Here is a 60948-nt window from a genome sequence, read left to right on the forward strand (position 1 = left end):
GTTGTCCCTTTCCATTTCTAATGTATCTTTTTTGAGATAGGGTGACCAAAACTGCAGGCAGCATTCAAAGGGTGGGCATAGCATGGATTTATATAGTGGCATTATATCTACTGTCTTATTATCTATCCCTTTTCTAATGATTCCTAAACTTTTTGGCCTGCTGGTGCACACTGAGCAGATATTTTCAGAGCTAGCTACTAAGACTCCAAGATCTCTTTCTTGAGTGGTAATAGCTAATTTAGACCTCATCATTTTATATGTATAGTTGGGATTATGTTTGTCAATGTGCATTACTTATCAACATTAAATTTCATCTGACATTTTCTTGCTCAGTCACCATGTTTCATAAGAAACTTTGTAATTCTTCAAAGTCAGTTTTGGCCTTAACTATCTTGAGTAATTTTCTATCTTCTCCGAATTTTGCCACGTCACCGTTTACCCCTTTTTCCAGACTATTTATGAATATATTGAACAGCACTGGCGCCAGTACTAGATCCTTGGGGAACACCACTATTTACCTTTCTCCGTTGTGAAAACTGACAATTTATTCCTACTCTTTGTTTCCTATCTTTTAACCAGTTACTGATCCATAAGAGGACCTTCCCTCTTATCCCATGACTTCAGAGCCTTTGATGGAGGGACCTTGCCAAAGGCTTTCTGAAAGTCCAAGTACACTATGCTCATTGCATCATCCTTGTCCGCACATTTGTCATCTGCTTCAAGGAATTCTAATAGATTGGTGAGGCATGATTTCTCTTTACAAAAGCTGTGTCAACTCTTCCCCAACAAATTGTGTTCATCTGTGTGTCTGATAATTCTGTTCTTTACTATAGTTTCAACCAATTTGCCTGATACTGAAGTTACACTTACTGGCCTGTAATTGCCAGGATTGCCTCTGGAGCCTTTTTAAAAAACTGGCATCATATTAGCTATCCCTCAGTCATCTGGTACAGGAGCTGATTTAAGTGATAGGTTACAAACCACAGTGAGTAGTTCTGCAATTTCATTCTTGATTTTATCAATTTTCTCCAATACCTTCTCTTCTGACATCTCAATCGGGAACAGTTCCGCAGATTTGTCCCCTAAAAAGAATGGCTCAAGTGTGGGAATCGCCCCACATCCTCTGTAGTGAAGACTGATGCAAAGAATTCATTTAGCTTCTCCACAGAGGCCTTGTCTTCCTTGAGTGCTCCTTTAGCACCTCAATTGTCCAGTGGTTTCAATGATCGTTTGGCAGGCTTCCTGCTCCTAATGTACTTAAATTTTTTCCTGTTAGTTTTGTGTCTTTTGCTAGATGCTCTTCAAATTCTTCTTTTGGCCTGCCTAATTATACTTTTACACTAGACTTGCCAGAGTTTATGCTCCTTTCTATTTTCCTCAGTAAGATTTGACTTCCAATTTTTAAAGGATGCCTTTTGGTCTCTGCCTTTTTTACGCTGTTCAGCCATGGCTTAGCTGGTGACCACACTTGCAGCCCTGTAGGAGATTCATAGATTTTTAAGGCCAGAAGGGACCATTATGATCATCTAGTCTGATCTCCTGCATAACGCACACCACAGAACTTCACCCAGTATTCCCTGCAGCAAGTCCATAACGTTTCATTGAGCTAGAGCATATCGTTTAGAAAGACATCCAATTTTGATTTCAATCCACTCCACCTCTAAGTAAGTTGTTCTAATGATCAATTACCCTGTTAGAATTTTGCACTTTATTTCAAGTTTGAATTTGTTTAGCTTCAGCTTCCAGTGCTTGAGTTGAGCCTTCATTAGACAAGGAAAAGGCTGGCAGGGCTACAGGAATGATGTTCCTAGCCCAGCCAGGGAGAAGGGTTTCTGTTGCACAGCTTTGGATTACCCCCATAGCAGAATAGAGGGTGCTTCAGAACTTAGCGTTGTTCTGCCCTCTTTGTGTCATGCTGTCTTGTAATAGCGATGCAGCTGCAGCTCAGACATTAAGGGGTAACAATATATTAAATTGGAGAAGGGATGCCTGGAGTGAAAGACTCCCTTGGATTTGCAAGAGAACAAGAAAGAGCCATACTGAGCAATAAAAGTAAAGGTCAAAATATAGAAGAGACATGTAACGCTAGCCAGTTCAGTGCAGAGGACGACCTTCCTGTGGGACACAAGAGGCCATTTAGTTTTATGCAGGCTGCCTGTCTAAATCCTTGGAGCCTGTGCTGTAGTAAACCAGTCAAAATGCATGAACAGGCACAATGCCATTTAGCAGATGGGCACGAGGAGGAGGGAACTAAGAGGCCATCTCTGATTGTGTTCTACAGCTGAAAATAAATCCCTCTGCAGATTATGCACATGCTGACCATCACCGCTCAAGCACCTGACAAGACTGGCTTTCCGAAACATAAAACATTGCTTCCGCAGCTGGGCTGTGGAGAACAGAAGTGCATGCTGCATGGAAAGGAGTAAGGAATGGGAAATATAAGATTCTCTAGTCTCCTTATCAACACCCACTGCTGTGGCCTACAGTCTTGCTCCCCAATTGCCTTTTTGCTAAATACTGTCTAGTACCATTTCCCCTTAGTTTCCACGTATAAAGGCAGCAAACCACTTCCGAAGCCTGTTAGTAAGTTACCCCTGATTCACTGGTATCTGATACAGGGAGGAAACACCAAACCAGAAGTGGTCTTTGGTTCAACAAAGCCCTACTCTAGCTCCCTCCAAACTCTGCTTCCTAGTTGCCTCTAACACCCATATCCCTCACACATCACCTTGTCAGGGATTTCTGCTAACAATGCCCCCAAGCCCTGCATAGAGCAAGCAGCAAACCAGAGGCAAAGGACAGCTATGCAAACAGGTTAGATGAGGGCATTTTGGCAATTTAATCACCATAGTCACATGAGACCAAAGAGAGGGAAGCAGGGTTGGGATGCAGAGTGAGATCCTCACTTCTGTTCCAGGCCCATAAAGGGGTCTCCGTGCAAGAAATGAGGAAGACTGCTATAAGGGTGACTTCCTGAGGACCCCTCCGTAAGCCCTGTAGTCTGGAGAGGCATGGCCATTGCACGATTGAACCCCTGTCCATTAATGGACCATAAAAATGTTTTGGGGTAATTAATACTGATAACGCAAAAACTTAGAGCCCTTAGCGCTAATATACATCATTTGTGAAGAAATCTCCCTGTAACTCTCTTTTGCCAAGAGGTGAGGGACAGGTGAAGAGTTAAATACTTAATTACACTTGAATTTTAGAAGAGTTAAACTCCTCATCACTCACACAAGTGGAATCAGAACTCAGAGTAAACAACAAATATATTCTATATGTATATATATTAAACAAAGTATAATACCAAAGAGTTAAACCTCTGAAACCTTCTCTTATAATCTTAAAGACTTACTTGTGTGTTAAAAGGGGAGGTGTATTTGATCCAGATGTAGGCTTCACCCACAGCAAGCTAACATAGCACTACATCCAGACACAGATGCTCCATTTAATGAGTAGAGATGAGTGTGGAACAGGAACAAGAAACTAGGTGGTGCAGCAAGTAAACAAACTTAGATTCGTAAAGTCCAAGGCCATAAGGGACCATTGTGATGATCTAGTCTGACCTTCAAGGCTAAATCCCCACTCTGGCACTTCAAGTGCAGAAGGTGGGGGCCCACAAGGATTCTAAAAATTAATACTTGCCACTCCAGGCTTCTATTAAACTCCCAAGGTTACAGTTTTCCTCTGACCTTGGCTTGGTAAACGCTGCCACCACTAATGCAAAAAACCCCCTTGGGCCCAGGAAGAAGCATTTGGAAATTCCTCCCTGTGGGGTACCCTCAAGCCCTTTCACCTCCCCTCCCCCACCAGGGAAGAGCTGAGAAAGGAAACAAAGGAAATTAGCTGTTGCCACCAGCTAATTAAACAACATATGCACAAACCTCAAATCCAATCCTGTTCTTAAAAAGGTAAATTTTATTAAAAACAAAAAGAAAGAAAATACAGTTGGAATTTAGGTTTTTGCTAGATTTTAAAAAAGAGCAATTCCAAAAATTAAAGCAACCGAAATAGCTTTCTGGGGGGTTCAGCTTAAAGGTTACAAGCAAACAAAAGCATCTGGGGTTAGCACAGAGGAGTCCACAAACCTTAAAAAAAGTAACAGAAATAAACCCTAATTGTGTCTCTCTAAACATTCCTAATTTACTTACATTACACAGCATTTCTGCTGCCCTGTCTCTTCAGCCCAGAGAGAACGACAGACAACAAAGGGACAGCTTCTTTCCCAAAATTTTTTTTTTAAAATCTGGGGGACTTTTTAACCCTTTAAGAGAACAAGGTAAGAGAACAGCTACCAAGAGGGATTTTACAGCTAACTGGCTGGCTGGGTGTCCATCAAAGGGAGCTACCCCCCCTTCATTTATCACATCTGTTAAAGAAGTTTCTCCCAAATAATTCCTACAGCAGAGCTTTTAGTAAAACATTCAATGTTGATTTAAAAATAGTCAGTGATGAAGTATCCACCATGACCATTAGTAAATTGTACTCATGATCAATTACTCTCACCATTACAAAGTTACCTTATTTCCAGGTTGTCTCTCTCAACTTCCAGCCACTGGATTGTGTTATACTTTTCTCCACTGCATTCAAGCGCTCATTATCAAATTATCATTATCAAATAAAGCCTGCTGCAGTTTCCACGATATGCATCTGAGGAAGTGAGCTGTAGCTCACGAAAGCTTATGCTCTAATAAATTGGTTAGTCTCTAAGGTGCCACAAGTCCTCCTTTTCTTTTTGTGAATACAGACTAACGCGGCTGTTACTCTGAAACCTAACATTATCAAATTTGTTTCCCATATAGATACTTACAGATTGTAATAAAGTCACCCCTTAAATTCTTACATTCCACTGCACACAAAGCATCAATTCTATCGCAACATTTTTATTCTCGATAATCTTCATTCACAGACTTTAAAAGGTATTAATATTTTTAGGGTGAGGGAAGAGAAGTATTTTGGGACCTACTTGACATGTTAGCATTCACCCTTCTCAGAAAACTTGCTCTCCTTTGGCCTTCCCAATTTTGTCCTCTGCTGGCTCTGCAATGTGGTCACTAGAGCACTGGAGAAGGATCTCTTAGCTTCTTCCATAGCTGTAATGTAAGAACTCCTTATGCTATCGCTTGTTCAAAGTCCTAGATGTTTTTCAACACTGGCACTTGATATGCTCTACCTGTAGTAAAAGCAACATACTCTGTCTAGGTTGTGGAAGAGCCAGTTAGGTGTCAGGGCATCAACTGTGGGATGCAACCATGACCTGCTATTTGGGGAAGAGCATGAAGAATTGGCTGGCCAGCCACTTCAGCATCCTGAAGTTATGGACACTAGCCAATCAGGACAGCTGCCCTTGCTAACACTGCTAGATCTTTAAATAGTCTTCAATATTACCAACTATGAGTGGCCAGTTGCAAAGGCCAGCAGGAGTTAGAATGGATGAAGAGAATCACTGCTTATCATTCCAGTCAGATCCTAGAGAGAGGTAACAGGACACTGCCTTTCCTCTTCAAGGATCTTGGCTGTGGAGTTGAACAGGGTGCAGAATTACCAGTCTTTGTTTCATGTTTACACAAAGCTGTTGAGACAAACAACAAAGCTAACAAACATCAACATGTTGGAAGACAATCATCTCAAGCCCTTTAAGATCCAGGTGGTGCCTTACCTTACCAAACATCTAGCAGAGAGACAGCAAGCCAGAGGCTTGATTTAAGAAAGCTCTGGATAAGAAGAACTATGTCAATTGTCAGTGTAGTAAGAGGCCCTGAAACATAAACCCTTGTATCAGAGGCCCAGGCTGAGGCCTAAAGCCTGAACCAAAGTACTTCCAGGCACTGCTAAGTAAAGCTGGGCTGTAAGCCAGAGGCAGGCCCTAATTGCAGAACTTGGCAAGAAAAGGGCTCCTAGAAAGCACGCGCTAATGATATAAGTAGTAATAAGAGGAACGTGTGCCAAGATGGCACCTGGACATCCCAATACGAGGACACTTCACAGATATAACAAGGAACAGCCAGGTGCATCCCAAAGACAGGGTCAAAAGGACAGTATGATGGACAGATCTGTTTGTTTGAACCAACATGATCAAAGGGGGAGACAGCACCCTAATGAGTCAAGGGGCTGTACCTCAATAAGTCAGTAGGGATGAGTAATCTGTCCTGCAACTGTATAAAAATAGGTCCCGGAGCGCATATCTTTGTCCAGCCTAGGGGACAGTGGAGTGTCCCACCCCTGACTGAGCTGTGTCCATTGCCAGGGGGCACATATTCGTAGTATGTCCTATAGAGTCTATAGGAAACTATTACTGTGCTTCGTTTGACAATAAACCTGGCCGGGTGCCTTCGTACCTTACTAGAGTCTGTGGTCTTTGGGGGTTCTCTCGGGGTCTGCTGTGTCAGCTATCTGCGCAGAGCTGGGGCAGCACACAGAGAACACGCACGCAGCCGGCTGTTATCATCGAACCAGAGCAGAGCACCTCACCGGTAGCTACTGACAACAGTCAGAGGGAAGCATTTTCAGGAAGTGGTAATATGATTGTTTCCTCATTTGAAAGAGCCTGACCACCTACCGTCTAAAGTGGTTTACAATCTTGTGGTTTTCTTATTACCAGGTTTTTGTTTTTTGGGGAGGGGGGTAGGGGGAGGAAGGTTTGGATAACATTTGAGAACCTGAAAGGAAAACTGACTTAGGTACCAATAAGACACTCAGCTCAGTAACAGGCAAAAGATAAGGCAGTTCCTGCTCCAAAAGTAGCTTACAGTCTAGACAAAACACAACAGGAAACCACTGTGTATTTTTGTGTATAAAATGGAGCTGACTTGTCTATCTTTGTCCATGAAAAATGGAGAAAGAAAACAACCATCATAAATTAGTGCAAAGTGAACTTGGTTTAATGTTTTGAGTTTTAATAATCTGTAAGATATTTTATTAATTTTTTTTAAAGTACTTTGCTGTCATAAATATAAAGGGAAGGGTAAACCCCTTTGAAATCCCTCCTGGCCAGGGGAAAGCTCCTCTCACCTGTAAAGGGTTAAGAAGCTAAAGGTAACCTCGCTGGCACCTGACCAAAATGACCAATGAGGAGACAAGATACTTTCAAAAGCTGGGAGGAGGGAGAGAAACAAAGGGTCTGTGTCTGTCTGTAGTCGTCTTGGCCAGGGACAGAACAGGAATGGAGTCTTAGAACTTCTAGTAAGTAATCTAGCTAAGTATGTGTTAGATTATGATTTCTTTAAATGGCTGAGAAAAGAATTGTGCTGAATAGAATAACTATTTCTGTCGGTGTATCTTTTTTGTAACTTAAGGTTTTGCCTAGAGGGGTTCTCTATGTTTTTGAATCTAATTACCCTGTAAGATATCTACCATCCTGATTTTACAGGGGGGATTTCTTTATTTCTATTTACTTCTATTTTTTATTAAAAGTCTTCTTGTAAAACACTGAATGCTTTTTCATTGTTTTCAGATCCAAGGGTTTGGGTCTGTGGTCACCTATGCAAATTGGTGAGGCTTTTTATCCAACATTTCCCAGGAAAGGGGGAGTGCAAGTGTTGGGAGGATTGTTCATTGTTCTTAAGATCCAAGGGTCTGGGTCTGTAGCCACGTAGGCAAATTGGTGAGGCTTTTTACCAAACCTTGTCCAGGAAGTGGGGTGCAAGGTTTTGGGAAGTATTTTGGGGGGAAGGACGCGTCCAAACAGCTCTTCCCCAGTAACCAGTATTAGTTTGGTGGTGGTAGCGGCCAGTCCAAGGATAACGGGGGTAATATTTTGTACCTTGGGGAAGTTTTGACCTAAGCTGGTAAAGATAAGCTTAGGAGGTTTTTCATGCAGGTCCCCACATCTGTACCCTAGAGTTCAGAGTGGGGGAGGAACCGTGACATTTGCTTTGAGAGTCTTAGAGTCAAGGTACTAATGAAAGTGGACTTAGATGTTCTCTTAAAGTTATATTTACATAAAATTCTGACCCTCAGCCTACCACTTTTTGATAAATTTATGTAAGATTCAGTGGCTAAAGAGTGCAAGCTTTCATTTACATCTTCCCCGAGCCTAAAGGTTGCACAATATCTTCTTCTTCGGCTATGTCCACACTAGGAGCACTTTACTGGTATACTATACTGGCAAAGTACTCCTAGTATGGACCCAGTTATTCTGACAAAGCTGTTTGGAGCAGAAGAGTAAAACTGTCACCAGCTCCCACTCCGTGAACTGCATCCAAACTTGGGGTTCTGTCAGGGATCATACCTCTTCACACCCCAACAGACATAGCTATGCTCAAAGAAGCCTGTAGCGTAGACATAGCCTAATGGCTGCAACCAAGGGTTGTCAATTAATCTCAGTTAACTCATGCGATTAACTCAAAAAAATTAATTGTGCTTAATTGCAGTTTTAATTGCACTGTTAAACAGTAGAATACCAAATGAAAATTAAAATATCTTTGGATGTTTTTCTACATTTTCAAATATATTGGTTTCAATTACAACACAGAATACAAAGTGTACACTGCTCATTCTATATTATTTGTAATAAAAATATTTGCATCTTAAAAATGATTAAAGAAAGTATTTTTAATTTCACCTCATACAAGTACTAAACTGCAATCTCTATATTGTGGAAGTACAACTTACAAATATACATTTTTTTTGGTTACATAACTGCACTCAAAAACATAACTAAGCAAAACTTTAGAGCCTACAAGTCCACTCAGTCCTATTTCTCATTCAGCCAATCGCTAAGATAAACAAATTTGTTTACATTTACAGGAGATAATGCTGTCCACTTCTTATTTACAATGTCACCAGAAAGCGAGAACAGGCTTTCACATGGGACTTTTGTAGCAACATTGCAAGGTATTTTACGTGCCAGATATGCTAAACATTCATATGCCGCTCCATGGTTTGGCTATCATTCCAGAGGACATACTTCCATGCTGATGACGCTCATTAAAAAAATAATGCACTAATTAAATTTGTGATTAAAAAATAATGCACTAATTAAATTTGTGACTGAACTCCTTGGGGGAGAACTGTATGTCTCCAGCTCTATTTTACCCGCATTCTCCCATATATTTTATGTTATAGCAGTCTCGGATGATGACTCAGCAAATGTTGTTCATTTTAAGAACACTTTCACTGCAGATTTGACGAAACACAAAGAAAGTATCAATGTGAAATTTCTAAAGATAGCTACAGCACTTGACCCAAAGAATCTGAAGTGCCTTCTAAAATCCAAGAGTGAGGAGATGTGGAGCATGTGTTCAGAAGTCTTAAAAGAGCAACACTCCGATGCAGAAACTGCAGAAAACGAAAATCAGCCTTCTGTTGGTGACACCTGACTCAGATGATGAAAATGAACATGCATTGGTCCAAACTGCTTTGGATCATTATCGAGCAGAACCCGTCATCAGCATGGACGCATATCTTCTGGAATGGTGGTTGAAGCATGAAGGGACATATGAATCTTTAGTGCATCTGGCATGTAAATATCTTGTGACGCTGACTACCACCGTGCCATGAGAACACCTGCTCTCACTTTCAGGTGACATTGTGAATAAGAAGGGGGCAGCATTATCTCCTTCCAGCGTAAACAAGCTTGTTTGTCTGAGCAATTGGCTGAACAAGAAGTAAGACTGAGGAGACTTGTAGGCTCTAAAGTGTTATTGTTTTATTTTTGAATGCAGGATTTTTTTGTACATAATTCTACATTTGTAAGTTCAACTTTCATGATAAAGAGATCGCACTACAGTGCTTGTATTTGGTGAATGCCATCTCTTTTATTACAGTTCAAATATTTGTAATAAAAAATATATCAAGTGAGCTCTGTACACTTTATATTCTGTGTAATAACTGAAATATATTTGAAAATGTAGAAAACATCCAAAATATTTAAATGAATGGTATTTTATTATTAACAGTGCAATTAATCATGCAATTAATTTTTTAATCACTTGACAGCCCTGTTGCAAACCAATGTAAACTTTAGAGTGGTCTATACTTGAAGTCGTACCAACATAACTAACTGTATCTGTTAGGGATTGGATTTTTTTTTTTTTAAAAAACCACTACAATCATACCAGTCCAAGTACTAGATTGGACACTACTATACCAGCACATATATATAAAAAAGACTCCTGCTGGTAGTTATCTCCCATCCCATATAGGAATAGCCATATTGGGATAAAGCAGGTGTCATAAATATAAAGGGAAGGGTAAACCCCTTTGAAATCCCTCCTGGCCAGGGGAAAGCTCCTCTCACCTGTAAAGGGTTAAGAAGCTAAAGGTAACCTCGCTGGCACCTGACCAAAATGACCAATGAGGAGACAAGATACTTTCAAAAGCTGGGAGGAGGGAGAGAAACAAAGGGTTTGTGTGGCTGTCTGTAGTCGTCTTGGCCTGGGACAGAACAGGAATGGAGTCTTAGAACTTTTAGTAAGTAATCTAGCTAGGTATGTGTTAGATTATGATTTCTTTAAATGGCTGAGAAAAGAATTGTGCTGAATAGAATAACTATTTCTGTCTGTGTATCTTTTTTGTAACTTAAGGTTTTGCCTAGAGGGGTTCTCTATGTTTTTGAATCTAATTACCCTGTAAGATATATACCATCCTGATTTTACAGGGGGGATTTCTTTATTTCTATTTACTTCTATTTTTTATTAAAAGTCTTCTTGTAAAACACTGAATGCTTTTTCATTGTTCTCAGATCCAAGGGTCTGGGTCTGTAGTCACCTAGGCAAATTGGTGAGGCTTTTTACCAAACCTTGTCCAGGAAGTGGGGTGCAAGGTTTTGGGAAGTATTTTGGGGGGAAGGACGCGTCCAAACAGCTCTTCCCCAGTAACCAGTATTAGTTTGGTGGCGGTAGCGGCCATTCCAAGGATAACGGGGGTAATATTTTGTACCTTGGGGAAGTTTTAACCTAAGCTGGTAAGGATAAGCTTAGGAGGTTTTTCATGCAGGTCCCCACATCTGTACCCTAGAGTTCAGAGTGGGGGAGGAACCTTGACATGGTGGCACAGTGGTGGGATTAACCTGAAATCATTTTGAGATCCAGTTGAGATTTTTTGAACTAGAAATACAGATTTTAAAAAGGAATTTTTAGGAAGTCCAGAAGCAGCTTTGAAACTGAAAGCAGCTTGGTTTCTCTCTGCTTTGTGGCCAAGCAGAGACAAAAGGGGATTATCTTGTGAATTGCAGGTTTTCTTTGCCTGGGTACTTAACTCCTGCAGGGAAATTCACAGTCTTCCAACCCAGAGGTTTTTTTTTCTTTTCTTCCTAAAAGTAAATAGGGGGTGTGTGCTCTACCCATTTGCCTGGAGACAAAAGTGGCAGGGTTTTTTTAGGATTTTGATTTTTTTTTGTTTTACAAGGAGCACAGGTTTGAAAAGAAATTTTTTTTTTCTTTGGGCTGGGTAAGCAGTTTTCCAAGTAGTTGGAGGTTTTTTGCTTTAATTTGGGCCCAGAGCAGAGACAAGGGAATTGTCTTTTTCTGTAGGCTGACAATCACTATCAGAGAATAGGTATTCTATTCCAGCACAGCAAAATTTTACAGCCAAGTTTTGTTTGTTTATTTCTAAACCTCGGGTGTAAAGTTAGTTAAAAACAGAGAGGTTAGAATGGCCAAATCCTCAGCTCGACTACAGCTGGAATTAGCCAAATTTCAGGCTGAGGAAAAACAAAGGGAACATGAAAGACAGATAGAACTCATGCGGCTGAAGGAGGAGGAGAAGGAAAAAGAGAGGAAGCATGTGGAGGAGATGGAGAGGATAAAGGCCCAGCAGAATATACCAACAAACCCTAGCAATCCTTCTCCAGGTACCACTTCCCATCCCAGAAGGTTCCCCACCTACAAGGCAGGTGATGATACTGAGGCCTTCTTAGAAAACTTCGAAAGGGCCTGCCTTGGGTACAACATCTCTACTGACCAATACATGGTAGAGCTGAGGCCGCAGCTCAGTGGACCCTTAGCTGAGGTGGCAGCTGAAATGCCTAAAGAACACATGAACAAGTATGAACTGTTTAAATCCAAGGCGAGAGTCAGAATGGGGATAACACCCGAGCAGTCTCGTCGGAGGTTCAGAGCCCTAAGGTGGAAACCAGACATGTCATTTACCCGACATGCCTACCACATTGTAAAACATTGGGATGCCTGGATATCAGGAGCAAGTGTTGAATCTCCAGTAAATTTGCCCTTCCTAATGCAAATGGAACAATTCTTAGAGGGTGTTCCTGAGGAAATAGAAAGATACATCCTAGATGGGAAACCCAAAACTGTAATTGAGGCAGGAGAGATTGGAGCCAGATGGGTGGAGGTGGCAGAGAAGAAGAAAACTGGTCGCAGTTGGAGCGGAGACCAGAAGGGACCACCCCAGACCACACCCTATTACCGGGGGCCGCCCAAAGCCCCACCTACCTCCCAAAGAACCTTCCAGACCCCTTATCGTCCCACCACCCCGTTCTCCAGCAACCCTCCTCGCCCCAGTGACCCGTCAGCTGGACGATGTTTTAAGTGTAACGAGCTGGGGCATGTAAAGGCCAACTGCCCCAAGAACCCCAACAGATTACAGTTCATTGCACCGGAATCACACCAGAGGTCCACAGGCCCAGATACCTCCCAGATACCCTTGGAGCGGAGGGAAACTGTGAGTGTGGGTGGGAAGAAGGTCACCGCGTGGAGGGACACCGGAGCACAAGTGTCAGCTATCCATGCTTCCTTAGTGGACCCCAATTTAATCAACCCAGAGATCCAAGTGACGATTCAACCCTTCAAGTCCAACTCTTTCAATTTGCCTACAGCCAAGTTGCCTGTCCAGTACAAGGGCTGGTCAGGAATGTGGACTTTTGCAGTCTATGATGATTATCCCATCCCCATGCTGTTGGGGGAAGACTTGGCCAATCATGTGAAGCAGGCCAAGAGGGTGGGAATGGTCACCCGCAACCAGGCTAAACAAGCCGTGAGGCCTAGCTCTGTTCCGGAAACTTCTATCAGGACCCAGTCAGAGGTGATGGACCTGGACCCCAGGCCAATGTCTGCAACAGCAGTAGTGGATCCAGTCCCAGAGACCCAGACGGAACCAGTCCCAGAACCGGAACCAGCCGAACAACCAACACCAGACCCCGTGTCAGCACTGAATCCAGTACTTGCAACCTCAACACCAGAGGGCCCCACCGAACCTGAACTGGCAGCAGCCGATAACCCTACACAAGAGGCTCAGCCGGAGCCTGAATCCCAACATAGTGCACCAGCGGAGAGCGGTTCACAGTCAACAGAAACAGCTCCATCCCCTATATCGCTTCCAGAGGGACCAAGCCTAGGTCCACAATCCCATGAGGAACTGATGTCTCCAGCATCAAGGGAACAGTTCCAGACCGAACAGGAAGCAGATGAAAGCCTCCAGAGAGCTTGGACGGCGGCACGGAGCAACCCACCGCCTCTCAGCTCTTCTAATCGATCCAGGTTTGTTGTAGAAAGAGGACTTTTATACAAGGAAACTCTTTCTGGGGGACACCAGGAAGACTGGCATCCTCAGAGACAGTTGGTAGTTCCAACTAAATACCGGGCCAAGCTCTTGAGCTTAGCCCATGATCACCCTAGTGGCCATGCTGGGGTGAACAGGACCAAAGACCGTTTGGGGGGGTCATTCCACTGGGAGGGAATGGGCAAGGATGTTTCTACCTATGTCCAGTCTTGTGAGGTGTGCCAAAGAGTGGGAAAACCCCAAGACCAGGTCAAAGCTCCTCTCCAGCCACTCCCCATCATTAAAGTTCCATTTCAGCGAGTAGCTGTGGATATTCTGGGTCCTTTTCCGAAAAAGACACCCAGAGGAAAGCAGTACATACTGACTTTCATGGATTTTGCCACCCGATGGCCGGAAGCAGTAGCTCTAAGCAACACCAGGGCTAAAAGTGTGTGCCAGGCACTAGCAGACATTTTTGCCAGGGTAGGTTGGCCCTCCGACATCCTCACAGATGCAGGGACTAATTTCCTGGCAGGAACTATGAAAAACCTTTGGGAAGCTCATGGGGTAAATCACTTGGTTGCCACTCCTTACCATCATCAAACAAATGGCATGGTGGAGAAGTTTAATGGAACTTTGGGGGCCCTGATACGTAAATTCGTAAATGAGCACTCCAATGATTGGGACCTAGTATTGCAGCAGTTGCTCTTTGCCTACAGAGCTGTACCACATCCCAGTTTAGGGTTTTCCCCATTTGAACTTGTATATGGCCGTGAGGTTAAGAGGCCATTGCAGTTGGTGAAGCAGCAATGGGAGGGATTTACACCTTCTCCAGGAACTAACATTCTGGACTTTGTAACCAACCTACAAAACACCCTCCGAACCTCTTTAGCCCTTGCTAGAGAAAACTTACAGGATGCTCAAAAAGAGCAAAAAGCCTGGTATGATAAACATGCCAGAGAGCGTTCCTTCAAAGTAGGAGACCAGGTCATGGTCTTAAAGGCGCTCCAGGCCCATAAAATGGAAGCATCGTGGGAAGGGCCATTCGTGGTCCAGGAGCGCCTGGGAGCTGTTAATTATCTCATAGCATTCCCCACCTCCAACCGAAAGCCTAAGGTGTATCATATTAATTCTCTAAAGCCCTTTTATTCCAGAGAATTAAAGGTTTGTCAGTTTACAGCCCAGGGAGGAGACGACGCTGAGTGGCCTGAAGGTGTCTACTACGAAGGGAAATGTGCTGGTGGTGTGGAAGAGGTGAACCTCTCCATGACCCTTGGGCGTATGCAGCGACAGCAGATCCAGGAGCTGTGCACTAGCTACGCGCCAACGTTCTCAGCCACCCCAGGACTGACTGAACGGGCATACCACTCCATTGACACAGGTAATGCTCACCCAATTAGGGTCCAACCTTACCGGGTGTCTCCTCAAGCTAAAACTGCTATAGAACGGGAGATCCAGGATATGTTACAGATGGGGGTAATCCGCCCCTCTGAAAGTGCATGGGCATCTCCAGTGGTTCTAGTTCCCAAACCAGATGGGGAAATACGTTTTTGCGTGGACTACCGTAAGCTAAATGCTGTAACTCGCCCAGACAACTATCCCATGCCACGCACAGATGAACTATTAGAGAAACTGGGAAGGGCCCAGTTCATCTCTACCTTGGACTTAACCAAGGGGTACTGGCAGGTACCGCTAGATGAATCTGCCAAGGAAAGGTCAGCCTTCATCACACATCTCGGGCTGTATGAATTTAATGTACTCCCTTTCGGGCTGCGAAATGCACCCGCCACTTTCCAAAGACTTGTAGATGGTCTCCTAGCGGGATTAGGAGAATATGCAGTCGCCTACCTTGACGATGTGGCCATATTTTCGGATTCCTGGGCAGACCACCTGGAACATCTACAAAAAGTCCTTGAGCGCATAAGGGAGGCAGGACTAACTGTTAAGGCTAAGAAGTGTCAAATAGGCCTAAACAGAGTGACTTACCTTGGACACCAGGTGGGTCAAGGAACTATCAGCCCCCTACAGGCCAAAGTGGATGCTATCCAAAAGTGGCCTGTCCCAAAGTCAAAGAAACAGGTTCAATCCTTCTTAGGCTTGGCCGGTTATTACAGACGATTTGTACCGCACTACAGCCAAATCGCTGCCCCACTGACAGACCTAACCAAAAAGAAACAGCCAAATGCTGTTCAGTGGACCGGAAAGTGTCAGAAGGCCTTTAACAAGCTTAAAGCGACACTCATGTCTGACCCTGTACTAAGGGCCCCAGACTTTGACAAACCGTTCCTAGTAACCACAGATGCATCCGAGCGTGGTGTGGGAGCAGTTTTAATGCAGAAAGGACCTGATCAAGAATTCCACCCTGTAGTGTTTCTCAGCAAAAAACTGTCTGAGAGGGAAAGCAACTGGTCAGTCACTGAAAAAGAATGTTATGCCATTGTCTACGCTCTGGAAAAGCTACGCCCATATGTTTGGGGACGGCGTTTCCACCTGCAAACCGACCATGCTGCACTAAAGTGGCTTCACACCGTCAAAGAAACTAACAGAAAACTTCTTCGGTGGAGTTTAGCTCTCCAAGATTTTGATTTCGACATCCAACACATCTCAGGAGCTTCTAACAAAGTGGCTGATGCACTCTCCCGTGAAAGTTTCCCAGAATCAACTAGTTAAAATCGTCCTTGAGATGTGGAAAATATTGTTAGTCTTTATGTACTTGGTAGTATATTTAGAGATGCATGTGTCTTATTAACTCTGTTTTCCTAGAGCTCCAGGAAGAAATCCCAGCCAGTGTTTCACCCTAGCTGAGATTTGGGGGGCGTGTCATAAATATAAAGGGAAGGGTAAACCCCTTTGAAATCCCTCCTGGCCAGGGGAAAGCTCCTCTCACCTGTAAAGGGTTAAGAAGCTAAAGGTAACCTCGCTGGCACCTGACCAAAATGACCAATGAGGAGACAAGATACTTTCAAAAGCTGGGAGGAGGGAGAGAAACAAAGGGTTTGTGTGGCTGTCTGTAGTCGTCTTGGCCGGGGACAGAACAGGAATGGAGTCTTAGAACTTTTAGTAAGTAATCTAGCTAGGTATGTGTTAGATTATGATTTCTTTAAATGGCTGAGAAAAGAATTGTGCTGAATAGAATAACTATTTCTGTCTGTGTATCTTTTTTGTAACTTAAGGTTTTGCCTAGAGGGGTTCTCTATGTTTTTGAATCTAATTACCCTGTAAGATATATACCATCCTGATTTTACAGGGGGGATTTCTTTATTTCTATTTACTTCTATTTTTTATTAAAAGTCTTCTTGTAAAACACTGAATGCTTTTTCATTGTTCTCAGATCCAAGGGTCTGGGTCTGTAGTCACCTAGGCAAATTGGTGAGGCTTTTTACCAAACCTTGTCCAGGAAGTGGGGTGCAAGGTTTTGGGAAGTATTTTGGGGGGAAGGACGCGTCCAAACAGCTCTTCCCCAGTAACCAGTATTAGTTTGGTGGTGGTAGCGGCCATTCCAAGGATAACGGGGGTAATATTTTGTACCTTGGGGAAGTTTTAACCTAAGCTGGTAAGGATAAGCTTAGGAGGTTTTTCATGCAGGTCCCCACATCTGTACCCTAGAGTTCAGAGTGGGGGAGGAACCGTGACAGCAGGTTTATACTAATATAACTACATCCCACACTATGGAGGTTTGTACTATTTTATCCATAGACATAACTGTATATGTATAGAGGAAGCAGTACAACTTTCTAGTGCAGAAGAGGTCTTTGACTTTGACAGAATGAAACAGCAGAGAGGTGCGAACTATTCCAGCTTCTCTTTAAAAGATGTTTGTTATGAAGCTCAATGAAAACACTTCTAGGGCCAAAATTGTCAACTTAGATGCACGACTGTGTGTGAATTAAACATAAGCTTTAATCTTATTTATTCTACCTAACAGGCAGTAATACCACCCTGCATCATTCTCCTTACCTCGTATCTTAAATAAGACAGACAAGTAACTCATATCACTTATACTAATGTCATGGCAGTGGAGTTACACTGGTTTAAGTTGCATCCGATGAAGTGAGCTGTAGCTCACGAAATCTTATGCTCAAATAAATTGGTTAGTCTCTAAGGGGCCACAAGTCCTCCTTTTCTTTTTGCGGATACAGACTAACATGGCTGCTACCCTGAAACTGGTTTAAGTGAATGCAGAAATCAGGAACTAAATGTTTAGCTGATACAGAAAGGCCATATTGAATCCTAAACTTGTGTGTAACCCTACTACTGTAATCAGTGGCAGATCTGAAGTAGATTGAGAGTAGTCAAACACTAAGATTTGTAGCTATAGCTAACAGAATATGATAAAAAGGATATTCATTCCTTTCCACAAAATGAATTGATGCGAGAGTTAGTGTAGTTAATCCTCATTGTAAGCATTTTGCATTATTAAACCAAGAGACAAATCAATGGAATCTTAGTCCCCAGGCCAATGAGCACGAAGGACTCGATACAGTGAAATGCTGATCATGAGTGTAAATTAAAGGCACTGAGCCCCAATCCCAGAAAGCATCCAATCTCTGCTAAGCAGCAACAGCAGTTAGAGAATTTTTACAGTTTGCCTGCCCAGGAAATTTTCTAAAGTTATGCAACATGACACCATGAGAAACAGATTGAAGATTTTTGTTTTTAAAAGTGACTTCATTGACTGCTATACAGTAACTCCTCACTTAACATTGTCCCAGTTAACGTGATGATGTTTCTGATCAATTAGAGAACATACTTGTTTAAAGTTGTGCAGTGCTCCCTTATAATGTTGTTTGGCAGCCGCCTGCTTTGTACACTGCTTGCAGGAAGAGCAGCCCATTGGAGCTAGCTGGTGGGGGCTTGGAACCAGGGTGGACCAGTAGCCCCTCTATCAGCTCCCTGCTTTCCTAATTCTCTGTGTCGCGGCCACACAGCAGGCTATCAATTGCCAGCAGTTCAGGTGTCCCTCCTCTCACTGCCTTGTGCTGCTCCTGTCCTCTGCCTTGGAGCTGCTGCCGAGAGCCTCCTGCTTGCTGCGCAGGGGGTGGGAAGAGGGGTGCTGATGTCGGGGTGTCCCTCTCCCCCCGCTCCTGACCCCATCTCCACAATGCAGAGGGGTGGGGACAGGACAGGGCTCAGGATGGAGGGAGCTTGCTGGCAGCAGCTGCTGTCTCAACTTGTTGAATCTACTTAAGAAGGCAGTGTACTTAGAGTGGTGTCAGCCTACTTAAAGAGGCAAAGCAACTCTCTCTCTCACACATACACACAGGCCTGGTCTACGGGGCGGGGGGAGGACAAGAGACGAGGAGGGAAGTTAAGTCGGTTTAAGTTAAGCAACTTCAGCTACAAAAATAGCATAGCTTAAGTCGACGTACTTAGAGCTACTTACTGCGGTGTCTTCACTGTGGTAGGTTGACTGCTGCTGCTCCCCTGTCGACTCTGCCTATGCTTCTTGCTCCAGTGGAGTACTGGAGTTGACGGGAGAGTGCTTGGTGTTCGATTTATCGTGTCTTCACTAGACGCGATAAATCGACCCCCGCTGGATTGATCACTTTGGAGGTAAGTGTAGACATGCACACACACCCTCCCACCCCTGGCACTTTGGAAAGTGGAGAGTGGTGCACTCCAGTGGGATAGCGTGGGCTCATCCGCGTGGGTTCAGTTTCCGCAGGGAAGTTTGCAGCCACTGCCATGCCTCTATTATGTCTCCTTCCTCCATTCCTGCTGCTTTGTAGAGTTTGAGGTTACATTAACGATGTGTTAACCCTTGAGGACTCAGCCGAGTGCTAGTTCATCGTTTAGCAGCAAGGCATTCCCTGGGAAATATCCCACCCTCTGACTCCACCACCTCAACCAAGCTTCACAATCATCATTGCTGTGTACAGAATTAAATTATTTGTTTAAAACTTACACACACACACACAGTCTTGTGCGTCAAAAAAAATTCCCTGGAACCTCTCCCATTTACATTAATTCTTATGGGGAAATTGGATTCACTTATCATTTTGCTTAAAATAGCATTTTTCAGGAACATAACTACAACGTTAAGTGAGGAGTTACTGTACCAAATTCAGAGGGAAAAAGTTTACTAAAATATGAATCTTTATTCAAATAAGGTTATGTTCTTCACTTCCAAAACAACAGATGGACAACCTTTTCAGTGTTACAGTAATTGATACATCAATACAAGTCAAAGTCTCTCAAACAGGAAACAGTCAATTTAAATAACAGTGATTTTCCATTTTGCTTAAAGGGCTCAGATGACTAATTACTGTACTTGTCACCAATGTGTTGAGATTCTCTCTCCATTTCAAAATTTAGTTTTATGTGCCATTTATTCTGCTATGCTCAATTTTAAGACTCAGACGAGGCTAATTTGCCCCTCAAACTTAAAATTAGACTCCTTTTTTTTTCATCTCTCTAAGACTCAACTGTTATTTGAAAAAAGCAAGTGTGTTTGTACACAACATTGCAACACTTAGTGGCACTAATGAAACAGTATTTTAGCTAACAAGATAGTCTGATGAAAAAGCCACAATTCAAAGTCATGGTAGGAACGAGAGTAAAGTCAAGTAGTTACCAAGATGTTTTATAGTTTCCACCCCTCCAGCAAGTAGCAAGGATAGCCTATGAATTATTGTTTCATTGCTAGAATTAGGTACAATCACCTTTTGAAAATTACACATTTTGGGCCTTCTGTTTCCACAGAAGTCAATGGCAAACTGCTACTGTTTCCCATGGGATCAGGTCCACCCGCAGCATAAATGCATTTTAATTTAACATGATAGTGTAGACATAATTTTAGACAGTGAGCTAATTCTGAAACAAGTTGCCTCCAGTGTTTTCCTCTTCCCAACACAAGATACAATACCACTGGTTGCTTCAACATTTTAATTTTCAAATTGAATAAGTCATAGTTGGAGAGATTCACAAAATGGAGAAACAAGAATGTATTAATTGGAAGATCTCTTTAAGAGCTGTACATCATTTTACCAAATTTATTCTGGAAAGTATATCTCATATGGTCCTACTCTTTCAGCAGAACATACTAACTATTTACCTATCATGAAAGTGGGGTTTTTTGTTTGTTTGACCACGTTCCAGTGCCAGAGGTGAGAGAAATAATACTGTGCATTGTTGGAAAGATAATGAACTACAATACAACAATCTGATAAAACACTGGCATTTTCTTCATTAATTTATTTTAGTCCAAGGCACCTGTAAATACTTACTGGGGTGAGAGAAGAGAGCAAATTAATTACTGCCTTGTGTTACTATAGGCTATAACAAGGGTTCTGCCATTGCCTTGTCTTTATCTATCTAGATCAGTTTGGGGCAGTAGTTTCTCCTATCCATACAGTAAATAAAGCCTCCCCATAATTTAAGTAAATTTATTAAACTATACCATTTATAGTGTATCACATATTTTAGCTATACAAATAGGTATGGAAAGGATCTAATCACACTTTATTGGTAGAGCACAGACACCCACATTTATAGGATAGTTTAATTTAAGTAACAAAAATATATTGCATAGATTTATTATTTTTCCAAATTCTCAGGCACAATACTAACAAACAGTTTTTCATGACACTGAACTTGACAGCATGTGTTGCCTCCTCCAAAGGAGTCAAAGTTGCATACATTAAGTTCTAGACAATTTCTGCACATATCAAGTCCAACACATTCTGTCATAAAAACTGAACAGTTGCAATGTCCAGTTTTCATCATGTGCCTTGCAGAAACTTAGAAATACTTTTAACTCTGTAGGAGAGCTACTCAAGAACAGATTACTATGGATATGTAAACAAAGTAGAGTGAATCCTTTTCTTATTACTAATTTGAGCATCTGTTCCATTTTGTCCCTGAAGCAAGTGTTCACATGATAAACAGTATTGAACAATCTTCAAATCCATCAGACTGAACACTTAGTTAACTTACACAATACTGGTTCAGTAAGAGTTGCTGGAGTAACAACAGCAAAACACATCTGAGGCAACGGCTCGTGAGGAAGTAGGAAACGTGTCCGCAAAACTCCTAGCTTTCAACACTTACTATGTAAAATATTAAGCAGTCTCTCCACTGTGATATTTCGATTAGAGTCATGAAACCACTTATAAAAATAAAGGCATTTGTCAGTCTAAATATGCCCTTATCTCAATTGGAGTTTAAGAAATATCAGCAATATTATCTCTTTGTCAGAGAGGTTCCATTCATCACTTTATAAAATTACGGTCAGTCATGAAACTACTATAACCCTAACAATCCCCACACAACTGCTTAAAAGGACCTCTACTCTATTAGAAGGTATTGTTTTCTCCCATTGTCTCCAAAGAGACAAGCCTTTGTTTGCTTGTTCTGCATAGAGAGCCTTTGTTCTATGCTCCAGCAGCTACTGGTCAGACTGTTATTAAAAGCCTTTGTCTTTCAGGGTCCACACATTACCAAGTTATTTCTACAGACTCTTGTGAAATTTAGATCTACAAGCCACTAAATCATTACCAAACTGAAATCCAAATGAAAAATAAAAGATTTATAACAATGCTTTTTCCCCCAAATTAGAGGAATGCAATTTTTTATTTAAAAGAAATCTCGTATGTCAGGATGCTTAAATATATTTTTCTGCACAAATCATTGGACGTGAAATACTCAGCAATAGCAACTGGACCTCTATACCCCAATTCTCTACCTTGGAAACTTATTATAAAACAATAGGAGTATCATGGTCAAGTCCAAGTATCTACCAGAAACATTAAAAAAAAAAAAAAGTAAGGTCCACAGTTTTCCTTTGTACTTTCTCCATTTCTCCAAGGGCTGTTTTTAACCACAGTATTAATGTTTTAAACAAGAACTTATTTTGTTTAACAAAAATTCAATAATTTACAATATTGAAGCATTTTCAACACTAGAATTTCCCTCATTTACAGACTTATGTAATATTCTGTGCATACATACTGCAGGCATATACACACAAAAGGAACAGATCATCAAAAGAACTTTTTGGCTGCTGCTTCTTGCTGACTCCTAAAAAAAAAAAAAAAAGGGCAGAAGATAATGCACGAAGAACTTAGTACATCTCATTACGTGAGAAGGCTACTCATTGTTTTTCCAATAAAGCTTCAATTACATCGCAAGCATGGCACCATCAGGGACATCAGATTGGTTAACAGAACATTCAACCCAAAATTTAGGTTTTATAAAAAACAACCCCCCCCCCCCCAAAAAAACCCATATTTTAGAAAACCAAGCCCAGTGCATAAAAAAAGTGTTAGTGTATTTTGAGAAAGTTTAATTGAAATAGTTAAAAAGATTGCTCTGCCATGTTTGAGTTTAACAATGTAGCACTGTGCTAAGGGATATATACAACAAAAAGAGGAAAGCTGAATATGCTATTTTAATTTGTCAGCCTGGACAAATAAATAGTTTGTGCCAATATATAATAAAAATTTTTTAAAAATCTAACTTAATAATACAAGTTTATTTTGAAAAAAATGAATATGGTCACTTTAACTGTACTCAAAACTATCAATCTTTTAAAGAGTAACTTACCTGTACATGATATAACCGATGAACAACACTGTTTGAACTGCTACAAAAATGAAGAAGTGAGTTGTAGACAGGCATGATGGAAACGGTGGTAATTCTGGACACTTTGGTTTCTCATTTGATGGCTAGAAAGCAAAAATTTGTTAAGATAATGCAGAAAGATGCCAATTGAATTTTTAAGACTGCTATTTTAAAAAACAACATTTTCAAAAGAAAGTTGCACGTACAGGTTTATAGAAAGAACAGGGGAAGTGAAGGAGTATGTGGGTAGGAGACTCAAGATGTAACTGTGTTTTTATTTTTGTGTACGAGAGCTGACAGACTGAAGTTACTTAGAGGCTGGGAGTGTGAGGATACATTTTTAGTTAAGCACCCCAGACATAATAATTTCTTGCAGGACTCATAAGTCATTTGAGCGCAACAGTGGTGAAGGGGCCTTGAATTATCTAATCTGGACACAGAGTAGCAGCCGTGTTAGTCTGTATCCGCAAAAAGAAAAGGAGGACTTGTGGCACCTTAGAGACGAACAGATTTATTTGAGCATATCTGGACTGTAGTTGGGAAGCTCTGAATGCCTGAGCTATATACAAAATACTCTCCATGTTAAAGCACACCAGCATGCTTGGACTTTCCTCGCAGCAATAGGGGCAGCTGCGAAGTCTGCAGATGATGTTATTACTGAAGCACATGCTGAAGCCAGTTACTTATGGTTTTAGAAATTGGTGAAAAGAAAAATAATGTGCCATTGTTAGGGGAACACATCAGGTTGTGGGACAAAAGGTACCAACCTTTTCTTTCAGTTTTTCGGAAATTCCAAGAGTTTTTGCTTTGTAAATACAGAAGTTAAATATGGCATAGCCAAAAAATATTTGAGATACATTTACTCAGAATGCATCTCAGGCCTGTTACCAAAGACAGGACCTGTCTATTATGGATGGAGCTCTGCTAAATACATTAGATGGACAAATAGGAAATTATTTGAATCAACGTTCCCAGTTTACAAAGAAAACATTGCATCACTAAACAAAAACAAAAAAACCCAAAAAACACACACCACCAGGACTGAGTGATTCCAAAGGTTACAAGTTTCAGGCTACTATATAGGTAAATATTCAAACAGCCATACTAAAGCAACTAATATGCAGTATTTCACAGCAATTCCCACACAGCTTCTTACAGCTGGGTTTTTAAACTATTGCAGCTCTTGCTTTGCAAGTATGATAAAAATAGTGTATGTGCCCCCATGCACTGACAGGTACCTTTATAATAAAACGGTTTTTCTAATTATTAAGCATTAGCTATAACAATTACTGTAGGTCCTCTTCACGCAATTAGGAAAAAAAATTAGCGTATTCTGAGGAATTACCTTCTAATTGGTCACAACATTTATTTTTGATCAGATTCTGAACAATGTTTGTATTTGAGTGTGCAATTAGCACAACAGCAGACACGGAGAACTCTGCATGCTCAAATGGGCAGTTGTGCATTTAACTGGCCATTATATTAATTCAAGAATTGCATGCACATTATAAATGTGATTTCAAGTTAAGGCAGTTAAAAACCTCATGCCTTTTATGCCTCTTATCAAAACACTGATCATGCAGTTAAGGCAAAACAGTTTCAGTAGAGCAGCTTAATGAAAGATTAATTGATCAGTAAATTACATGCTGGCTTTTCCCAACATTTCAGTAACAGCCATATGCTGAATTTCTGCAGCCAGTACGCAAATTACCATATTTCGCTGTACTAAATGCTCAATGTCCCTCTTTACTATATGAAGATGCTCTTTGATGTCATTGAAGTGCTGAGTTGTTTCATAGAGTCCTCCTGCAGAGCCAGGGTGCTGAACTCCACTGACCAACCTCAGAGTGTCACCCATGGAATTTCTGAAAACAAAAAGACTGGTCTCATTTCCTGAAAAATTCCCTTTTGCATACATGCTATAATTATAACCTATTAAGATTAGTTTCAATTTAACATCTTACAAACAAAGGTAGGGCACTTTTTTTTTTTTATAGCTTCCATGAATATCTATGAAGAAGCACTTACTTTTTCAAAATACCGATTTTAAAACTTGCATTCAGCAGAAGAATCTCAATTTTGTAGAGTGCAACATGTCCCAAAGCTATTGTAAAAGCAAAATCAGCTCTATGATGAATATTCTTTCGCTAAGCATCTGCTTTGGCTTATTTTTTTTGATGAAGTCTCAAACAAAATGTTCTGAATCTGTGGATCTGACCAAAGCTTTAGGATAAACATGGTATAATGCTATCTTTTAAGGAAACTAAAAGCTGTTCCAAAAAAAATAATGCAGTCATGTAAGAAATAAAGAAGAGGCTTTAGGGATAAGAAAAGATTTAGGGCCATCCATGTTCCATGATTACCTTTTACATGAGAAACTCATTTCCCCATATACACTGCTGTAATACTTAATGTGTTCACATGAATTCATTTTGTTGTTACAATAAATCAAATTAAATCCACAAAAAGTTGAAACTCCATAACTAATATAAACTAATCAATGAGGAAAACATGCATGCTCCTCTATCAATATGTTCATGTAATTTTTCCCTATTGTGATGCTTCTTTTCAGTTGCAAAGAGGATTAAAGTCTACAGCTAAAACATTTACCATGTGAATGTTAATCCCTTCATTATTAACAGAATAATCAAAATTTATATCTTGGATTTAATTTACTTTAAACTTTACATTTTGTTCAGACAAGACAGCTTGACAACTAACTTCATCCAATGGTCTGTGACTCAACTTCCAACTAAAAACTCAAGTCATTTGGCTTGGATGTTTACCATTGTTGTACTGCAGTTACCAACGTGTATAATTCCACACACTACAAAGACAAACCATTTTTATACATTCTTTAAAATTCAAAATAGAATTACGTTTATTGTAAGAGCTACAGAGGTGAAAGCAAAGATCAAGTTTCGCTGATAGTGTTTGATCATCTATAAACGTAATGGTTAATTTAAGTAATTTTAAATTAATAGTTATAATACAAATTAATGAACTTTAAACACCGCCTAACCTTTGCATTAATTATCAGTCACATTGTTAAACTAAGCATCTGAATTTCAAGATCGGTCTTTTTATTTTTGGAATTCTGTAAGGGGAAAAAAATGTGAAAAGTATAAGTATCCAAAAGGTAACAGGACAATGCACCATACATATCTACAAGCACTACACCACAAATATACTATTTATCACTGCAGATTCTGTGAGTGGCTTTGGTTGTAGTAGTATTTGTATTGTTAAACCACAGCTCACTAGAGGTTTCTCCCTCCATTGTGATTGCAGTGAAGTGAATTTAGATCATTTGGTGGGGAGGATTCTTAACTTGATCAGTACTGTATATCCTGCGCTAACACTCATCTCAGTTTTACCCCAGACATAACCAGTATTGAGTTAATAAGAAGCACTCAAGTTATTTAATTACTAACCATACTGGTATAATATTTAGATATGACTAGGCTAAAAATCTATTTGTTTCTTTCAGTTACTAATATAGAAATACTCTTCTTTTCACGAGCAGACAATTAGATTTTCATCTATTTCTTGAATTTGGTTACTATCCCTAGTTTCTTTATGAGGCTCAGGGGAAAAAAAAAAAAAACAACATGCTAGATTTTTATTCATTATTAGGTACATTTCTCCTCGGTACAGCTTTTCAAGAATTCTACTTTTCTTCTCCACCAGTCTTCTTAAATGACAAAACTCAGGAATCCCCTTTTCATTTCAGGTTTCTCACAAAAAGACAAGAAAATAATTTAACATAAGAAGTGTCTCTCTCCACAGTACTCTGTTTAAAAGCTATTAAAGAAAAAGTGAGTTTTAAGAACACAGTTACAGTCTGCTGCTCTTCCTGGTTAAATCTCAAATTTAGAATGGGTAATTCCAGGAGATTTACTTCACAATAAGCAAAATATTGTCAGTCATAAGTTACTGCAGGACTTTTGGTATTTACCAAAAATAAGTTCCTATTCTGAACACAATTCAAAATGTAACAGGAGAAAGAGGGGTTTACCTTCTGAAGTCATTTTCCTTTTGCCAGCCACTGCTAACAACACTAGTCAAAATGGCCATACAAACAGCTCTCAGTCTTTCTGTATTTTTCCTCTTCAACAGTCAGAAATACAACTAGGCTTGGCAGAATTCATTTATTTTTAAGCATTTTTATTTTAATCTATTTAAGTTTTCACAGTTGAGGGAAATTATGGTGATCAGGCAAAAGGGGTGACAATTTAATGACAGCAGATATTGAGATTTGAACAGTTAAAGCTTTATAGCTATTAAAACACAAATTGTCATCATCACCTGTCAAAATATACAAATATGCTTAAATCAAGTTCTCAAGCAGCATTTCTCACTTAGCCTATATGTAAATTTCAATCATTGATGGAAATATTTTTTCACCAGTTTGTGTGTATGGTAAAATTGTCGTTTAAAGACATTTACCTATAAAAATCTAATCTTTCCAAGACTAAATAAACATTGAATGTGACAAATTATACACATGCTAAAAAAGATTAGTGAACTTTTCATCCAATGTTTTTTTCCCCACACAGTTTTCTTTTTATCATCACTGTATCTGAAGTCAATTTGTGAAAGCGGGCCTTTGTTTGAATTACTTTTACAACTCTTTTTCTGGAACAGACGGCATATATTTGAGAAATAATTTTGCTTGTAATCTAAGCCATGCAAGCTATACTCAACAGCTATAGTGACCTCCACCTAATAAACACTTGTTATAATGAAATCTGTACCAATACAGTACATTGGTTTTTGTAATAATTTCTGTCCATTATATATGGAATGACTTTATGGCAGCAGGTGTTCTAACTCTCTAAATCAACTGACTTCTAGCACTAAGAATACAGGATGGGGTTAGATTAAAAAAAAGACAAAATTAACTATGATCCATTTTTGTTATTAAAAGAAAATATTAAGTTCTCTAAATAAATGTGGGCCATGTCAAATTTAAATTATGTTGCTCCTACAAAGACAACATGCCATTTGTTGCTATTGTCTACACTGGCAAGGATTCTTCTGTAATCAGATGATTAAGAAATCTACAAATCTTGACATGAAAATTACTTTGACAATAAGTCCTTTTCCTCCAGGGATGACCAATAAAGCAACAGTGGGCTGTTCATTTTTGTTATTTCCTTATCTATAACAAGACATTACTTTAATCTAAGCAGAAAATATTAAGATGTTACGCAAATGCATACCTAATAAATAGTCACTGAAAGGGCAGACTACAATGTTAACAAGAAAATCTAATTTACTTGCTTGGCATAAGGATTGGTCAAGAATATTAAAATAAAAGCTTTCCTGGAAGAACAAGAGTGAAAATGGAAGTACTCTAATCTTCGTTCTACAAAAAAACCTGACCTACTTAGATGAATTACAAGATGTTTCTCTTGAACTATTAATACTATAAAATACAATTGTTTATAATTATAGCATAAAATTGCCTGCAAAAATTTTACAAAAAATTATTAATTTAACTTGTGAATACAAAGTTAAAGGAATTAAATTATACAATTGTGAAACATTTTGAATACAATGTATAAACATGCCTTTCAGAAAATTCCCAATATTAAAATCTATTAGTTTTATTAATACTTAAGCTACAAGCCACTACCAAAGAACAAAGTTTACAAAAGGTTCAAATAAGAGTACATGTGTGCCAATATACAACTGGGAGCAAAGATTTTTAAACATGCATTATTTGGGTCCCTCTCAATCTCGCCTGGTGAAGTGTTCCACTCTTTATAAATAGTCACTGGAGTAGGGATTTGAACCTGGGTCCCTCACATCCGAGGTAAGTGCCCTAACAGGCTACAGAGTAATTCTTACTCTCTTTTCCTGGCCAAGAGACAACTGTAATTCACGGTAGAAATTCACTGTCACTCATGACATTGAACAGTCACTGGACCAGAGAAAGACAGAATGACTATAGCACAGGAGTTAGGGCACTGACCTAGGATGTGGGAGACTTAAGTTCAAGTCCCTACCCCAAATGAGCTTTTTTATAAAAAGTAGATCATCTTCAACAGAACAGACTGAGAAAGATCCATATCAGAATATCCCATAGCCCAATGGCTAGGACAACACCCCCACCCCCCAGTGTGGGAGACCCAGTTTTAAATCCCTTCTCCACATCAGGCAGAGGTGGAGAAATAGAACCTCGGCCTCCCAAATCCCAGGGGAGTACCTTACCCACTGGGATAAAGGTTATAAAGAAGGCAATTGTCCTCCTCTGCCATTTTCTGACATTTAGTTTTGAAATTTTTATGGTTTTTTTGGTTCAGTCGAAACTATTGGTCAAACTCAATACAAATAGTTTTGAGTCTACCAAAACTGTATTTTTCAGCAAATAAACTATTTGCTGAAATATTTTTGCCCTGCTCTACCTCTAATGTCATTAATTGTGCTACACAAAAGACATTTTGGTGTATTAATTGATAGATCCATTCTTTTCAATGACTTGCCACATTCATTTCTAAAATGATAAATATCTGAACAGGTTAAATGAATACAAACATATATACATGCTGAAATGCACGATGCATCTATTTTGAAGTGCAGTTTCTGAAAGGCAAATGTTTTTCTGACTGCGAGATTGTTAAATGTTTCTCCCACCAAAATCCAGGAGATTGTAAGAAACACATTAATACCATGACATAACATGAAGAACTCAGGAAATCTCAAGTTACAGTTAACATTTCTGTATTTAATGTGCAGCTTGGCATCAGATATTGTATGAGAGAGCACTATGATTAGAGGTAATTACGGTTGATATTTTCCTAACTTTTTGCATTATAAACACAGTACAAGGTTTATTTTTCTTGTATAGGATTTCTTTGCTCTTTAGGCCAGAATTTTCAGAAGGGCCCAGTGCACAGAACTGGAGCCAGGTTTTCAAGAGTTAAGATACATTTTTCCAAAAGTGCTCAACACCCAGGAGCTCTGACTCACAAGAGGTTCTGGACTATTTTGAAAATCCAGCCCCAATTGAGAGCGCTCAGTCTGTGTTCCCTCTAACGTACACGCCTGCGCGGCTGCACAGGAGCCCATCGACTGCACACCTGATGAGGAGAGCCATGCAGCCACAGGGGCCTGGAGAGGAGAGAGGGGTGGGGGGAGTAGAGGGGGAGTTTAGGGTGCCTCTCCCGTGGCCCCAGAGCTGCTGCGGCAGGGAGAGGCGCCTCTCCCACGGCCCTGGTCCAGGGACTGCTGCAGCAGGGAGAGGCCTCTCTCCCTGCTGCAGCCCCAGAGCCCATATCCCAAACCCCTCATTCCCAGCCCCAGCCCAGAGCCCCCTCTGACACGCCGAACCTCTCGGTCCCACCCCTGCCACACATCACCTCCTTTTGGTGCACATAAAATCCATTCCACGCATGGATGGAGAAAATCAGAGGGAACGTTGCGCTCAGTACTTTTTCAAGTCTGGTCCTTGAACTCTCATTCCAGTGAAGTCAATGGGAAACTGACTTAAGCAGGAGCAGGACTGGGCCCGGGCCCTCAGTGGGATACTAAATATTTGTTTTTAAATATAGAGGTTTGGGGAGTGTCCAAACACAAAGGACAATGATACAAGACTTACAGAGATTTGAGTAGTCTGTGAGACTAATAATGCAAATAACTAAAAAAATTTTCTGTGGGATGCAAACGCAAAGACAGACTACAGATCAAGGTGGAGCCGTTTAGATATCATAACAACCAGGAAAGGGATCATCTCAACTACTCATTGTGGTAAGGAGTTATGCTTCTTCACTTCATCTAAAAACGTGTTTTTCTTCTCTCTCTCTCTCTCACATACACACACACACCCCCAGAAGTAATTCAAGCAGAGTTGCTTCACTCAAAACAAGTGATCAAATGAAGTTATATGGCAAAAAAGAGCATGAAGTTAGAATCATAGAATATCAGGGTTGGAAGGTACCTCAGGAGGTCATCTAGTCTGACCCCCTGCTCAAAGCAGGACCAATCCCCAACTAATAAAGTTAGTAGGTATAACATACAGCTAGATATCTTTAAGCAAGAGGAATGGTAAAGCAGAGCAATAAAGGTTAGATACACTTAGAGAGAGAGGTCCAACTGATCTAATCATAATAATTTTTGATGTACATACTGAAGAAAAATACACTTTTAACTGAATGGTAACTTCATAAATTTTAATATTTGAATGTAAAAGTTCAGAACTTTTGAATAGTGCTAGTCGATGGCCCTGGAAAGCTAACTTCCTTAACATAACTTGTTTGACACTAACACATATACTGGAAATATTTAATTTCACGTGTTTGCTCCTGGCATGAAAAACACCAATGCCTGGCAGAAAATGCTTTTTTAGAAGCCAGAATTCACTAATGCAGTGGTTTTCAACCTTTTTCCAATTTGTGAACTCCTAACAAATTTTAAATACAGGTGTGGACCCCTTTGAAAATCTTAAACAGTCTGCATACCCCAGGAGTCCGCGGACCACAGGTTGAAAGTCACTGCACTAACGTTAGTCTTTTGAGATAGTTACATTGCTTACAATATCTTCTCATGATGAGGTACAAACCTGAGTTCAAAAAAGGATTAGATAAACGCAGGAAGGATAAGTCCATCAATGGTGATTAGCCATGATAGTCGGGGACACATATGTTCTGTTTGTCCCTTAAGATCTGGTCTACACGATACACCACTACGCTGCTCGTGAAAAATCCAGACCCATGAGCGATGTAGTTATGCCAACCTAACCTCCCACGTAGACAGCATTATTTCATGGGGAAAGCAGTAATCTGAAGTGATACAATATTAATAGTGTGAACAAAGAATTTCTGTTTTTACAATGTCCAGAGCCAAATTCAAGAGGCTACAAGATTGGAGAAATATCAGCCAAATAAAAAGTTGCCTACTTTTCAATAAACTATTATTATAGAACCATCAACTAAACACAGTTAGTCTGGGTTTTAAGCTACTATGATACAAACAGTAATTTTAGGTGGTGACGGGAAGATTAGAGAAAAGAATGTCTTTCAGCTTGTTTACTGTGTGCATTTTATATGCAGGGAAGAAGAGCTTTGTATAATCAAGGAAAGGAGATGATTCCTTAAGTCCATGAAGGATCTTGCTGTGGCCAAGATAATTTGCCTAGGAAGCACAAATGCTATTAAAATATTTTCTATACCATTCCTCAAAAGTCACTTTCACTGTTTCCCCTTCACAGTCAGTTTCCCAGTTTGCGTAGTTCCTTTTCCACAATGAAACAGAGAAGAAGCTTACTCTTTTAAGAGCAAAAAACACAGGAAAATTAGATTGTAAAAACAGAAAAATTGACAGAGGCAAGTGCAGTAACCTGAAACCTTTTTAAAAAATTGACTAGACTGCCAGCTGTGTCGTCCCTTTAATCTCATATTGTCAGAGTAACATCTGAAATCTTAATCCTTCATTTACGTATGTATGTAAGAGACATCTGAAGAGGCTCACTTAACTACTATCTGTACACGAAGGTCCCTCTAGACTCATGTACAAATTTTTCAGATTTGAGTTTGCCCGGACCTACATTGGTTTAAATAAGAAAGAATTAAAATGAAGTAAAAAATGGAGTTAGACCTTTGTAAAACCAGTGTAAGAGATCTGAATCAGGTCTTCAACAAGACACTAAGGACACACGCTTACCTCATTTCATTCACTTGTCTGAGGACCTCCTCTTGAGTTTTCACAATAGTGTCAAGCTCTTGTTGGGAGACCTGAAAAAACAAACCACAAAAATGGTCAATGCCAGAGTACAGTGCTATGCATGTAGAAAAAAGTAAACTGATTACATGATTGAATTCATGTCAACATATTAATGACATGGATTTTGAGTTCACCTGTCCTTGTTGGCCTGGAATACCAGCTCCTCTTTTGGCAATCTCTTCTGTTACTGCAGACACATATCTCCTCTGCTCATCGAGAATCATGTCCAACTGCCTATTAAGCTGCTTGATTTCAAGATGAATTCGATTCTGCCCTTCAAAGATTTGTCTCAATTCACGATCACTTACAGTTTCATAGAAATCATCCGCTAACAAAACAAAAATAAGTAGATTATAGTTCCCCATTTTCAGATAGTCAAATATGTGCATGCATATTCATATGCCATAGACTGTCATTTCACCTCAGCCCCAAAAAACACCCAGGGATTACGAGTACACTCATTTTTGCATTTATATTAATACCTGCAGCACCTCAAGACCCCAGCCTAGGATTAGAGCCCCTTTTTATTAGCAGTGATTATCAATGATTTTTTTTTTATTTAAATCAGATTTTTTTGATAAGTTTTTTCCTCAAAAAGTGTTTTATCTAAAGATAGCTTTAATTAAGTTACATTATAGCTCAAAGATATCTCATCAGGGAATAGGGATTATAAACTCTAATTCTATAGTATGAGACAATATATTCATGTAATGTTTAAGAAAAGTTTTGTAAATGAGTTCCAATAGTTCATGGATTAGGGACCCAATCTTTTGAGGTTCCAGGGGCTTCTATATAGATTTAGGTTAATCTTTCTATCTACCCAATGGGACTCAGTGCTCAGTCTAGAGGATACCAACAGAGATGCTTAGGTTTGCAGTTCTCAAACTGTGGATTTGTGTCTCCAGAGGTAACATTCTTGTTAACAGCAAAAATGTTGTTAAATAAATAAATAAAAATAAATATACAGAGGTGAGAAATAACAGACCTCAACTCTATTGTCCCTCTGCAAATTTGTGTACACAGAGTCAATCCCTTATCTCTCTCTAAAAGTGCAAAGTTTCAGAAAGTTCAGTGAATAGAAGATTGTTGGGGGTGGAATAAATCTGGACAAGGAGAAAAATCTGGAGATAAATGTGAGAAGCGAGGGACATATGCTTGTTTTGTTAAAATACTGTATGTTTGCTGTTGAAGAAAAAAAATCCAGAACACTTAACATTATTGTTTTAGCTAAATAAAACAATTTAAATGACTGTCTGGTTATGTTCTCCTCCTAATACAGCATGGCAAGAAAATGCTGCAAATATTAATGATTAACCTGTTGAACTGGAGATAGTTCACCTCCCAATGACTTCATACATATCTGCTTCAATTACCTTTGGTAAATGAAATAATCATTCATTTTCTGATATAGCTGTAAAACTAATCTGAAAAGCTTTCAAAATAAATCACTGTTTAAAAATGTATAGTGTGTACCTTCTAAAAATAAAACCTACATCTATCTCTGAGTTGTGAAGAATATGTATTATGGTTATAACCACCAACAAGGATGCACTTTTATGTAGGAAACCATGATTAAATCACGTCTTCCTGACTAGTGATTTAAATCATGATTTAATTCCATTTGATTTAAATCAAATCCACCCTGTGTATTAGTCACAGTAAAAAAACAAAACCCAAACCAAAGACAGTCACTGCTTCAGAAAGCTCAAGCTGCGATTCAGACAATGAGCAAGAAGGACAAGGTAATAATATGGACAGCGAAGTTCACGTAAACTAGTAGTCATAGTGGCCTCAGTAATCACCAGCCTAACCACTGTCCATCAGGAGAGATTTGAAGGAATAATCGTAAAAGTACATTTTAAAGGAGAAATCTGAGATAAAGAGGACTCTTTCCAAATTTTGACAGGAGTTCTTCTCAAGCAACGTGGGAATGGGAGAAAAGCAGTCAATCAAAACCAGCATTAAGTAGCAAAGCAAAAGCTGAAGTCAACTGTGAATCTGATTTGAAAGGCAAGTTGAGGCTAAAATGGTAGATGGTCATAAAGTGAAGACAAGAAGCTTGAGTTTGATACAGTGGGAAAGCGGGTGTCAGTGGAGGAATGCAAACTGGGGGGCAGGGTGGTCATATGACTGGACAGAACAGATGATCCTAGCAGCAGACCTGGTATAGCTAAAATTTTCTAAACTGGGTGCCTAAATCCATATTTAGGCATCTAAATATAAATGACCTGAATTTAAGACCAGCTCACTCTCAAATCTCATTTAAGTCCCTGGGAGCTACATGTGAAGGATCCTAAATATGGGTTTAGGAGCCTACTGTTAGGTACTTATATTTTAAATACCATGACATTAATAATTTGGTAATCCTATTTATTAGAGGTATGGTATACAATATACTTAGGCCATACCTCAGGGTTAGATTTGAAAGTTAACATGAGTTACTGGTATTTTTAAATATTTCAGTGCTAGTTATTTCTGCAGAGTTGAAGTTAACGGGACTCAAATATCTGCTTGAAGTTAAACATATGATCAAAGGCTTTACTGAATTGGGATGGACTGTTGAATTAGGGCCTTAACCACCAACACATCACAGACAGAAAGCGGATCCACAGAAAACATTTGCCTGGCTCTTTACTTTCAGATCAGCAGAAGAGGTTAGTTTTCTCAATGCATGTTCAAGAAACTGTCAAACTTTTTTCCCAGCCCTTTAAAAAGCCACTTGTCCACCCATCACCCCACAGACTTCTATTTGCTCCCTCAGTTACAAAGGAACATCATACATGTCTGTTAATATTTCAGCAATCCCTTGGCATAGAGAAGTCCAACGAACTTCTGGATATAGTAATTGACATAAAGGGAGTTGAGGGATCTCAGAATTTATGGGACTTGGCCCCAGTTCTAAATACAGTGGCACAGCTAAGGTAATTGTGAACATGCATATGCATATGCATCTTCAAGTTTAATAACGTGTTTTCCCTGACAATTAATAATTTGTTAATTTAACTTGCCTGGTTGCCCTTGCATGTCAGGATGATCCTTCTGAAATTCTTCCTTCTTTTTATCTAGCTCTTGTTGAAAATGCTCAAACTCCTCTTGATATTTCTCTTTATCCTGTTCAGGAATTTCTGCATCTGGGATAGGCTTTAAAACAATTTTTAAAAGCAAGATATTACTAGAAATCCTCAAAATTTTCAGTCTTCTTTCCAACAAATCTCATCTCCCAGGGGCTCTCTTGTCAAGATTTATTCACATTCCGAGGCAAAACAAACATGCTTCAATGCTCATACTACTTGCTAGAAGATCTAAAACTTATGGAAACACATACTTCAGAGTGTAAAGTTGATATTATAAGAGACTACGCATCCCTATTGTGATTCCTACCATTTTAAATTTTTCCTACTGTGTTTGTGGGAATTTTTTTTTCAGTTAGAAACATCAGAACTTTCAACTGAGAGAGACAGACAGACATTGTGAACAAATACTACAGTACAAAACAAGAGCCATGCGAAGTAGAAAGTGAAACTGGTGAAGCATTTTCCAGAGAAGAGAAATAGTGAAAATTTTAAAAATGTATTTTTCACTATTAATATAAATATGACAAAATGGGTATATTTTGTTTTTAAAGCTATGCAATTTAATTCAGTGCCCTTTTAAAGTGTCTAGTCTAAGATTTTTTCCACATTTTACTATTCAGATGTTATACTGTATTAGTCTCATTTTCCCAAGATAGTAGACTGTATACCCACATCAACATTTTGAAACAGAAAAGAAAAACATGAAATAAGGTGCTTCAATGCTGACATTTTAATGGACTCCCAGCCACATGCTGAACATATGCACATCTGTAAAATTAATATATTCTAGTGCATAAAGATGCTTACTGCTTCTTTCCCAGGCTCAGTCAACTGGAAAGTTAGGAAAGACAGTACATCGTGGTCATCTGGATAAAAAGTAAATACAACAAATTAGTCTGAATAAACTAATATTTAAATTACCACTACTAGTTATGAAATATTTTTCCTAACACACTATAATTTATTATGGAAGTTTCTGATTTACTACAATACAATTCTAGCCTTCTTTTGATGGTTTGGATTTTGTGGAACGCTACCTTATTTCTCATTATTTGGTCACTTGGATTTGTATGAATGATGAATGGCATACCAAAGACTGAAGAAGTGAGAAAAGTCTTGTATTTGTAACTTTTTAAAGTACTGTATAGAAGTTAAAGTTTACTTTAAAAAGTTACACTAACTAATGTATTAGATAATTTCCCTTCCACGCATCTGTCCCCTGCCTGCCCACCCCATACATACACACACACACACACACACACACACACACACAAAAGTTGGGAAGTACAGTCTGTCTGGCAGCTTTAAAATGTTCTAATACTCCTTTGTTTAATTTGGGATGAAACTGCCAAGTTGCAAATCTCAAACCTAAACAAATAGATGCTGTTTGTTTTTAAAAAGTTTATTTTTTCAACAATTCCTTCGATATATACCCTCAAGATTTTTTTTTCCTGTGAGCTTAGTAGTCATGAATGGTGTTCAGTTAATACGGTTGGAGACTGAAGTCCTCTAAAAGTCACCCAGATGCAGAGAGTGGGCAGTGGGACTGCACAGGGAGCAAGGAGTGGAGCTGGCACAGGCAGGTGTCCTTCTCCATACAGTTAAAGGAGTCTCAGCTCTAGCCACAAATAGGCCAAAGCATAAAAGGTAGTTTGGGGGAAGCTCATGACCACTGCATCTATATTATGTGGCCAGAAACCACAGTAAAGGAAGACTGCAACAGTAACTGTGCCGTCCACTGGTTGACAACATTCATTCCATTACTCACACAAACCCAGAATTGATCCTTACACAAGGACCAATTACTCAGGCATTGCGCAATGCTGGCTTCTTGATTTCACATCCATAAAACGGGGGCAGCACAGACAGCAGTCGCACAAGCTTTTTCAGACTATCCTGCTAATATGCAGTCCTTATCTGTAGGGACAGTGGGTCACCAACAAGGGCTCCAAGTAGTGCTAATTAGGGTGATGGCTTTGCAGCTGGGCTAGTTGTTTAATAGACACTAGAGCACGATCAGCAATTCATTTCACAAAGGCCAAACAGTTATGGCCAGCAGAGCCTAGACTCTTACTTTCAGCTCGTCACCATCATTCCATACCAACCGCTTCAACATCCCGTCATTTACAACTAGCCTCATTCTATCTTAAAATGTCAGTTGCCAAGTAATGATTTACTGAAGCCCTTTACATCACATCTCATCAACATGGACCTCAAACTTAAATACAGTGAAAAATATTACCTGCAAGCCCCCCTGTGGCTGCAGATATTCCAAAGTACCCTTGCGATGGTAGTATCATATTTTCCACTTTAGCACAAAATTCATAGTCTTCTTTATCCGGAGTAAAGCCATTGTTAATCATTACCTAGAAAGACAGGCACCTAGATTACACCTACAAATTTGAATTTGATGCTCAAAACATGCCAGTTTAATTAGCATAGAACTCGCATAAAATGAAGTGCGTTAGGTAAGTTAGAAAGAGGCTCTAGAAATAAGTAGTAAAACTCCTCATAATTTTAGCTATTAAAGTTCTAATTATGGAGTATGCAGCAAATGCTTTATTTCTTTATTTTATAAAACTATAAAATTAGACATTAGACATACAGGCTATGAAATACAGATCTTTTATACCAAAGGACACCAACAGTGAAAGAAAGCAGTTAGAACTTAATTTTCCAAAGTGTAGCAGTGGAGAAAAAAAAAAAAATTCTGATTCAAAGCTAGCTCCCCAAGTCAATGATATTCAGAGCTCAGTGGTTCAGGAGCCAAATTAGTGATCAACATTACCCAAAAGAACCACAGTGGGGAGAATTCATGGCTTCATTTATCATAGTACTATATATTCATATTTAAACAGTGTGACAGGGGAAATACCTGTATCTCAAATATATCTCAAAGCACATTTATATTAGGGCTGTCAACTCATGCGATTAACACAAAAAAATTAATCGCAATTAATCGCACTGTTAAACAATAGAATACCAATTAAAATTTACTGAATAGTTTAATAAACAAAAAAGTATTTTTCAATTCACCTCATACAAGTACTGTAGTGCAATCTTTGTTGTGAAGCACAACTTACAAATGTAGGTGTTTTTGGTTACATAACTGCATTCAAAAAACAAAATATAAAACTTCAGAGCTTACAAATCCACTCAGTCCTACTTCTTGTTCAGTAAATCAGTAAGACAAACAAGTTTGTTTACATTTACAGGAGATATGTTCTCTTCTTGTTTACAATGTCACCAGAAAATGAGAACAGGCATTGGCATGGCACTTTTGTAGCCGGCATTGCAAGATATTCATGTGTCAGATATGCTAAACATTCGTGTTTTCATGCTTTGGCCACCATTCCAGACGACATGCTTCCATGCTGATGATGCTCGTTAAAAAAAATAATGCGTTAATTAAATTTGTGACTGAACTACCTGGGGGAGAACTGTATGTCCCCTGCTCAGTTTTACCCACATTCTGCCATATATTTCGTGTTATAGCAGTCTCGGATAATGACCCAGCACATGTTGTTCATTTTAAGAACACTTTCACTGCAGATCTGACAAAACACAAAGAAGGTACCAATGGGAGATTTCGAAAGATAGCTACAGCACTCGACCCAAGATTTAAGAACCTGAAGTGCCTTCCAAAACCTGAGAGGGATGAGGTGTGGAGCTTTCTTTCAGAAATCTTAAAAGAGCAATTCTGATACAGAAACTACAAAACCTGACCCACCAAAAAAGAAAATGAACCTTCTGTTGGTGGCATCTGACTCAGATAATGAAAATGAACATGTCTCGGGCAGCACTGCCTTGGATTGTTATCAAGCAGAACCCATCATCCACATGGACATGTCCGCTGGAAGGGACATATGAATCTGTAGCGCACCTGGCACGTAAATATCTTGCAATGCCGGCCACAACAGTGCCATGCAAATGGCAGTTCTCATTTTCTGGTGACATTGTAAACAAGAAGTGGACAGCATTATCTCCTGTAAATGTAAACAAACTTGTTTGTCTTACTGATTGGCTGAACAAGAAATAGGACTAAGTGGACTTGCAGCTCTAAAATTTTACACTATTTTGTTTTTGAATGCAGTTATTTTTTGTACATAATTCTACATCTGTAAGTCCAACTGTCATGATAAAGAGATTGCAGTGAAGTACTTGTATTAGGTGCAAATACTTGTAATCAAAAATAAATATAGAGTGAGGACTGTACACTTTGTATTCTGTGTTCTAATTGAAAACACCACATTTGAAAATGTTCAAAACATCCAAAAATATTTAAATAAATTGTATTCTATTTTTTTAATCACTTAACAGCCCTAATTTATGTTATTCTCACAGCAAAATGACTGACCAAGTATTATTTTATCAACTACAATTGAGTAATAGCATAGTAAAAGCATCCTGATTAATTATTAACATAAGTTATTAACCAAATCACAGTGTTTTAATATCATGCTGCAAAGAGCCATAAGACACATTAAAGAGCCACCTGCAGCTCCCGAGCCTCAGTCTAAGCATCCCTGGAGTAATACAAGTAGAGTCTACAGAATTCAGAAAGTAGTTCTCTTATCCAGCATGCAAGATATTACACAAGTTCTGACAAATGTAATAATTTCCTATATGCTTTATGATGCCACTCAAAAGCTTAGCTTCAGTGTACAACCAAGGCTTAGAGAGGGCCTCCTTCACCACAAAATGCACTGAGTTGCTTGGGCTAACAGCTCTGAGATCTAAAGTATTGGTGAAAGTGTCAGGGCCCACTCAATTAAGGGCTCCAGGAAAGATGCATCTTTTCTGAGGCTTCCCGGTGTTTGCTTTTTGGAGGACATCTTTTACTACTTTTACCTCAAAGCAAAAGAGTTGATCATATTAATTAGCTGGAACTTGGTACTTGGGCACATTTTATGGAAGCCCAGAATTAAGGTTAAAAATAGAACAAACGTGTATTTCATAGCTACCTCATCCTAGTGCCATTTCTTAATCCAGAGTGGGTTCATTTCATCACAAACTTAAAACAATTTCTTGGACATTTCCTTACATCATAAAAACCACCAAAACTGGACACACCTGCCAAAAGCAGCCTCGGAATGTAGAAGCAAGAATGTTGCAGGTGCATAGCAGAGTGGCTGTCCACACTATACTTTTCTCTGATTTCTATCAGTCCCTCATCTTCATAAAGTCCTACAGTTCACTTGCCTTTTTTTTTTTTTTTTTTAAATTAAGTATGAAATTTTCTTGAACTCTTAAAGCTCCAGAAGTTGAATAATGTACTGCATTATCTCAAGACTACCAGAGTACTTACAGTTAGTGTTTTTTCGTAATATATAATCTTTGCTCGGACAGGATAGGGCTTGTTACGAAAATCTCTCTGACAAGATGCCAATGCTTGTGTGGAACCATCACTACGAAAGAAGAGAATCTGCTTACAGAACTACATCTTTACTATGTACTAGCTAGAAAAAAAGGCATGAAAATTTCATTATTTTAGTGGATTACAAATGTCAAGCAAATCTTTCCAAGAACAAAAGCCCTCTGGATAGTTAAATTAAGTTTTGCATTTCCAAAAGGTTTAGGATTGACAGCACTGGAAGTGAAGTCCTTTAGCGCAGGACACAAGCATGGGCAGAGGCAGTACAAGCTTCCCAATGCTACCTTTCCAATGTGCTTCAGTACTGACCCAGAGGGACCATCTCTCTATTCAGACAGCTAACAAGGGTGCCAAATGTGATGTAGACCTTCGTCCATCAGGAATAGGAATGAGACCACCAATTCATTTCACAAAGGTGTCACAGTTATAAACTGGAAGCTACTTGTGATCACTGAGAATTTGTGGCATATCTGAATGAGTGATCTACAGGTGAAAGGTTCTGTACCTCACCTATTTATTTGAGCCACCTTGTCCCAGTACACTCGGTATTATATTACCACAACATTCACTATGCTATTTTTAAAAAATTTTTGGCGCTCCTGTGCAGCTTCTGCTAAATTCACAACAGATAAAATAAAATTCAAAGCTATTAAATTATACTAGTGAACCAACAACACAAAAAAAAAGCATTTTATAGTTCTACTCAAATTCAACCCCTCCATGGAAGAAGAATCTGTAGGAAAAGTGTATGCTTCTAAGTGATTTCAATCAATGCAGTTATATTATAACACACACACACACTGACTGGCATGTGCACCTACATGGAACACAACAAAAACTATTTGACATTCTTTTACCAATAAAAATTAAGTGTCTTCAACTTTGTTTAAAAAGCCTCTGAACATTTCAGCAATCAGTACTACAGGTCTATCTCATTCACGTAAAATTAACAGACTTACTTCTGATGGTCATAAAGAAGTTTTCCATTGTTGCCTACAACAATTATTGATGGATTGTTTTTCTGAAAGACAAACCATATGAACAAACAGGGTTTTAAAATTTAAAATGAAGTAATTTTACAAATTATAAACAGATTCAATATACAATTTCATTAACAGACTTCCCAACACCACAGTAGTAGGCTAGAGAGACAGCCAAAGTCTTAACTCTGATGCAGCTTTGGTGGGAGGGGAGTAGGAAAACTGAACAGTTTGATGAAATGGCACTGTGTCAGTCAACACGAAGAACAGCACCCTGCTTTTGTTCTAGAAAAGATCTGTTAGTGAAAAAAAAAAAAGTACGGGCGTTCAGTTATGGGCAGGCTATTTTCATATTTACTATTTATTCTTGCAATTTGATAATTTAAAAACAGAAGGTATTAGTTGAAAGATGATCAAATCCAATAAAGATACAGCATTTAATTCCTAAACACTATATACTGATGGGAGAAATAAGCACGTCTGCCTTTGGTTACACAACAACAGGAGCAGTGGGTAAAGGACTGACCCTCCATTCCACTAGTATCTTTGGAGGATGTTAAACAAAAGCTGCTAAGTTAGACATTTTAAAATTAGCAGGTTCAGATAACAAGCATCCAAGAGCTTTAAAAGAGCTGGCTGATGAGCTCACTGGACCATTAATGTTGATTTGCAATACGTCTTGGAGCACTGGAGAAATTCCAGAACACTGGAAGAAAGCTAATGGTCTGCTAATTTTTAAAAAGGTAACAGGATGACCTGAGTAATTATAGGCCTGTCAGCCTGACATTGATCCTGAGCAACATAATGGAGTGGCTGATACAAGTCTTGATTAAACAAGGGTAATGTAATTAATGCCAATAAACATGGGTTTATGGAAAACAGGTCCTGTTAAACTAACTCATCTTTTTTGATGAGAGTATAATTTTGGTTGATGAGGTCATAGCATTGACATAACATACTCAGATTTCTGTAAGGCATTTGACTTGGTACATCATGACATTTTGATTAAAAAACTAGAACAATATAAAACAAACATGGTTCACATTAAATGGATTAAAACTGGCTAACTGATCGTTCTCAAAATGTAACTATAAACAGGCGAGTCATTGAATGGGCTTGTTTCCAGCTCTTGGCCCCACGCTATTTAAAAAATTTTATCAATGACATGGAAGAAAACAAAATCATCACTGATAAAATTCGCAAAGGACACAAAAAATTGGGGGAGTGGTAAATAACGACAAGGAGAGATCACTGATGTAGAGCAATCTGGATTGCTTGGTAAACTGAGCACAAGCGAACAATGTAAATGTATACATCTAGTAACAAAATGCAGGCCCTACTTGAGTGATTGGGAATTCTAACCTGGGAAGCAATAACTGAAAAAGATTTGGGGTGGAGGATAATCTGCTGAACATGAGCTCCCTGTGTGACAATGTGGCCAAAAGTGCCAATACGATCCTGGGATGCATAAAGAGGGGAATCTCAAGAACGAGTAGAGAGGTTATTTTACCTCTGAATTTGGCACTGGTGTGACCACTGCTGGAATACTGTGTCCAGTTCTGGTGCCCACAATTCAAGAAGGACGTTGATAAATTAGACAGGGTTCAGAGAAGAGCCATGTAAATTACTGAAGGATTAGAAAACGTGCCTTATAGCGAAAGACTCCAGGAGCTCAATCTATTTAGTTTAACACAGAGAATTTTAAGGGGTGACTTGATTACAATCCATAAATTATCTACATGGAAGACAAATATTTAATACTGAGTTCTTCAATCTAGCAGAGATAGGCATAATTCAATCCAATGTCTGGAAGTTGAAGCTAGACAAATTCAGACTGGAAATAAGACAAATTTTTAACCGTGAGAACAATTAACTATTGGAACAATTTACCAAAGGTAGTGGTGGACTCTCTATCACTGACAATTTTTAAATCAAGATGGTATGTTTTTCTAAAAGATGTGCTGTAGAAATTATTTTGGGGAAGTTCTATGGCCCGTGTTATACAAGAGGTTGGACTAGATCATCATAATGGTCCTTTCTGGTCTTGGAATCTATGAATCTAAGTTGACTTCATTACATTCATAAAAAAAAACACAAATAACTTCTAAGAGACTATACATATAACAGACAGAGATATATTTGAAAGTGTTGGTTTAAGTTGTTATAAGCTTGGAAGAAACTAAAAAGATATAAGAAGAGAAGAGCAGCGGGGGACAGCAGAGCAGCTCACAGCAGGAGCTTGCCTGGGAGTTCGCCTGGAGCGAGCCCAGTGAGGCTTACGTCTTGCAAACTGCTCTGAGGAAGCTCATAGTAGGAAGGTGATATGGAAGGGGGGGTTCAGCTGTTGTGACCTGCACTGGATGTGCCATGTTTGTCTTTCTTCCACAGGACAGAAGCGACTTTGTCTGTACAAAGTACAAGCTGGTCTCCATATTGGAAGAGAAGATTGAAGGTCTGGAGCAACAGATAACAACCCTGCGTTGCATACGAGAAACTGAGGATTTTCTGGACGAAACTCAGGATAGGCTTCTAGGGGCACAAAGCTCTACAGATATAGAGCAGGTTGCACAGAGGAGCCAAGAGGCCAGTGAAGAAGCTTGGCAACATGTGACCTCCAGAAGAGGTAAGCGGAATGTCCGGGTTCCAGTAACACAGACACAGGTAACTAACCGCTTTCATGTTCTCTCCACAGGTATCGTTGTGGAGAGTGGACCAGATGATATGTCTGGGGCGAGAAAGCAGAAGGAGACTCCACTGGTTGGAAGGCATGAGATGCTATGTCCTGAGGTTGGGAGTTCCACGACCACCACTCCCAAGAGGAGAAGGCGGGTGGTGGTGGTCGGGGACTCTCTCCTCCGGGGGACTGAGTCATCTATCTGCCGCCCTGACCGGGAAAACCGAGAAGTCTGCTGCTTGCCGGGGGCTAAGATTCGCGATGTGACGGAGAGACTGCCGAGACTCATCAAGCCCTCGGATCGCTACCCCTTCCTGCTTCTCCACGTGGGCACCAATGATACTGCCAAGAATGACCTTGAGCGGATCACTGCGGACTATGTGGCTCTAGGAAGAAGGATAAAGGAGTTGGAGGCGCAAGTGGTGTTCTCGTCCATCCTCCCCGTGGAAGGAAAAGGCCTAGGTAGGGACCGTCGAATCGTGGAAGTCAACGAATGGCTACGCAGGTGGTGTCGGAGAGAAAGCTTTGGATTCTTTGACCATGGGATGGTGTTCCATGAAGGAGGAGTGCTGGGCAGAGACGGGCTCCATCTTACGAAGAGAGGGAAGAGCATCTTTGCCAGCAGGCTGGCTAATCTAGTGAGGAGGGCTTTAAACTAGGTTCACCGGGGGAAGGAGACCAAAGCCCTGAGGTAAGTGGGAAAGCGGGATACCGGGAGGAAGCACAGGCAGGAATGTCTGTGAGGGGAGGGCTCCTGCCTCATACTGGGAATGAGGGGCGGTCAACAGGTTATCTCAAGTGCTTATATACAAATGCACAAAGCCTTGGAAACAAGCAGGGAGAACTGGAGGTCCTGGTGACGTCAAGGAACTATGACGTGATCGGAATAACAGAGACTTGGTGGGATAACTCACATGACTGGAGTACTGTCATGGATGGTTATAAACTGTTCAGGAAGGACAGGCAGGGCAGAAAAGGTGGGGGAGTAGCACTGTATGTAAGGGAGCAGTATGACTGCTCAGAGCTCCGGTACGAAACTGCAGAAAAACCTGAGTGTCTCTGGATTAAGTTTAGAAGTGTGTGCAACAAGAGTGATGTAGTGGTGGGAGTCTGCTATAGACCACCAGACCAGGGGGATGAGGTAGATGAGGCTTTCTTCCGGCAGCTCACGGAAGCTACTAGATCGCATGCCCTGATTCTCATGGGTGACTTTAATTTTCCTGATATCTGCTGGGAGAGCAGTACAGCGGTGCATAGACAATCCAGGAAGTTTTTGGAAAGCGTAGGAGACAATTTCCTGGCGCAAGTGCTAGAGGAGCCAACTAGGGGAGGCGCTTTTCTTGACCTGCTGCTCACAAACCGGGTAGAATTAGTGGGGGAAGCAAAAGTGGATGGGAATCTGGGAGGCAGTGACCATGAGTTGGTTGAGTTCAGGATCCTGACGCAGGGAAGAAAGGTAAGCAGCAGGATACGGACCCTGGAATTCAGGAAAGCAGACTTCGACTCCCTCAGGGAACAGATGGCCAGGATCCCCTGGGGGACTAACTTGAAGGGGAAAGGAGTCCAGGAGAGCTGGCTGTATTTCAAGGAATCCCTGTTGAGGTTACAGGGACAAACCATCCCAATGAGTCGAAAGAATAGTAAATATGGCAGCCGACCAGCTTGGCTTAATGGTGAAATCCTAGCAGATCTTAAACATAAAAAAGAAGCTTACAAGAAGTGGAAGGTTGGACATATGACCAGGGAAGAGTATAAAAATATTGCTCGGGCATGTAGGAATGATATCAGGAGGGCCAAATCGCACCTGGAGCTGCAGCTAGCCAGAGATGTCAAGAGTAACAAGAAGGGTTTCTTCAGGTATGTTGGCAACAAGAAGAAAGCCAAGGAAAGTGTGGGCCCCTTACTGAATGAGGGAGGCAACCTAGTGACAGAGGATGTGGAAAAAGCGAATGTACTCAATGCTTTTTTTGCCTCTGTTTTCACTAACAAGGTCAGCTCCCAGACTGCTGCGCTGGGCATCACAAAATGGGGAAGAGATGGCCAGCCCTCTGTGGAGATAGAGGTGGTTAGGGACTATTTAGAAAAGCTGGACGTGCACAAGTCCATGGGGCCGGACGAGTTGCATCCGAGAGTGCTGAAGGAATTGGCGGCTGTGATTGCAGAGCCATTGGCTATTATCTTTGAAAACTCGTGGCGAACCGGGGAAGTCCCGGATGACGGGAAAAAGGCTAATGTAGTGCCAATCTTTAAAAAAGGGAAGAAAGAGGATCCTGGGAACTACAGGCCAGTCAGCCTCACCTCAGTCCCTGGAAAAATCATGGAGCAGGTCCTCAGAGAATCAATCCTGAAGCACTTGCATGAGAGGAAAGTGATCAGGAACAGCCAGCATGGATTCACCAAGGGAAGGTCATGCCTGACTAATCTAATCGCCTTTTATGATGAGATTACTGGTTCTGTGGATGAAGGGAAAGCAGTGGATGTATTGTTTCTTGACTTTAGCAAAGCTTTTGACACGGTCTCCCACAGTATTCTTGTCAGCAAGTTAAGGAAGTATGGGCTGGATGAATGCACTATAAGGTGGGTAGAAAGCTGGCTAGATTGTCGGGCTCAACGGGTAGTGATCAATGGCTCCATGTCTAGTTGGCAGCCGGTATCGAGTGGAGTGCCCCAGGGGTCGGTCCTGGGGCCGGTTTTGTTCAATATCTTCATAAATGATCTGGAGGATGGTGTGGATTTCACTCTCAGCAAATTTGCAGACGATACTAAACTGGGAGGAGTGGTAGATACGCTGGAGGGGAGGGATAGGATACAGAAGGACCTAGACAAATTGGAGGATTGGGCCAAAAGAAATCTGATGAGGTTCAATAAGGATAAGTGCGGGGTCCTGCACTTAGGACGGAAGAACCCAATGCACAGCTACAGACTAGGGACCGAATGGCTAGGCAGCAGTTCTGCGGAAAAAGACCTAGGGGTGACAGTGGACGAGAAGCTCAATATGAGTCAGCAGTGTGCCCTTGTTGCCAAGAAGGCCAATGGCATTTTGGGATGTATAAGTAGGGGCATAGCGAGCAGATCGAGGGACGTGATCGTTCCCCTCTATTCGACATTGGTGAGGTCTCATCTGTAGTACTGTGTCCAGTTTTGGGCCCCACACTTCAAGAAGGATGTGGATAAATTGGAGAGAGTCCAGCGAAGGGCAACAAAAATGATTAGGGGTCTAGAACACATGAATTATGAGGAGAGGCTGAGGGAGCTGGGATTGTTTAGCCTGCAGAAGAGAAGAATGAGGGGGGATTTGATAGCTGCTTTCAACTACCTGAAAGGGGGTTCCAAAGAGGATGGCTCTAGACTGTTCTCAATGGTAGCAGATGACAGAACGAGGAGTAATGGTCTCAAGTTGCAGTGGGGGAGGTTTAGATTGGATATTAGGAAAAACTTTTTCACTAAGAGGGTGGTGAAACACTGGAATGCGTTACCTAGGGAGGTGGTAGAATCTCCTTCCTTAGAGGTTTTTAAGGTCAGGCTTGACAAAGCCCTGGCTGGGATGATTTAACTGGGAATTGGTCCTGCTTTGAGCAGGGGGTTGGACTAGATGACCTTCTGGGGTCCCTTCCAACCCTGATATTCTATGATTCTATGATTCTAAGATTTACAACACCATACTAACTGAAAGCCTCCAAGAGTTGAAAAGATGAATTAGTTATGCAGAAAACATGGAGTTGGGAGACCCCTAAAAAGGTGAAAAAAATTCTTTCCCTCCCCTCAAAATACATATTATTCCACTAAAATTCTATATAATTCTTTGCATTCTCTACAACATACTCCGTTGAGAAAGAGTAAGGAAATGCCCTTAGAAAGAAGGAAAGAAATCTAAAATAGAAATATAAATTTGGAGTTCACTTTTCCCCCCCCCCTTGTTCTTGAATTGTATTTGGGAATTCCTCCATGTTAAAGTCTCCAGAAGTTTTGTTTTTTAAGTAATCTTTTAAAATAAGTTCTGACTATAGACCAGAGGTGGACAAACTACAGCCTGAGGGCCACATCTGACCTGTGGGCCCGTCCTGCCTGGCCCTTGAGCTCCCAGCTGGGGAGGCTAGCCCCCAGCTCCTCCCCGTGTCCTCCCTCCCCCACAGTGACACTGCCATGCAGACAGCGCTTTGGCCCGCCGCTCCTACCGACGGCGCAGCGGGCTCTGGCTGGGCTGCAAGCTCCTGCCGCTCTGAGCAGCATGGTAGGGGTGCTGGGGGGTTGGATAAGAGGCAGGGGGTCCCTGAGGGCAGTCAGGGGACAGGGAACAAGGGGGGTTGGATGGGTTGAGGGTTCTGGGGGGTGGTGGTCAGGGGACGGGGAACAGGGGAGTTGGATAGAGCGTGAGGTCCCGAGGGGCCTGTTAGGGGGCGGGGGTGTGGATAGGGGTCAGGGCAGTGGGGGGGGGGGGGGGAGGTTGGACACAGGATGTGGTCCCAGGGGCATGGTTAGGGGCGGGAGGTCCTGGGAGAGGGCAGCCAGGGGACAAGGAGCAGCGGGGCGTTCTGAGGGGGGCAGTCAGGGGGTGGGAAGTGGGAGGGGGCAGATGGGGGCGGGGGCCAGGCTGCTTGGGGAGGCACAGTCTTCCCTATCCAACCCTCCATACAATTTTGTAACCCTGATGTGGCCCTCGGGCCAAAAAGTTTGCCCACCTCACTACAGACCCTAACCTATTTGACTGTGTCCCTGCAACATGACAAAATACAAAAAAGTTCCTCGAGTATGAGGACTATAGGGAATTATACTTAAACAAAAACAAAAAACCCAAACAATTATTTCTTCTTTTCTATGGCTACAGTTAATCTTGTAGGTTAATTATACAACCACATTCAATTAGGTCAGTGTTTATCCTGGAGTTAGGCCATGTCTACACTTACGTCATTAAAACTTTTGTCGCTCAGGGGCATGAAAAGACATTCCTTGATAAAACTATTTTTTTTGCACCCCTGAGCAAAAAAAGTTTTGAAGAGGAAAAGCACAGCAACGAACAGCTCCTGTCGACGAAGCTACTGCCCCTCATTCGGGGTGGTTTTATTTTGTAACTGGGAGAGCTCTCCCCGGCGACAAAGAGCGGCTACAGTGCACACCTTAAAATGGCATGGCTGCAGCGGCACAGCTGGGCTGTTTTAAGGTGTGCAGTGTAGACGTGGCCTAAGTGTTTTAGTGAAGTTAAAATATTTTATTAGTACCATTTAATTGTTCATTTAAGTTTAAAAGTGTCAATATTCAACTGGGACAAGTGAGTTTTTAAAATATTTGCACATAGTTCAGACTAAGTTTACAAATTATTCGCATTTCAAAGGCTAATGAACAGTCAATTAAGATTTTAAGTATTTTAGAAGAGATTACATGAGCTGCTAGATTACATGAGATTACATTACAAGAGATTACATGAGCATTCTGCATTAATTGTTAACCAGCAAACTGATTTCTGTAAAAGGTCATGTCTGGAAATAAGAGTGGACAAATAGCGAAAGGAGATATAATGCCTTGAAAAGAGCCAAAGAAAATCAAAATCAAAGAGAATAAAAAGACAATTTTTGCTCCTTAAAGAGATCTTAACATCAGACGATGGGGTTGCAATATTATCCCACAATATTATCACAAGTCTTGTGATATTTGGTGTTTTTTCTAAAGCTCCAGCTCCTGAAATCATGAGAATTTCAGTTGTCATTTAAAAAATGAAAAAAAAAAAAGAAAAAAAAAAGATTCTTGCCACCTTGGTTGCAGAGAAAATATGGAAAAAAGAGACACAAGTCAAACTTAAGGCTCAAAAAGCAGACGGCAGAGAGAGAATTTTAAAAAACCTTGTGATTTTTAAATCAATTTCATGATATTGAGGGCATGATTCATGAGACTTTGGGGTGGTTCGATTCTTACCTCTGCTCCCCTCCCCATATGAAGCGTTAAGGGGCCAAAGCTATGTAAAGACAATCAAATAGATTTGGATTCATCCAGAGAGAGGACTCCTCTGGCACAGGAACTGAGGAAGACAGCCACAGGTTGTCTTTCGTGGACACTCTCAAATATTTCAGTGTAGAATACATTCCAAGACATAATGCTGTGGCAATTCTGAGCAGCACTGACAGGATGCCACAACTCAGTCCTCCAGGGTTATCAAATTAGATGCCAGGGTTCACTCTGGTTCCTAGACCTTCCCAAAACTGGGGGAACATAAAGGTGACTTAAAGACACCCTTACCCCTTGTCCCCAGGCTGTGAGTTCTGTGCTATACCCTTTAGAGGTACTACATAAAATCTCACCTGTGGTCTTTAAACTTCTGTGCTGTGTATTAATAGGTGTGGTTAACATATGTACAGATAGTTCTGACAGTATTTCAAAATTGAAGAATTTATTCTAGTTTGTCTACTGTGTAAAGTTTGACTATCAGAATCCATAAGACTCACCTGCTTATTAGAATTACCAAAAGAAAAAAAGAAAAAGTTCATAGTTGGACATTATTACAAAACGTCTTCAACAAATGATACAAAAGTTTGGATCCCTAAAGCAACTTGATCACACTGCAAATTCTGTATATTTTAGGATGTCAAAAATGCCTTAATATTTAGATAAGAAAAAACTCAGGGATATACTTGCAAAGTTAACATCACTGTAGGAACATTAACAACTGTATTACACTACTCATTTTAACTATTCAACCTTAATGATGCCCTTGCCCTAACAGAATTTTTATATACATTTAGTTCCCTACTGTTACTTTTTTTTTTTTTTAAACCAGAAAATACCAGGGGCACAGGTATACTTCTTGGTAGTACCATAACAGTGCCTATAAAAGTAGTAAGCACTTAGGAGTTAAGAAACCACTTTCCAGATAGTGGAAAGGTACCGAGGAGTAGACAGGGACAAGGAATCTAGAAAACACCTCACTACCCATTCCTCCAGCTAGGGAGGACAGAACTAAAACTGCCTGAGGAGCAAGGGAGTATTCTGGCCAGTTATTTTTAAAATTTCCTGTGATGTAGAAAGTCTGCATCATTCTGGGACAAAAAAGTCCAAGCAAATAGGAAATTTGGACAGAGAGATTGAAATGTCTCAGATTAAGAACAAAAAACCGCCATGCTGTATTAATTAGGTAGAGTACAGGGCAGTTGGATGCAGAAGAATCTAAAATAAAGAAGCAGTGGTCATGCAAAGCTTCAAAAACACGCACTTCCTGATCTGCATACATATGCCAGTATCCCTCTCCTAACGCATAAACATTTACACCTAATAAAATACAAGGGGTTTCAAACTATCAAAACCATTTTTCCTTCAAATCTATCAAAGGAACTGATCCTCAAATTACAGCAAGGTTCATCTTTCAAGCTTCAGCATTTAAAAAAAAACCATAGCCTGGTCAAAAAGGAGTCTTTTAGGAAACTGCATAACAGAAAAGTTGTAAAGCTTCATTTTCTCTTTTTTTTTTTAAAACCTGGATCTAGCTGAAAACCAAAAAAACCCAATATAAAACAGCAAATTTTTCACAAAAAGTATAACTACGCGTGAACACAAAATGGTAAAAGTGAAACCATTCCGGAACCTTTATTACAAGAGTTTGCTTCCAACTAACCTTTCCATCATTGTCAAAAGAGTCAAAGAAAATGCCAACACCATTCCAAGTATCAGCTGCCCCAAAAACTGGACCTTCTAAGCCTTGACCTTCAGTAAACCAGATTGCCTGTGCACAGAAATTAAATAAAGTAATAAATTAAGATTCAAATTTATAAAACAAATTTGTTTTTTCAAAATTAAATCAAGTTCATTTACTAGTCCATCAGCTCCAATCCGGCCTCTCCCTGTCACTCGAAATGTCACCTCAACCTCCCAGTATTCAAATATGGACTTGGTTTTTGTCCACACTGATCCTCTCTGGCTTTTTAAAGATGGAGTTATTCGAATCTGATCTGCACTAGGTATGGCATCTGAAAAAGAAAGAGAGAAAAAAAGAAAATCAACAGTGAACATATGAGAGAACATGAAGAGCACATCCTGCAATTATAAGGCAAATACTGGATTTGCTAAGCACACTTTACCTTATAATTTTGCAGATAGATGGTCCCTCTAACTGAAGAGCCAACTGTTTTCGGATTGTAGTTTTAAGAACCTAACATTTGAACAGTTAAGGGGCAATTAAAGTAGCAACATGTTTAAATTTAACATTTCATTGTCAAAATTTTACAGCTAAGGCACCTAGAGGTTAAGTGACTTGTTCAACTCCATACAAGAGGCCAAAAACAACCTGAAACTCCTAATCCTGCTCTGTAGCCAAAGAGCTAACATTACATATATTTGCTGTAGAAGATAAACAGCAAATGGGAGAGTTATCAAGTGGTTATTTACACATGTCTTTATTATCAAGCTTGCTACTGACTGCCTGCATGACCTTGAGCAAGTCACTTCAAAATAATTGGCTGAGGAACCTGAACTAGTAGCTTCATTTTCAGCATACCTTTTAAGAGTCAAACCACTTATTTAGGTGTCTAATTATAGATAGAGAGGTAAAGGCAAAAATCTACCTATACCACAATTGTGATAAAACGATTCTACTTGCCTGTCTAAAAGGTGCATTGTGAGGCTTAATTCTTTAACAATAATACAGTGCTTGGAGATCATGGAAAGATAATCCATCAGCACCAAGTTTCTTTTATGCAATAAATGTGAGGAGAGCATATGCCAAGGACACGACCAAAGTCGCCAGGTACCCTCTTGAAATTGTGTATGGACACCCTAAATTGTTTATAGCCGTACAGACCAGATGCCATATTGTCACTGGACTAATTCCAAGGATTTAACTACATGTGCATCAGTCTTTCTCCCACAAAATTGTTTTAAAGTGACTTGACATTCCACCCTGCCACATATGACACCATATTTACCAGAGCAACAAGGTGGGTGAGGTAATATCTTTTATTGGCCCAACTTCTGCTGGTGAGCGAAACAAGCTTGAGTCACCAGAGCTCTTCTTCAGATTGGGGAAATATATTCCAAGCATCATAGTACAGTTATGAATTTAAGCTTCCTCAAAATGTGTGTTAATTACATACACTACACAATCTGTTCCACCTTGCATTTGGCTGTGATGCTCGGAGTACCTTTCAAAGATCTGAAGAAAATCTATGTGTGGCTTGAAAGCTTGTCTCACTCACCAACAGAAGTTGGGCCAATAAAAGATATTACCTCACGCACCTGGTCTCACTAATATCCTGGGACCAACAGGGTTACAATTACACTACATACCTGGTTGTCATGACATAGAGCTGCATCCACAGTACAGTGATGAGAAACTTTTTTTTTAAAAAATAGTCACCCTGAATTCTTCACCTACTTTTACTGTGATCCCCAAAGCCAGTTGTGCTACCAGACACAGCACAGGGCACAAGGGGATGATTTCAGGGGTGTATGATTATAGACACCCCCCCGTCCCCCCACAACGCTTTGCTCCAGGGTCTCTGTGGGTGGGAGCGAGGAATCATAGAATATCAGGGTTGGAAGGGACCTCAGGAGGTCATCTAGTCCAACCCCTCAAAGCAGGGCCAATGCCCAATTAAATCATCCCAGCCAGGGCTTTGTCAAGCCTGACTTTAAAAACTTCTAAGGAAGGAGATTCTACCACCTCCCTAGGTAACGCATTCCAGTGTTTCACCACCCTCTTAGTGAAAAAGTTTTTCCTAATATCCAACCTAAACCTCCCCCACTGCAACTTGAGACCATTACTCCTCGTCCTGTCCTCTTCTACCACTGAAAATAGTCTAGAACCATCCTCTCTGGAACCACCTCTCAGGTAGTTGAGGAGCTTAGGTACTGTAGATAACTATGACTACAGAGCCTCAAGCTCCATGTACGCTTGTGTGCGGTGTCCCCACGCTCATATAGGGGCCAGTAGTCCGGGAATCACGCCCACAGAGCCAGGCGCCCCCCGGGGACGCGCCAACGGAGCCGGGCATCTCCCAGGGCCTTAGGGGACCAGCACTAGCGGGGGAATGCCCAGGGGCCCGGAGGGGGCCGTAAGTGGGGGGGGGTGAGGTAGGCCAGGTCTCCCCTCAGCCAGAGGGAGTCAGTACTGCGGGGGGGGGCGGGGCCAACGAGGCAGGCGCCCCCCCCAACTGGCGCTACCGGGGGTTGCGGGGGTCACAGGTCACTCCTCGCCCCAGCGCGGGCCGCGGATACTTACTGCCCGTGTGGACCCAGAACGGCACCGACCCGTCCGCCTGCACCAGGTGCGGCCCCTTGAAGCTGTACTTGTACTCGAAGCGGCGGTGCGGCTGGGCAGCGACCCCTCCCGCTGCCCCCAGGCTGCTGGCCCCGGCGGGGAGGAGCAGGCGGCAGCCCAGGCAAAGCAACGCGGCCCAAAGCACGTTCCCCCCAGCCTGGCAGCCCCGCCGCATGGAGACCGCCATCTTGGACTCTGCCACGGGGAGCCCGGCACGGCCAACAGGGCGCTGCCTGATTGGCTGCGGAGTCTGCGGGCCAAAGGGCAAAGTTGAGCGCGGGGCTACATGTCAGCGCCGCTCGCGGGGGCGGGGACAGGGAAGGAGAGGCCCCGCCCCCCAGGACGCCCCGCTCCCTCTTCTCTTCCTCTGCCTCGTCAGTGCGTCACTCCGTCGCCCGCACTGCTCTCAGTCTCCTCCTTTCCCCCGCCCCACCCGCCCCAGGCCAGGAGGGGGCGCCACAAAGGGAGGGAAACGAGGGGCGGAGTGGGAGGGGAGGTGGCATCCATGGAGAGGCGGGCCTGTTCTGTTAGTTCAGGTGGCATATATGGGCTGTCCAGCCTCAAACAGTGTTCAAGCAGGTGCGGGGGTTTGCCGGCTCAGTTCCATGGCAAACACCCTGTGAAAAATCCTGCCAACTTGTCATTAAAGATACAGAAAAGAAGGAAAAACAGTGGAAGGCTTCGAACAGCATTAGATGAGGCTTTAATTTTAACACTATCCCTTGTGCCCTTTCCCTTTGGCTGTAAAGGGTCTTTAGAAGGAACCTCCGGGCCTGCCCTCCACCCTTTTGACAGTCTTTTAGGTGATATTAAAGATGGTAATAACTGTCCTTTTTGGGGAAAAGTTAGTTGAGATGGGCAGCTGCTCTTGTTAAAGGGAACCTAAAAGCCATAACAAGACAAACACATACAAAGGAAGGGAGAAAGAAAAGAACAGCAAAGATTAAAAATGCAGCTTCCATCTGTGGTGTTGACTCTCACTTGTAACCTCACTGCTGAACAAACACAGGAACAGCACACAGTCTTATCAGGCATGCCTAGACCTGGCAAACTCATACCAGCTGCGAGCTGTTTAGGGAATTTATTTTAGACACCTCTTTCGGGTCACAGCCTTACAGCAGTGTTGCAAAATATACAGTCTTGGCTCGCAAAGCCACACTCTTATTAGACAGAAGGAAAAAGGAGAGAGAGAGAAAGAAAAAGTAAGGTAGAGAAATAAAAGGACATATGGGGGTGGGGGAAGAGATAAAGTCTCATATCTCAGATGGTGTTCAGAAGTCAACTGTAATGGATGGAGGTGGTGATGTCATCTGGCTCCCTCTCTCTATCCTGGTCTGCTCAGGACATCTGTCAGAATTAGGATGAAGAAGGTCCAAGATCCTAGGAAATGGTGGGGTAACAATCATGATGATGAAACTCGTGCCAGTAGTGAATTTTCCCCAAAAAGTCTCTTTCTTTAAGGACCCACCAAAAAGAGTGCTGGTTAGAATAGCCCTCTCATTATTTTGTCCACCAGTTAAGCCTAGTTTCTGACACACCAGTTTTAGTTCACTGATTTCTGGTTTCCCCCCTTTTCTTGTTTACCAAGCATGATCTTAACACATCTTGAGTTATGTCAGGAGGTGTCAAGGTTCCTTCCCCACTCTGAACTCTAGGGTACAATGTGGGGACCTGCATGAAAGACCCCCTAAGCTTATTCTTACCAGCTTAGGTTAAAAACTTCCCCAAGGTACAAACTTTGCCTTGTCCTTGAACAGCATGCTGCCACCACTAAGCGTTTTAAACAAAGAACAGGGAAAGAGACCACTTGGAGATGTCTTCCCCCAAAATATCCCCCCAAGCCCTACACCCCCTTTCCTGGCGAAGGCTTGATAAAAATCCTCACCAATTTGCATAGGTGAACCCTTGGATCCCAAACCCTTGGATCTTAAGAACAATGAAAAAGCAATCAGCAATCTGAAAAGAGAATTTTAATTAAAGAAAAGTAAAAGAATCACCTCTGTAAAATCAGGATCGTAAATACCTTACAGGGTAATCAGATTCAAAATATAGAGAATCCTCCTAGGCAACACCTTAAGTTACAAAAAGACACAAAAACAGGAATATACATTCCCTCCAGCACAGCTTATTTTACCAGCCATTAAACAAAAGAAGACCTAACGCATTTTCTAGCTAGATTACTTACTAACTTAACAGGAGTTGGAAGGCTTGCATTTCTGATCTGTTCCCGGCAAAAGTATCACACAGACAGACAGAACCCTGTGTTTCCCCGTCTCCAGATTTGAAAGTATCTTGTCCCCTCATTGGTAATTTTGGGTCAGGTGTCAGCTAGGTTATCTTAGCTTCTCAACCCTTTACAGGTTAAAGGGTTTTGCCTCTGGCCAGTAGGGATTTTATAGCACTGTATACAGAAAGGTGGTTACCCTTCCCTTTATATTTATGACAGGAGGTCTTTTGGTTTGGACTAATTCAGGCTTTCTGACTCCCTTTTGTACCTTTTCCCATCAACATTTGTTATTATATGTTATTGTGACCTTTTATATACTTTCACTCACTTTTTACAGTTGAGCTCACAAATTGGGGAAATTTGTAGGCCCAGTTATCACAAGAGTCAGAGAGGAGACAGAAGGGAACGTCATATATAGGTGGGGTGGAGAAGGTCCATAGGGAGGGGAAAGAGCTTCCTATGGATGTCTTGAAGAGGAGGGGAGTCCCCCCTGGGGAGAAGGAAGGGACAGTAGATTGCAGTCAGTGTCACTCCCTCCCCTCTGGCTAAATGCACAAGGGTGCATGGTGTTGCAAACTGCCGTGCCCCCACAGTACAGATGCACCCTCCTGCTGGAAGCACCCCTTAGCTTTAATGTAGAAAGGCATCTCACAGGGATGCCAGGGCCTATAGCATGCACTGTTCCATTTTGAAATGATGGGCAACATTTCTACCTAGCTGGAAGAGGAATATCCCTGTTTTCAGAAAGTGTCTTTCTTGATGTTAGCTTTCAACTAACTAACTTTTCAACTATTGGTTGGTTATTATGCGGGGAGGGAGAGCAGCAAATTGAGATTAGAGCAGGGGTCCTACCCAAACTTTGCCCAATTGAGGGTTCTGTATTAGCACAGTGCCAGGAGACTATATCTGATTTGCATGAAATAAAGCAAACTATGCTCTCCTCCACCAGCCACTCCAATTAGGATAATATGTTACCTGCTAAGATCTTTCCTTTCACAACGTGGTACAAAAGCTTACATAACCCCCAGTCCCTTAACTCTGCTCTGGTAGTACCACCTTGAGAACAATGAGAAATTCTGAGACAACCCTGTGCATCCACTATGCAGGATTATTCATATTAGTAATAAGGTATTAGAGTGTGTGATGTTACACCCCATATTCTTCATAGGAATATGGTTATGATATAATTATGGCATAACTAAGATATACTTTATGCAAGATGGTTAATGTAATTTATAATTGGAAAGATTATCATTTACTGAATGTGATTATCCAACTTGAATGCATGTATCATTTCTGTATCTGGAGTTAGGAATATTGACTATGTAACAATTACAATTATGTGTGTACTTGAGAAAACGCCCACCAGACAGTAAGCAATCAGCCGGAATGAGCCATTTAAGAAGGACAATAGAACTTGGAAGATACTAATCTCTCACCTTCCTGAGGAGTTTCCTGGGATGATACATTGACACTGCAAAGTCAGGTGATAATGTCACCTGATGCAAAATACCACCTTGGACATTGCTGGTACTTTTCCTCTGTAGGGGGATGGGGATCAAACAAAGGTTTCCTGCCTTAGGTGGATCCTTTTTAAGGCTAGGGAGGGGGTTGGTCTTGACTCTCCTCCATTGCCTACCCAAGAAGAAAGACTGCTGAAAGTACCTGAGGGGAAAGGCAGGTGTGAGTCCAGACTGAGACAGGGGTCCAGTCTGTAAGAAAAGATAACTGGAACTCTAATCTACAGAAAATCTGCATCCTGCCTAATTCAACATCTAGGGTGAGAAATTACATTTTGTGACCTGTTTCTTTGGTGAATCAAGCTTAGTTTGCATATTTTGTTTTATTTTCTTAGTAATCTTCTTTATTCTGTTTGCTATCCCTTATAACCACTTAAAATCTGTGTTGTAGTTAAGAAACTTATTTCCTGTTTATAAAATAACCCAGTTTGTGCAATCCATATCTAGGCGGGCAAGAAGCTATGCATATTTGTCTTCACATTGAGGGAGAGGGTGGAATAAGTGATTCCTATGTATCCATTACTTATCTCACTGACTAGCTGTGAAGTTAATTTATTTGCAAAGTATGTTGAGATCCTAGGATGAAAAATACTATAGACGTGCAAAGCATTATTGTACAAAGTAAAGTTATCCTTGTATTATGGGACAAGGACATGGCAAAAGGAGGGAACAATGCATTTGTTTAAAATTCAATTAGTGTAGCATTTTGGGGAGCATAGGTGAGGTGAGCAAATTCTTGATTGTACCTTATTCAAAATACAAATTTCAAGTGTTTGGGAGTATTTGGGATTTGTTTTCAAATTGACTCTCAGCATACCAATGTCAATTTAAAAAAGAAGCAAAGGCAACATGTTGCAGAACTATCCACTAATTCTTGGTGCTCCAGTTTTTGTGGTCCCAAAATAGGTCTCCCTGGGGTCTGACTTTCAGAGATGCTGAGGACCTTCAGCTTGAAGTTGCTACAACTTCGGAGCCCAACAGTTTGAATTTTTTTTTAATGACCATAAAATTCTCTTTCTCCTCTTCCCTATACAAAGGAACAGAGAGAGAGAAGACCCATTATTCCTGTTGGTTCCTCTACATGCTTCCATTAGAAGAGGAGATGAAGATCCTTGACTGACCCAGGGAAAATTTCACCTAGGGAAAATTAATGACATAGCCACCCCAATCCACCAAGTCAAGATTCTCCCACCATTACAACTGATGTCTCCGAGGGAGACCTTCTGAGGTAGCAGTCTGACTTTCCCCCATCTTCTGAATTGAGAGGGACTGCAAAGAGTTCCACTGGCGCTCAAACAAAGGGAGACTTTTCTGAGAGCAAATGGCCCTCCCATGCTTCACCTGCCCGCAGCCTTTGAGCAAGGCTTGAATAAGGGTGACCTCTGAGCTGGAACGGGACTTGAGCCTCAAGGGTTTTTTTCCCCAGCCCCATAACACTTAAAGAGACAGTGTGGCTGTATCAGGAGGTTTGTTTCCTTGTTCCTGCTTCAACTAAATGTGGTGTAAAATCATAGAAATATGGGGCTGGAAGGAACCTTGACAGGTCATCATGTCCAGCCCCCTGCACTGAGTCAGGATCAAGCAAACCTAGACCATCTCTGACAGGTATTTGTCCAACCTCTTCTTTAAACTTCTAATGATGAGGACTCTACAATCTCCCTTGGAGATCTACTCCAGAGCTTAACTACCCCTTGACCTGTGAAGGCAGCAAGTTTTCTCCCTGAAACACCAAATATAGGCGAGGGGACAGCCTGCTACCCCTTTAGAAAAAGGGGAGAGGGTAGGCTGCTGGGCGGTAAGAAAAGGAAGATCAGGGCCTAATGTAAGAGGTGGAGGAACAAGAGACAGGATTTGAGCAATTTCACTCCCTCGCCCTGAAGTCTCTCCACCCCACAAGGATCTCTAACTCCTTATTGGGCCAAAGGAAGGGGTTGAAATTCACTCCATCTGTTTCTAAAAAGTGATGCAAGCTCTTGTGAGACCCAGAATTTGTGAATTGTGTGAAGAGGCTTGAAAAGACATAAATTCCAGGTAGTTCACCTATTTCTAGAAATAAGAGAGTACTTTAACCCTTCCAAATGTGATAAAAGGTATAAAATGTATAAAGCATTCTGAGAGACTGTGTGTTTTTCTAGGTG

The 60948-nt window shown here is 41.0% G+C and overlaps 1 protein-coding gene across 2 annotated transcripts; it reads right to left on the reverse strand.

Moving 5' to 3' along the window:
* Positions 1-20956: 20956 nt before the first annotated feature.
* LMAN1 (lectin, mannose binding 1) lies at positions 20957-55374 on the reverse strand. Of its 2 annotated transcripts, none has more exons than XM_084628214.1 (13): positions 55025-55374; positions 52621-52775; positions 52424-52531; positions 42132-42193; positions 41107-41206; positions 38041-38164; positions 36606-36664; positions 35733-35865; positions 32859-33052; positions 32665-32735; positions 24710-24878; positions 22981-23102; positions 20957-22455 (listed from the first exon to the last, which is right to left on the reverse strand). In XM_084628214.1, exons 1-13 carry the CDS (start codon positions 55248-55250, stop codon positions 22419-22421), a joined length of 1560 nt encoding a protein of 519 aa, XP_084484340.1. In that variant the 5' UTR covers positions 55251-55374; the 3' UTR covers positions 20957-22418. The 2 variants fall into 2 exon arrangements, with proteins under 2 accessions (XP_084484340.1, XP_084484341.1); XM_084628215.1 differs by having other exon boundaries at positions 24710-24863; positions 55025-55363.
* Positions 55375-60948: the final 5574 nt, after the last annotated feature.

Source organism: Lepidochelys olivacea (genome assembly GCF_965140295.1).
Source record: "Lepidochelys olivacea isolate rLepOli2 genome assembly, chromosome: 5".
NCBI classification, from domain to species: Eukaryota; Metazoa; Chordata; order Testudines; family Cheloniidae; genus Lepidochelys; species Lepidochelys olivacea.

What these genes read in the sequence shown, in the direction of transcription:
- LMAN1 (XM_084628214.1), bottom strand. Translation starts at nt 55,250, where the DNA reads ATGGCGGTCTCCATGCGGCGGGGCTGCCAGGCTGGGGGGAACGTGCTT. An exon ending in ATTACGAAAAAACACTAACT is followed by an intron (nt 38,165 to 41,106) that starts GTAAGTACTCTG and finishes CTGTCTTTCTAG; the next exon opens with GTAATGATTAACAATGGCTT. An exon ending in ATTTAGTACAGCGAAATATG is followed by an intron (nt 23,103 to 24,709) that starts GTAATTTGCGTA and finishes TTTGCTTTCTAG; the next exon opens with CCATCAAATGAGAAACCAAA.